The 64,590-nt window shown below is 46.6% G+C and overlaps 1 pseudogene; it reads left to right on the top strand.

The window, feature by feature from the left end:
* Nucleotides 1-19,980: 19,980 nt before the first annotated feature.
* Nucleotides 19,981-59,265, top strand: LOC137531616 (E3 ubiquitin-protein ligase TRAIP-like; annotated as a pseudogene).
* The last annotated feature ends 5,325 nt before the right edge of the window (nt 59,266-64,590 follow it).

The following is a 64,590-nucleotide window of genomic DNA, read 5'->3' as shown; positions in this document are numbered from 1 at the left end:
ATCTGCTGCCAGCAGCAGACCGATCTTAATTTTTCCATCGCGTTAGATAGATCAAATCGATCTAAATCAGCCGCAAATCGATGGATCGGCTGATTTGATATAATCTATTTCCAGTCGATCGATTCTATCAAATCAATCGATTGATGGCTGAAATCGGGCAGTGTATGGGCCCCTTAACTTTATGTGCTTGACTGCTTTCTTTATTTGATGTTAGTTCTGTTAACTCTCCCCCCATGTTGTAAAGTCAGAGCAGGCCCCATGCTTTTGCCTCTTGCAGGTCACACAATCATTGTGGCACACACATAACACCCTGGATTGGCCAGACCTCCTCATCGCAGACGCTAAACCCAGAATAATAACAAAGGCTCAGTCATAATGACATAAAGCAAACACTGCAGTGCCGTGTCTGAGCGTGCTCTGTCTGTCTTCCTCTTTTTGAATCCTGACTCCCCCCATCACCCCTCCAAACATTGCCAACGTCTGCCTAAGTGCTGTGTGTGTTTGCTCAATAATTTATTTGCAACTCAAGTGGACTTTAACACACATGACTATTGTCTTGTTTAAATTTTCCGCCAGGAAAAAAAAAAGGGAAGGAGAAGTATGATTATTGGCTGTGTGTTCTGCCATCTGTCAGCTCAGCCCACACCCACCTCTACCTGCCAGGCAGGGCCTCACCTGTGCTGACAAAGTGGAGGGCGCGGCAGCCATCTGCCCAGCACAAGAGGCAGTTAACCCTTTCTCACAGAAAGACGCTGCAGAGTCTGGACGCCCAGCCTGAAGAAGCTGTGCAATGTATGTCCTAAGAGCTTGTCACTGCGAGTTCTAGGCCCCTGTGGATGTACTGCAGGCCACACTGTACAATGCAGTGTTCCCCAACACTCTCCTCAGGGCACACCAACAGTGCATGTTTTGTAGAAATCCAAAGAGGTAGTTAATCAGCTCTGCTGCAACACTTATTACCTTACCTGTGCAGGTTTGTGGTTTCCTGCAAAACATGCACTGTTGGTGGGCCTTGAGGACAAGGTTGGGGAACACTGAATTTTCTAGAGGACATCAGACCTGAGTTAAAGTGGATCTGAACTCTAGCTCAGGACAGAAGGAAAACACAGAAATTCACCCTGTATGTATTTAGAGAGTTTAGCCTGTCTAATTCCCCCTCATCTGTGACTAATCACAAGTTGTAATTTGATCCCTCAGCTGTGTCCGCTACCTGCCACGCCAGAGAGCTAATTGGTAAACGCAGAATGTTGACAATATGTCTGCTTCTGTGAAAAGCAGGAAGTAGACATTCTACAGATTTATTGCAGGATTTGTATCAGCTGTAACAAAAAATGTTTTTCTAAAGGGTTATTATGCTGTTGTGTATCTTATAAAGCAGAAAGGAAGTTCTGAGTTCAGGTATCCTTTAAGTTAAAGTTTTGAAGCTATAGACACACATTCCAGTATTTCCCTCTGAAGGGATCATTGGGGATCGCTTTCCATGAACAAGTTCAGACTTTACAGATGTGTGGCTGTGTTCCCAGCCAAGCTGCATGTTCTGCTGTATGTAGAAGGAGAAGGTCCAGGGTAGGATGCAAAGAGCAGTGTCTACTGTATAAACATTAAAGGGATCATCAAGCTAATTAACGTACCCCGCGATCTACTTACCTGGGGTTTCCTCCTTCCCCTTGCAGCTGACATGTCCCACGCCGCATCTCCACTCTGCCGCTGGCCCGGGTTGCCCGCCAGTGCAGAGGGTGACCTCAAGGTCGTCCTGTACTGTGCCTGCGCGAGCGCCGCTGTGAATCAAGTCTGTATTGCGCAGGCTCCATAGTTCTGCGCCTACGCAGTACAGTCCGGACAACATGGACTTGATTGACAGTGGCGCTCGCGCAGGCGCAGTAGAGGACAGCCTGGCAAGACACTGTGCAGGGACCCTGGGCCAGCGGCTTACAGCAGAGCTGCGGCGTGGGACACGTCAGCTGCAAAGGGCTGGAGGAAGTCCCAGGTAAGTAGATGAGGGGTAGGTTAGTCATTAACAATCCATCCTTTTTGCTCGGCTTAGGGCTCATTTCCAAATAGTGCGCTTTCGTGCGCCCATATGGAAACGCGATCGCATGGACAGCAAACAGTGCATAGACTGCACTATCTGCCATTTCCATTCATGCGTGACGATTCACCGCTGAATCGTCGCGCAAGGTTTGCTGCATTTCCGGGCGCTTCAGTCTGCGATCCCATTCAGTTTAATGAAGGTGATCGCAAGTCGCACCCCCCGGCCGGGAGTGACATGCAACACAGATCTACAGCATGGAAACGAGCCCTTACACCTCCTTAGAGAGCCAGGGTTTGTGGTCTGTACCATTCAGGATCTTAATGTGAAAAGTTTGTATAAACTTTATCCAGACCTGCTGCTGTGATTTTTTTTTTTTTTTTTGGGGGGGGGGGGGGGGCTTTTAATGGTTTTTTGTTTTGTTTTTAATCATATTTAATTGATGGTTTTGATTCATTTTTGAACGCTAATTTCTAATCAGAATATTTTCATATTCAAACATCCTTATTATGCGAGGGTTCAAACACTATTTATTTATTTATTATACCTACTGTATACATTAATTTCAATGAATTTGGTAAGGTAAATGACTGTGAGTGGTTTGGTGTATCCCGCTCAGGACTGTACTGGGAAGATGTGACAAGCATACTATTATGCTGCGCAATGTCCCATGTAGCTCTCCTCATATCTGGCGTTCATCCCCCCCCCACCTCCTCCTCCCAGCCAAATCATCAACACTCAGGTTGTGCTCAGCGTGTTAGCCTATCTGTAATGCATTTCCTGCCTAGCTTCCTGCCACTGCCTGGAGCAGATAAGAGGCTGTAGATTGTGACACAGCTCAGCGGTGCTAACCCACGTCTGAGGAATTGCTAATAGGTCCCCTTAGATTGTGTTCTCTGCTATAGCTGTGAATGATATGGGGAGGGTTCAATCTGGGGCCCTTTTCAGCAGCGTTTCAGCATTTTACTGATCGCCAATGTAGTGAAATATTTTGAGACCCCGCGGATTTTGCAACTTGCCATTCAGCGCAAGCACGCTGTACGTACTGCACATAACTGCGCATGCCTGGCTTCTTTTCGTAATCCCGGCTGTAATTATTTGCAACTGATATTTTTTGTTTTTTGGGTGTGTGTGGATGGGAGTGGGGGTGGTTAAGGTTAGATGTTGGTTGGGAAATTTTAAGGTTAGGTGTTGGTGGCGAGCTCTTCTAAAACAGCGCAGGAGATTTGGCCGCAGCTAGCGACACCATAGGCCATAATAGGAATTATGGCAATAGCAGTGCTCAGTGAGTAAAGGGGAATAGTAATTAACGCCGCCATGACTTGTACAGGAGCAGGGTAAGCTGTATATCGGCTTTATCTTGCGCCCAACACTCCCGGCGGCAGATTCATAGGTATGTGTTAGTGTGTGTGTGTGTGTGGGGGGGGGGGGGGGGCGGTTAAGGTTAGGCATCAGCAGGGATGGGATGTGGCTAGGGTTATGCATAAATAATTGCAGCTGGTTGCAAAATCTGACAAAGTTGCAAAAATCTTCACTACACCAGCGATCAGCAAAGTGTTGTTTCAATGTATCCCTATAGGACCATTCTCACTGCTACGATTTGTATACATGGCAAACAAAACAAACAAGCAGAGCCTTCCTATGATGCAGCTGCGAGGACATTTGTATAGCTCATAAACTAAAGAAAAAAGTGTCCATGACATAATAAATATACTGTACATCACCACTGGGTAGTCAAAAATAGTAACACCGTTTACTAGGGACTTATCCCAAAAACATAAAAACATTAAAAACAAGCAGCGTCTGGTAATGAATATAATTTCACATCATATAGTATACAGTGGTTTGCAAAAGTATTCGGCCCCCTTGAAGTTTTCCAAATTTTGTCACATTACTGCCACAAACCTGAATCAATTTTATTGGAATTCCACGTGAAAGACCAATACAAAGTGGTGTGCATGTGAGAAGTGGAATGAAAATCATACATCATTCCAAACATTTTTTACAAATAAATAACTGCAAAGTGGGGTGTGCGTAATTATTCAGCCCCCTGAGTCAATACTTTGTAGAACCACCTTTTGCTGCAATTACAGCTGCCAGTCTTTTAGGGTGTGTCTTTACACATCTAGAGACTGAAATCTTTGCCCATTCTTCTTTGCAAAACAGCTCCAGCCAGTCAGATTAGATGGACAGCGTTTGTGAACCACAGTTTTCAGATCTTGCCACAGATTCTCGATTGAATTTAGATCTGGACTTTGACTGGGCCATTCTAACACATGGATATGTTTTTGTTTTAAACCATTCCATTGTTGCCCTGGCTTAATGTTTAGGGTAGTTGTCCTGCTGGAAGGTGAACCTCCGCCCCAGTCTCAAGTCTTTTGCAGACTCCAAGAGGTTTTCTTCCAAGATTCCCCTGTATTTGGCTCCATCCATCTTCCCATCAACTCTGACCAGCTTCCCTGTCCCTGCTGAAGAGAAGCACCCCCAGAGCATGATGCTGCCATCACCATATTTGACAGTGGGGATGGTGTGTTCAGAGTGATGTGCAGTGTTAGTTTTCCGCCACACATAGCGTTTTGCATTTTGGCCAAAAAGTTCCATTTTGGTCTCATCTGACCAGAGCACCTTCTTCCACACGGTTGCTGTGTTCCCCACATGGCTTGTGGCAAACTGCAAATGGGACTTCTTATGCTTTTCTGTTAACAATGCCTTTCTTCTTGCCACTCTTCCATAAAGGCCAGCTTTGTGCAGTGCACAACTAATAGTTGTCCTATGGACAGAGTCTCCCACCTGAGCTGTAGATCTCTGCAGCTCGTCCAGAGTCACCATGGGCCTCTTGACTGAATTTCTGATCAGTGCTCTCCTTGTTCGGCCTGTGAGTTTAGGTAGACGGCCTTGTCTTGGTAGGTTTACAGTTGTGCCATACTCCCTGAATAGTAATCAGTGTGACAACTGGGGTGGAAGAGATGGAGGGCACACTTTAGTGTCTCAGCCTTGGGTGCTGGAGGACCTTGTCCTGGCTCTGGCGCCTGATTTTTGGTCCTGTTAATTTTGAAAGACTTGAACCAATGTAGCCCGCTGGCATTGCTAGAACCCCCCCCCCCCCCTCCCAAGTTACTTTTGCCCCGGGGCCCTGCTGTAGCTAGAACCGGCCCTGCAGGGAGTATGCAATGGCATAACTCCCAACCTTTTGAGATCAGAAAGAGGGACACTCCCTCAAAAAAAAGGGACAGTTGGGAGCTGTGTGCAATGATGCACAAATGAGTGCTGCATGTGACTGTGTATACTGTATCTGCCATTATCAGGGATCAGTGGTGCAGCTCTGCGTATGGTGATATCTTCCCTCCTCCTGATAGGCAGCACAGGATATGGTGAGCAGAAAACAGCCAAACATTGTTATTTCTTCTTTTTTTAAATAATGCTTCCTCTTCGACATTCTCTCTCTGCCTTCTGAAAGTTATTTTGTCACCATCAACGGCCAGAGAGACGCTTTCCAAATTCCTGTGTATATGTTCTCTGCTCCCCTTCCCCGTTCTGCAACTTTCTCCCGTATACCCCCATTGCCTCCCCCCACCCCACTTCCTCTGTAACTATATACAGTGGCAGACTTGCGCAGGCCGCCCGCAGGGTTACCCTGATTAGTAGCAGATGGGGAACCTCACTGCTGCCAGAGATAGCCTTTCCCTGCTCACTTCTCTCTCTATAAATGTATATCATTGTATTTTTACACATACCCATGCTGGGTGGGAGAAATATCTCCGTAAATGACAATTTTTTTTTTAATTTTTTTTTTTACACACAATTGTCTATTTACAGAGATATTTCTCTCACTCAGCATGGGTACGTGTAAAAATACACCCCAAAACACATTATACTACTTCTCCTGAGTATGGCGATACCACATGTGTGGCACTTTTTTGCACCCTAACTGCGCTAAGGGGCCCAAAGTCCAATGAGTACCTTTAGGATTTCACAGGTCATTTTGCGACATTTGGTTTCAAGACTACTCCTCACGGTTTAGGGCCCCTAAAATGCCAGGGCAGTATAGGAACCCCACAAATGACCCCATTTTAGAAAGAAGACACGCCAAGGTATTCCGTTAGGAGTATGGTGAGTTCATAGAAGATTTTTTTTTTTTTTTGTCACAAGTTAGCGGAAATTGATTTTAATTGTGTTTTTTCACAAAGTGTCATTTTCCGCTAACTTGTGACAAAAAATAAAATCTTCTATGAACTCACCATACTCCTAACGGAATACCTTGGGGTGTCTTCTTTCTAAAATGGGGTCATTTGTGGGGTTCCTATACTGCCCTGGCATTTTAGGGGCCCTAAACCGTGAGGAGTAGTCTTGAAACCAAATGTCGCAAAATGACCTGTGAAATCCTAAAGGTACTTATTGGACTTTGGGCCCCTCGGAAAGTTGTCGGGAGCCCGAGTGCTCCCGAAGACGGGCCACACCATATTGCGCATGTGCGAGCGCCCACTCACGCGTGCGCAGAATGGAAGCGCCTGTGTTCAGGAGGGCTCGGCTCCCGAAGACTTCCAAAGTCCCCCGCGGCGGGGGATTTCACCACGGGAGCCAGCGCTGCACCGAGGGCACCAGGAGAGGAGAGGCAAGGCTCTACAGGACCCAGAGCCTTCCCTCTCCTTAGGTAAGTATCAGTTTTTGTTTTTTTGTTTTGTTTAGATGGTTCCGATTCACTTTATTTGTACTGTTTCCGTAACAAATTATGCTTGCAATTATGCATTCGTTTATTGAGGAACATCAGCAGACATGTATGTAGTGTCTGGAAAACCGCCACCAGGCCCTAAATGGAAATTCAGCTGTACTGTAAACTAACAAAGAATATCATATTCTTCCCATCCAAGCAGAATCTCTTGTTCTTCAATGTGATACTTCACTTTAGATCTGTTAGTCAAGCAAAGACTAAAGTTGGCCACACATCAGGCGACTTGGCAGCCGATCGATCAACCGGTTCCGCCAAGTGCATGCCCAACCGAAAAAGCAATCAACTTCGGAACGAATTTTGGTTCGCATTGTCGATCACACATGCTGCAAGATGTCGGGCCAAAGTTGGTTGGTAGGGTTTGCGGTGGTACGGCAGCCGATTCGGAACAAGCGACGAAAACCCCAGCGCTGCCACTGTATTGTATAAATGTGCCCTCCCAGTGTATGCATTTTTTACATTACTTGTCCTGTAGCAGCCTCTGCACTGTCTGTCTGGGTTCTGCATCCACGCTGGCAGCGCATTTTGTCTGACATCAGACGCTATGCGCCAACGTCTACGAAATGTATGCAGCTGTTCGAACCCGGAGATATGGACAGACACCACTTGGAGGCTACTACAGGACAGGTAATGTATAAATGCACACACTGGGGGGCAGCGGCGGGGTGGACGGGGCAGGCTCAGCCGATTCCCTGAAGATTTCATGCTGAAATCGGATGGGAATCGGCCTGTAGTATATGGGCAGCTTTGACAAAGAGACAAATTTATCTCTTATCAGATTTGATTGGAGATGAATTTGTCTCTTTGTCGAATCTGCCCATAATCGTCAGGTGTATGGCTACGTTAAAGCCTGGTACACACTTTCAATTATAATTATGACAGTTTACCTACACAATCTACTTACTGCTGACCCTCATAAGCATGGAGGTGGTAAAATTGGTCAGTGACTGGTAGGGCTGATCGGAACAGCTGAATTCCAATTTTGTCGAAATTTCGTGTACCGCATGCGAAAACCGAATTTCGTGTTCCGAATTTTCGTGTTCCAAGTGCATTTCTATTGAAGTCAATAGTGCCAACTTCTGCGGTTAATTGTCAAGCCCCCTTACATGCTATCATCACCAAATTTGGCATGTATATTAAGCAGGTGAGTAGGAACATGGTAAAAAAATATTTTGTGAAAAGACCTTATCGTTTTTGAGCAAATAGATTTCAAAATTTCATAGGAAAAATGGTTTTTAAACTGTGTAAAATGACACTGCTGCAGAACAGGTTGCTGCATTCTGAGTTCTGTATACATATTGTATACATTTCATGAAAACAGACAGCATGGGGTCCCCCCCTTCCAAGCCTCCTTAACTCCTTGTCTCCCATGCAGGCTGGGATAGCCAGAATGCGGAGTCCCGGCCACGTGGGGCTTCGCACCATGAGCTATACCAGCCCGCATGGTCCATGGTATGGGGGGGGGGGGGGGGCTCTGGAGGAGAGGGGCGGTCAACCTCCCCTTCTCCCCCAGAGCCCTTGTCCAATCCATGGACAAGGGGCTCTTCCCCACCTCCGGTGCCCCAGGAGGAGGTGGGGGCCGCCGACGTCCTGAGGGGTTCATGGTGCCATTCGGGGTTCCCCTTTAACAAGCGGACCCTGGAGGCCACCCCCTCCCCAGGAGAAATTAGTATAGGGGTACACGGTACTCCTTACCCATTTCAGCAGAGTTAAAAAAAGAAATAAAAACATGACAACGAAAAAAGTCCTTTATTGTTCTAAATTAACCAGGGATACTTACCTTGCGAAAATCCCACGCCAGTATCCCTAGAAGTGGTCCCACGCCAGTATCCTCTTAGGACATCTCACCACCCTCCTACACCGACGAACTCCTGCCACTGAATGGTCACAGTCAGCCTCTGCATCTGTATAGCAGAGGCTATGAACACGAAAATGTTGCCTTTAAAACAAGAAATTTCAGCAAACAGTGATGCGACCAAAATGGCCACTGGGAAATCCCGGAAAGCTGGAGGCCACACTAGAGTGGTGAAACCAGCCATTTTTCACATAGATGGTGGGTCCAGGTGACCAGAGCAGGAGGTGCCCTGGTCCCCTGGACCCACCTATTAATGTGAAATAACGCTCAGTCTGACACTCTGAGGTGGCCTCCGGGGAACGGGAATTCCCCAGCAGCCATTTTGTTTATGACACTGTTTGCCGAAAATTCTTGTTTTAGCAAACAATTTTCGTGTTTCTAGTTTATGCAATACAGATTGCAGAGGCTGTCTATAGCCATTCAGCCCCGGGAGTTGGGCGGGTGCCTGGGACCACTCCTGAGGATACTGGCGTGGGATCAGTGGCGGCTCCAGGAATTTTTTTTAGTGGGAGCTATGCAGGTGCTGGACCAATTTCTGGGGGAGCTGACGACATGTGGCGCGCAAAGCGCGCCGCGGCAAAAAATGGGTGAGGCTACAACCTGCGGCGCGCAAAGTGCGCCGCGGCGAATAATGGGCGTGGTCATGACCGGATGAGAGCGGGGCTAACTGTACTTTAAAGTGAGCCCAGGGTGAGAGTGATATGATGGATGCCATATTTATTTCCTTTTAAACAATTCTAGTTGCCTGGCAGCCCTGCTGATCTATTTGGCTGCAGTAGTGAACTGAATTACACCAGAAACAAGCATGCAGCTAATCTTGTCAGTTCTGACAATATTGTCAGAAACCCCTGACCTGCTGCATGCTTGTTCAGGGTCTATGGTTGAAAGAATTAGAGGCAGAGGACCAACACAGCAGCCAGGCAGCTGGTATTGCTTAAAAGGAGATAAATATGGCAGTCTCAATATTATTCTCACCTCGGGTTCCCTTTAACCACTTGCCGACCGCCTACTTCATATTGGCGGCGGCAAAGTGGCAGCCCCAGGACCACGTAACGCAGAATGGCGTCAGGTCCTGGGGCACTCTTTGGCCGGGGATCGCGCGCTGGGATGAGCGCGCATCCGCCGGCAATAGGCTCCGCCCACCCGCGACGTCAACCCGCCGGCCAAACGGAAGCTCCGGCGGGTTGTTAACCCGACGATCGCCGGATAGGAAGCGTATAATACGCTTTGTAAGGTTTACAAAGTGTATTATACAGGCTGCCTCCTGCCCTGGTGGTCCCAGTGTCCGAGGGACCACCAGGGCAGGCTGCAGCCACCCTAGTCTGCACCCAAACACACTGATCTGCCCCCTGATCGCCCACAGTACCCCTCAGACCCCCCCCCCCCTGCCCACCCCCCAGACCACCGTTTGCACACAATCACCCCCCTAATCACCCATCAATCACTCCCTGTCACTATCTGTCAACGCTATTTTTTTTTTTAGTCCCTAAACTGCCCCCTGCTCCCTCCTGATCACCCCCCCACCCCTCAGATTCTCCCCAGACCCCCCCCCCCCTGTGTACTGTATGCATCTATCCCCCCTGATCACCTGTCAATCACCTGTCAATCACCCGTCAATCACCCGTCAATCACCCCCTGTCACTGCCACCCATCAATCAGCCCCTAACCCGCCCCTTGCGGGCAATCTGATCACCCACCCACACCAATAGATCGCCCGCAGATCCGACATCAGATCACCTCCCAAATCCATCGTTTACATCTATTCTCTCCTCTAAACACCCACTAATTACCCATCAATCACCCCCTATCACCACCTGTCACCCATCAGATTAGACCCTTGCGGGCACCCAATCACCCGCCCACACGCTCAGATTGCCCTCAAACCCCCCCTTATCGATTCGCCAGTGCATTATTTACATCCGTTCTTCCCTGTAATAACCCACTGATCACCTGTCAATCACCCCCTGTCACTGCCACCCATCAATCACCCCCTGTCACTGCCACCCATCAATCAGCCCCTAACCTGCCCCTTGCAGGCAATCTGATCACCCACCCACACCAATAGATCGCCCGCAGATCCGACATCAGATCACCTCCCAAGCGCAGTGTTTACATCTATTCTCTCCTCTAAACACCCACTAATTACCCATCAATCACCCCCTATCACCACCTGTCACTGTTACCCATCAGATTAGACCCTAATCTGCCCCTTGCGGGCACCCAATAACCCGCCCACACGCTCAGATTGCCCTCAGACCCCCCCCCTTATCAATTCGCCAGTGCAATATTTACATCTGTTATTCCCTGTAATAACCCACTGATCACCTGTCAATCACCCATCAATCACCCCCTGTCACTGCCACCCATCAATCACCCCCTGTCACTGCCACCCATCAATCAGCCCCTAACCTGCCCCTTGCGGGCAATCTGATCACCCACCCACACCAATAGATCGCCCGCAGATCCGACATCAGATCACCTCCCAAGTGCAGTGTTTACATCTCTTCTCTAAACACCCACTAATTACCCATTAATCACCCCCTATCACCACCTGTCACTGTTACCCATCAGATTAGACCCTAATCTGCCCCTTGCGGGCACCCAATCACCCGCCCACACCTCAGAACGCCCTCAGACCCCAGCCCTGATCACCTCGCTAGTGCATTGCTTGCATCTATTTCCCCCCTCTAATCACACCTTGAGACACCCATAAATCACCTCCTGTCACCCCCTAGCACACCTACCCATCAGATCAGGCCCTAATTTGCCCCGTGTGGGCTCCTGATCACTCGGCCAAACCCTCAGATCCCCCTCAGACCCCCTTCCGATCACCTCCCAGTGCATTGATTGCATCTATTTTCCCCTCTAACCGCCCCCTGAGACACCCATCAATCACCTCCTGTCACCCCCCTAGCACTCCTATCCATCAGATCAGGCCCAATACATCCTGTCATCTAAGAGGCCACCCTGCTTATGACCGTTTCCACAAAATTTGCCCCCTCATAGACCACCTGTCATCAAAATTTGCAGATGCTTATACCCCTGAACAGTCATTTTCAGAAATTTGGTTTCCAGACTACTCACAGTTTTGGGCCCGTAAAAGGGCAGTATAGGAACCCCACAAGTGACCCCATTTTAGAAAGAAGACACCCCAAGGTATTCTGTTAGGTGTATGATGAGTTCATAGAAGATTTTTTTTTTTATACACCACAAAACACATTATACTACTTCTTCTGAGTACGGCGATACCACATGTGTGACACTTTTTTGCAGCCTAACTGTGCTAAGGGGCCCAAAGTCCAATGAGTACCTTTAGGATTTCACAGGTCATTTTGAGACATTTGGGTTCAAGACTACTCCTCACGGTTTAGGGCCCCTAAAATGCCAGGGCAGTATTGGAACCCCACAAATGACCCCATTCTAGAAAAAAAGACACCCCAAGGTATTCCGTTAGGAGTATGGTGAGTTCATAGAAGATTTTATTTTTTGTCACAAGTTAGCGGAAATTGATATGTATTGTTTTTTTTTTCACAAAGTGTCATTTTCCGCTAACTTGTGACAAAAAAAAAATCTTCTATGAACTCACCATACCCCTAACGGAATACCTTGGGGTGTCTTCTTTCTAAAATGGGGTCACTTGTGGGGTTCCTATACTGCCCTGGCATTTTAGGGGCCCTAAACCGTGAGGAGTAGTCTAGAATCCAAATGCCTCAAAATGACCTGTGAATAGGACGTTAGGCCCCTTAGCGCACCTAGGTTGCAAAAAAGTGTCACACATGTGGTATCGCCGTACTCAGAAGAAGTAGTATAATGTGTTTTGGGGTGTATTTTTATACATACCCATGCTGGGTGGGAGAAATCTCTCTGTAAATGGACAATTGTGTGTAAAAAAAAATCAAAAAAGTCATTTACAGAGATATTTCTCCCACCTAGCATCTGTATGTGTAAAAATACACCCCAAAACACATTATACTACTTCTCCTGAGTACGGCGGTACCACGTGTGGCACTTTTTTGCACCCTAAGTGCGCTAAGAGGCCCAAAGTCCAATGAGTACCTTTAGGATTTCACAGGTCATTTTGCGACATTTGGTTTCAAGACTACTCCTCACGGTTTAGGGCCCCTAAAATGCCAGGGCAGTATAGGAATCCCACAAATGACCCCATTTTAGAAAGAAGACACCCCAAGGTATTCCGTTAGGAGTATGGTGAGTTCATAGAAGATTTTATTTTTGTCACAAGTTAGCGGAAAATGACACTTTGTGAAAAAAAACAATTAAAATCAATTTCCGCTAACTTGTGACAAAAAAAAAAAATCTATGAACTCACCATACTCCTAATGGAATACCTTGGGGTGTCTTCTTTCTAAAATGGGGTAATTTGTGGGATTCCTATACTGTCCTGGCATTTTAGGGGCCCTAAACCGTGAGGAGCAGTCTTGAAACGAAATTTCTCAAAATGACCTGTGAAATCCTAAAGGTACTCATTGGACTTTGGGCCCCTTAGCGCAGTTAGGGTGCAAAAAAGTGCCACACGTGGTATCGCCGTACTCAGGAGAAGTAGTATAATGTGTTTTGGGGTGTATTTTTCCACATACCCATGCTGAGTGGGAGAAATATCTCTATAAATTGACAATTGTGTGTAAAAAAAAAATAAAAAAATTTTCATTTACGGAGATATTTCTCCCACCCAGCATGGGTATGTGTAAAAATACACCCCAAAACACATTATACTACTTCTCCTGAGTACGGCAATACCACATGTGTGGCACTTTTTTGCAGCCTAACTGCGCTAAGGGGCCCAAAGTCCAATGAGCATCTTTAGGCTTTACAGGGGTGCTTACAATTAGGCACCCCCCAAAATGCCAGGACAGTGAACACACCCCACAAATGACCCCATTTTGGAAAGTAGACACTTCAAGGTATTCAGAGAGGAGCATAGTGAGTCCGTGGCAGATTTCATTTTTTTTTTTTGGCGCAAGTTAGAAGAAATGGAAACTTTTTTTTTTTTGTTACAAAGTGTCATTTTCCGCTAACTTGTGACAAAAAATAAAATCTTCTATGAACTCACCATGCCTCTCACTGAATACTTTGGGATGTCTTCTTTCCAAAATGGGGTCATTTGGGGGATATTTGTACTATCCTGGAATTTTAGCCCCTCATGAAACCTGACAGGTGCGCAGAAGTCAGAGATGCTTGAAAATGGGAAAATTCACTTTTGGCACCATAGTTTGTAAACGCTATAACTTTTACCCAATCCAATAAATATACACTAAATGTTTTTTTTTTTATCAAAGACATGTAGCAGAATAACTTTCGCGCTCAAATGTATAGGAAATTTTACTTTATTTGAAAAATGTCAGCACAGAAAGTTAAAAAAGTCATTTTTTTTTTGACAAAATTCATGTCTTTTTTGATGAATATAATAAAAAGTAAAACTCGCAGCAGCAATCAAATAGCACCGAAAGAAAGCTGTATTAGTGACAAGAAAAGGAGGTAAAATTAATTCAGGTGGTAGGTTGTATGACTGAGCAATAAACCGTGAAAGCTGCAGTGGTCCGAATGGAAAAAAAGGCTCTGGTCCTTAAGGGCTCATTTCCACTATAGCGAATCCGCATGCGTTGTCCGCATGCGGATTCGCACAGCCAATACAAGTGGATGGGCCTGTTTCCACTTGTGTGTTGTGCGGAGCGTTTTTGTGTGCGGGGAAAATCTGCACGGCAGAGCCGTCAGAATTCGCTCCCCGCACGCCGCTAAGCGAATCGCATAAAATGTATCTAATAGGGAAACCGCATGCGGTTTTGGCATGCGTTTTTCCCCGCGATTTCGCATGCGATTTCGCATAGGAGGTAATGTTAATTTACACAGGCAGTGACATGGTTAAAATCGCCCACCTACTACCCCATGCGCAATCGCATGCGAAATCGCGGGAAAAAACGCATGCAAAATCGCACCCGCCTGCGATTTCGTCTGCGGTGATTTCCCGGCGATTCCGCACCGCACAAGTGGAAATGCAGCCTAAGGGGTTTTATGACTGCAGTCCTTAAGTGGTTAAAAAAGCAACGCAAAGACAGAGGGCCCAAGATTTGGTGACCCTTTCCCCAGAAAATTTACATAATTGTGCAGGTTTTCTCAAGAAAATACACGAAATGTGAGCAGATTTGAACAAAAAACACGTTCAATAACCCAAATATGCACAATCGTTATCAGATATGACCCCAATATGCACAATCGTTATCAGATATGACCCCAATATGCACAAACGTTATCAGATATGACCCCAATATGCACATCCGTTATCAGATATGACCCCAATATGCACATCCGTTGTAAGATATGACCCTAATATGCACAACCGTTATCAGATATGACCCCAATATGCACAACCGTTATCAGATATGACCCCAATATGCACAACCGTTATCAGATATGACCCCAATATGCACAACCGTTATCAGATATGACCCCAATATGCACAATCGTTATCAGATATGACCCCAATATGTACAATCCTCAGCAGATCTGACCCCAATATGCACAATGCTCAGCAGTTCTGACCCCAATATGCACAATGCTCAGCAGTTCTGACCCCAATATGCACAATGCTCAGCAGTTCTGACCCCAATATGCACAATGCTCAGCAGTTCTGACCCCAATATGCACAATGCTCAGCAGATTTGACCCCAATATGCACAATGCTCAGCAGTTCTGACCACAATCAGCAGCACCACCTGAAAAAGAAAAGAAAAACCCATTTACTCACCTAGTCAGAAGACCTCCTGTTCCGACTTCCTCCTCTCCCGACCTCCTTGTGGCGCGCAGCTCCCACGATCCTCTTCCTTCACCTGACTTCCTGCCTGCAGCCTGCATTACCCGGCGAGCAGGGCTACGGGAAAATGGCCGCCCGAAGCCCTGCACTGCAGACTCCAAGTCTGTAGAGCAGGGCTTCGGGCGGCCATCTTACCGTAGCCCTGCTCTGCTGCTTCGGGGCTGCCGCTGTGAACTGACTCGGCGTCTCTTAGACGCCTGAAGTCAGGTCACGCCAGGTTGTGCTTTGGGGGTGCTTGGAAAAATGTAGGGGGTGCAAGCACCCCCCTGGCGCCGCCACTGCGTAAAGGACTTTTTTCGTTGTCGTGTTTTTATTTCTTTTTTTAACTCTGCTGAAATGGGTAAGGGGTACCGTGTACCCCTATACTAATTTCTCCTGGGGAGGGGGCGGCTTCCGGAGTCTGCTTGTTAAAGGGGAGCCCCGGATGGCACCATGAACCCCCCAGGACGTCGGCGGCCCCCACCTACTCCTGGGGCACCGGAGGTGGGGAAGAGCCCCTTATCCGTGGATTGGACAAGGGCTCTGGGGGAGAGGGGGTGGTTGGCCCCCTCCAGAGCCCCCCCCCCCATACCTAGGACCATGCGGGCTGGTATAGCTCAGGGTGCGAAGTCCCATGTGGCCGGGACTCCGCATTCTGGCTATCCCAGCCTGCATGGGGGACAAGGGGTTAAGGAGGCTTGGGAGGGGGGACCCCACACTGTCTATTTTCATGAAATGTATACAATATGTATACAGAACTCGGAATGCAGTAACCTGTACTGCAGCAGTGTCATTTTACACAGTTCAAAAACCATTTTTCCTATGAAACTTTAAAATCGTTTCTTTCAAAAACTATAAGGTCTTTTCACAAATTTTTTTTTTTACCATGTTCCTACTCATCTGCTTAATATACTTGCCAAATTTGGTGATGATAGCATGTAAGGGGGCTTGACAATTAACCTCGGAATTTAGCACTATTGACTTCAATGTAAACGCGAATTCGGTACTCGGAATTGCCGAATTTTCGGGTTTTGAGTGCTTACTCAGAACTGCCAAATTCTGATGGCAAACTTGAAATTCAGAATCCGAGAGCTCAGCCCTAATCGCTTCGGCCATAGGAAGTGAGTGTCATTTCCTGCTTTGCCGGCTGCCAGATAGGAGTTACTGCGTACTAACACAGTAATCCCCGAAGTATGCAGCCGGCAGTGCGGCCGCCAGGCTTCCGCCAACATTCAGAGTGAAACCGGCCTGAATTTGCCAGAGACTAATACTGCACTTTGGAAGCCCGATTGATTTACGTTCAGACTGGCATCAATCTGGCATGCTCGAAAAGGCTCGGTTAGATGTGTGGCAGTAGCGGCTTCCTGACTCCCTGTGTGTAATGCGTACCCACAAAACGCACAAAATTAAAGTCAATGGGAACGCAATGGTATGCGTTTTTTCCCCAAAATATTTTATTTTGCTGTATTTTGGTTTCTTGCTGTCTTCCAAGTGATTTGCATGAATGGAAATCTAAAAACGCATGAAAAACGCATATGCGTTTTGTATATGCAAACGCATTAAAACACATGGAAAATGCATTGCAAACGCACCACAAACACCGCACACAACATTAACTTACAACATGACATAAAACGCAGCGTTTCACGCTATGTCCTATGTGAACCCAGCCTTACATGTGCTGTCAGTGCAGATTAAAGAGAACCCGAGGTGGCCTTGTATTACGTAAGAGGGGCACAGAGGCTGGTTGGTCACACTAACACCAGCCTCTGTTGCCCCATCGTGTGTCTCAAAGACCCCCCTGCTCGCCGCTATACCCCCGCAGTGCTGGCACGTTTACTCTAGCGCTGTCTGTCAGCGCCGCTCCGCCGCCTCCCCCGCATCGCCGCTACCTGCCCTCGTCCCTTCCCTCCCGCTGATTGGAGGGAAGGGACGAGGGCGGGTAGCGGCGATGTGGAGGAGGCGTGGGAGCGGCGCTGACAGACAGCGCTAGAGTAAACATTGTGCTGGCGACGCGCTGCGTGTCGCCAGCACTGCGGGGAGTATAGCGGCGAGCAGGGGGGTCTTTGAGACACACGATGGGGCAACAGAGGCTGGTGTTAGTGTGCCCAACCAGCCTCTGTGCCCCACTAACGTAATACAAGGCCACCTCGGGTTCTCTTTAAGGATTAGTGCATTAGGGCCTGTACAAACAGACTGCGTTGCGCTGTGTTCTTATAACATCATGCATTTTTTTTTCAATTGCAAAGCCTTTTTAAAAATAATGAAAATTGTGATGAATTGTACACAGTAGTATGATGCGATTTTAGAAACTTGCAATCGTAGTGACTGCATTAGAAAATCGCATACAAAAAAGGCAAGGAGATCGCATTTTTTCGAGGTCAAATCCCAGGAGACCTTGCAACTTCCTGTCGAAGGACTTTAAAGAGACTCAGAGACGAACAATACTAAAACTCTGATATTTACCCGGGGCTTTCACCCGCCCCATAAACACGTCTAAGTCCCACGCCGTCCTTCCGCAGTCAGCCGTTCAGCTGCGGTGAGCCCCGGTAACAGGCTCAGTTACATCAGCCGCTCTGCTGGACGCGTAATACAAAAGTACCTTCTCCATCATTATTTCATTCATACATAGATTATATACACCATGGGTTTGAATCACAAAAGAGTGCTAACTGTTAGCACGGCCGTTTTCGCACAAATTTTCGCGCTTGCGCGCAATCGCAAATTTTCACGTGCAATTAAATGTTTTCACGCGCAAGCGCGAATTTTCGCGTGAAATCGCTATTGTTTTCACGCGCAAATTCGAGTTTGCGCACAAAAACGATAACGATTTCGCTGCGCGCAAAAACGTTTAATTGCGCGCAAAAATGCACACACACGTGAAAATTTGCGCGAAAACGGCTGTGCTAACAGTTAGCACTCTTTTGTGATTCAAGCCCCCGGTATTTGTCCAGATCCTGACAAGCAACGTAACATGTGAAAACAAACATGATGTATTGATATAGATCCACAGGGTAGCATCAGGAGGAGGCGGGGTTATGCAAATTAGTCACAGGTACATTGCTCTGGCCTGTTTTGCCTGTTAAGGGCCATCGTTTCTAATTTTCATTAGATTTAGGCTACATATTCAGGATCAAGACTTCTTTCATGAATCTGTGTAGCCTGGGGGTTGTAAAACTACGTGTGGGTTGTAAAACTAAATATCTCGCCATAAGGTGAAAACTGCAGACATATGGGGGTATAAATAGCAATTGAATCGTCATAAAAAGTAGATATGTGGGTGTGATGGGAGAGGTGCGTCACTGGCAACAGGGATGTCTCCCATCCAATGGGTCCCAAAAAAAAAAAAAAAAAAAAAAAAAAAGGGACTACATCCACATACGGTTTTTTTTTATACTGACGCAGTGCGACTTTATGTGACGGAACTGACGTTTTTGCTGCAGCCCTCACTTGACTGCATACGTTTGTCACCACGCGGTTCCTGCGGAGGACCGGAAGCCACGCAAGTCACGTTAGCCACGCAAGTTTTATGCTTTGCGCGGAAGCGTATTTTTGAATACGCTTCTGAGCAGGTGATCGCTTGACTGGCCAATTATAATTGAAAGTGTGTAGCAGGCAAATTCAAGTTTGGTGGGCCAGTTACTATTCCTCCATGTTAGAGTACGGCCACACTGCGGAGGCGCCAGTCATTTTTGCACATGCACAGTAGCAGAGGAAAAAGCCATGCACAAGTGGTTCCGTGCTACTGCGCAGACGGCACCTTGTTCGCCACGCTTACTCATAAAGGTGAAACACGGCTGCCAGCAATATTCAACATTGATGTAGAAGAGGCAGGGAACGCACTTGCAGGGCCGTTTTCCCCTGCGTTTCTGGGTTTTGCGGTCGCATCTAACGCGTGCGTTTTTCCGCGTGCGTTTCCGCGATTGCATGGCATGTACTGCCATGCAACGTGCGGGGAAAAAGCAGAAAACTGCGTTTAGAAAACGCGGAGAAAACGCGAACGCAAATGCGCACAAACGCATGCGGCACAGCGTTTCCTGCGCTAGGCTATTAATTTCAATAGCCTCTAAAATCGTGCGCGTTATGCCGTTCGCGGCAAAACGCGCAAAAACGCATGTAGTGTGTTCCCTGCCTCAGAAGGTCCCAGCGCAGGGTCAGAGGGGCGTAAGGAGATCTGAGAAGCCTCTGAACTATCCACTGAGCTATCTATCCTTTTTTTTATGCACTTCCGATACACTTTCAGTCAGTCTGAACACTATTCAGAAGTTCTTGTGCTGACATCGGACAAAACCAAAAGGCACACGTGACAAACGGTATCTGATGTAATTCCCAGTGCAGTGACACGTTTCATACTACCTCCGTCACATAACGAAATGGAATATAGGATAGTCAATCTGGAGGTGACACAACAAAGTTGCACCATGAAGACAGTCCCTTCTGCGTGAGGTAGTACTGTACTCGCCGTGGTAACAAATGTGCGCCTGCGCTGCGCGCCTTTCAGCCTGTCAATACACGCTCAGCGCGTAACGCTCCCATTCACCAGCCTTATAACTCCGCCTCCCTATGCAATGAGAACTACTGTCGTCTGTCAGTCGCTGCTGCGCTTGCGTACGGGACATAGACGACTCTTATTGACCAATAGCTTGAGACGTTCTGTGCCGTCCTGACGTAATGACTCCTATGGATGGTTGTACATCGCGGTAAATACAAACGGGAAAGTCGCGATTGTGGAGGCTGAAGTTGCTGGAGGGCGGCGCTATGCCGATCCGGGCCCTCTGCACCATCTGTTCCGATTACTTTGATCACCAACATGATGTGGCGGCCATTCACTGCGGGCACACCTTCCACTACCAGTGGTATATATATAGATCTCTTCCATTGTTTGCAAAGCATTGCTTTCTGTTTTATTTTCATTCATGTTGTGTCCCAGTTTCCGTGTGTAAGAGAAGGTGTGTATATACATTATTGTTATATGCTATCCCTTATTCGCTGAGGGTAACTGGTATAAATTGTATTCCAATGCATATATGCTATAACCTTTTGGCATCATTACCTGTAGCTCTATCAGTGCCAGTGCACACTTTTCCTTAAAGTGGACCTGAACTCAGAACGTCCTCTGCTCTAAAAGATACACAATAGCATACGTTCTTTAAAGGGAGTGGCCAGGCAAAAAATAAAATAAACAAAAATCAACTTACCGCGGGCTTACTCCAGCCCCTGGCAACCGTCATGTGCCCTCGCCGCAGCTCCGGTGGCTCCCAGTCTCCTCTGTAGATGTCGACCTCGCCGGGTCGGTATCTACTTGCGCTTTAATGTGCGGCGCATGGAGTCGCATTGACGTCATCCAGATTGTACTGCGTATGCGTAGAACTACTGTGCCTGTACAGTCCGGATGATGTGAGACACACAGTGGAACGCAGCATGGCCTGTGATACCAGAGGGGAGCCTGGGCCACTGGCGGGAAGCGGAGCTGCGGCGAGGACACAGTACGGCTGCCAGGGGCTGGAGGAAGCCCGAGGTAAGTTGATTTTTGTATATTTTTTAGCCTGGATGTTTCCTTTTAACAAAATGCTGCGGACAACGCCACGTTGATTGACACTGGCGCTTCACGGTTGTCCTCTGCACCGTGCGGGGAGCCTGGGACGGTGGTGCAGAGTGGAGCGGTCAGTGTGGGACAGTCTGCTGCAAGGGGCTGGAGAAAGCCCCAGGTGAGTAAAGCTGATTATTTTTAGCCTGATGATTCCTTTAAAGGTTATTATGCTGTTGTGTATCTTTTAAAGCAGAGAGGACATTCTGAGTTCAGGTCCGCTTTAACATCTAGTGCTTTCAAATGAGCTTATCTGCTGTGGCAGTCATGTCGTTAGAAGCCCCAGATAAGTGACCCTTTTTGTTTTTATAAACCGCAATAGAACTCCTTTAACACTGAATTAAATTATGTATCCTTCTGTACAGTGGGGTAGCTAGAGATCATGGGGCCCCATAGCAAAACTTTCATGGTGCCCTCAGATGGAGGCACTCTCAAGAAATGCCACCTGCCCCTACCCTATGGGTATGAGTTAATTGGGCAATTTATAATCAACTGAGAAAAAGTTGGAGGGTGGAAGAACACAAAGGTAATGGTGAATACATTAAAGCATACATCTCAAACTCCAGTCCCTCAGAGCCAGGGCTGTGGAGTCGGAGTCGTGGAGTCGGAGTCGGGCAATTTTGGGTGCCTGGAGTCGAAGTCGGGGAAAAAATGCACCGACTCCTAATGAATTTGTAGCTGTAATTAAAATAGAAAATATGATAAAACGTTCTATTTCTCAGATAATAGTCATTAAAATAATGTGTATATATACAGTAATAACTGTGCTTAGTCCACAAAAATGAAATAAACCAATCAAAATTAGTTACTTGTGCTGCTTCAATAAAGTAGTCCCCGTATTTTTAAGGTCAGATATACATATCTGATTGTGACTGTATATATGATGTGTACACAGGAATCTCATATATATATATATATATATATATATATATATATATATATATATATATATATATATATATATATATATATATACACACACTAAATAACATCTATGCTGTAAGAATAAAGCCTGATGTGTAGCTGTGTCACTAATAGAGATGGTCAACAAGATGGAAATAATTCTGCATTGATGCTGAATTATGCAAATGTATGCACTACCTTTGCTGATGAAATCAAATAATGTGATATGTTATTAAAATTTGGTTTGGTGACTACAAATTAAAGGGTAACTGAGACGGATGAAAAGTAAATTTTTTTTTTTTTTTTTTTTTTTTTTTTTTTATACATACCTGGGGCTTCCTCCAGCCCCATTCAGGCTAATCAGTCCCTCGCTGTCCTCCACCACCCGGATCTTCTGCTATGAGTCCTGGTAATTCAGCCAGTCAGCGCTGTCCGGCCGCATGCCGCTCCCACAGCCAGGAACATTCTGCACCTGCGCAATAGTGCTGCACAGGTGTAGTATGCTCCTGGCGGCGGAGTGTGTGCATGCGCACTACGCCTGACTGGCTCAAGTACCTGGACTCATAGCAGAAGATCCAGGTGGTGGAGGAGGACAACGAGGGACTGATTATCCTGAAGGTGGCTGGAGGAAGCCCCATGTATGTATAAAACTTTAATTTCATCTGTCTCAGGTTTACTTTGTTACACAGTAGTACCGTACTATTCTCTACATATGCACTCCCCACAGAGCTGCAGGGAATCCACTGAGAATGCTGTGCACATTGAACACAGAGGTGTTGTCTGTTTACAATCTCCTCATTCCCCTGCAGAGTACCTGCACATCATTCTTACATGTACCTACACTTACATTGCCTAGGGCCTGATAGATGTTCTTTGTTCCGGTTTGTACCTTTTACAAGTACTCTTACCAAGGACTAGTTTTAGTCTAAAGGGAATAAATATAGTAGTCTACATATCCTTCTCACTTCAGTTGTTTTGTAAAATTCCTAAGCGTTGGCAGTTAAGAGACGAATTTCATGTTACATACTTTTAATCAACAAAATTGTAATATGCAAATTAGAGGAGTCGGAGTCGTGGAGTCGGAGTCGGTGGAATCCTAAACTGAGGAGTCGGAGTCGGTGGATTTTTGGACCGACTCCACAGCCCTGCTCAGAGCCATGACATTTGGCCCTCAAGTGGTTTCCCCACTTTGCATTATGCTTGGCCCGCTCTACATAACCAGGGAAACTATATTGGAGGTGAAGCACTAGAACACTAGGAAGCCTTATGAGGAGGTTAGGGAAAAGCACTAAACATTAGGAAACTGTAAAGGGGAGGGTGGGTGTCTCTAGGCACCAGGGAACTGTATAGGGGAGGGAGGACTACTAGACACCAGAGAACTTTATAAGGGAGAAAGGTGGCCAGTAGACCTTGAAGTTAGCCCACGACTAGGTCCCAGTGTACAAATTCGTCTCACAGCTAGGTCCCTTTGTACAATTTGGCCCTCTTTGTATGAGTCTGAAGCGGAATTCAAAAAAAAAGAGATGCCTAAAGAGAGGTAAGGAGTCCTATAGAACCTTCCCGGGCTCCCGACAGTGTCCTCGTTGCCCCCCCCCCCCCATTTGAATCTCCTGCCACGGGAGACTTCGGCAGTCTTTGGAACACTCGAGCCCCTGAAGCCTGGTGGCTCGGTACTGCACGTGTGAGTGAGCGAGAGAGTGCGTTTGTGTGTGCGCAGTACAGAGTGGCCTGTCTTCGAAATCTCAAGTGTTTCCGAAGACTGCCGAAGCCCAGGGGGAAGCAGAAAAGGGCAGTCTACAATGGGCTGGCTGAAGACTGCTAACGGGGGAGCCTGCGGGAGAACGCAGAGAACGGGAAGGCTCTATAGGACCCAGAGCCTTCTCTTTCCTTAGGTGAGTATCTGTTCTTTATTTTTCGCTTCAGGCTCGCTTTAAGTACCACCTGGCCCCCTATGCTCCAGGGACCCATAACAGTTGCTATGGCTATTGCTATGCCTCTGCTTCCATATACACTATGAATTTTATTCATTGTGAGCACGTCTGCCATTACTAGTATAGGTACTTGCGTAATATGCCGTCCATGCAGTTAGGGCCTGTTTCCATTAGCGCGGTTTCCGCTGCAAATCCGTAATTTCAGGCGGGGAAACTGCCATAGGAAACAATGGCACCTCTGGCCGAATCGCTTGCGCTAGCGATTCGGCCGACATTGGCACCCATTTCCATGCTGGAGGCTGGAATCCCATAACAAATTACATGGCATGGCTGATGGGATTCATCTGCCTACCCGCAGACCAGGAGGAGCCGCCTCACGCAGCACAAGTGGAAACGGGCCCTTACACACTCAGGAAAAGCGTATACAATGTTTCAATCCCTTCGGGGATTGGCTTCTACCAGCCCCTGCAGCCATCCTGTGCCCTCGCAGTCACCCATGGAGCCTCCGGTCCCCTGCCCGCCAGCTAGTTTTGTTTTCCCTGACAGGCCTTGACAGGGAGTCAGCGGGCTTTCTGCGCCTGCGCAGGCCTGGCCACGCATATCCTTCTTCATGTTCCCATCCTCAATCACATCCTGCACAGGCGCAGGACGCTGTTGCGGACAGGAATGCGAAGAAAATTACGCGGGGCCAGGCCTGTCGGGCCTGTCAGCGAAAACGAAACTAGCTGGGGACCGGAGGCTCTGTGAGTGACTGTGAAGGCACGGGATGGCTGGAGGGGGTAGTAGAAGCCCCAGGCAAGTAAAACTGATTTATTTATTTTTTTATTTCTGGCTTAAGTGTCCCTTTAACTCCTAACCCTTAACTTATCCCCCTTAACTCCTAACCTTATCCTCTCTGTCCCTCTCCTTAATCCTAACCCTAATACCACCTCCTTAACTCTTAAACTTAACCCTAACCTCCTCCCCAAGGTTAGGAGCAGTGGAGGGAGGGAAAGTTAAGGTTAGGCGTTAAAGGACAACTGAAGCAAGATGAATATGGAGGCTGCCATATTTATTTCTCTCTAGACAATACTAGTTCCCTGGCTGTCCTGCCGATCCTTTGCCTCTAATACTTTTAGCCATAGACTTTTTATATACAAGTTACCACATGCGCTATTTTATTTGCTGCACTTCTTGGTTTGCTTTGTTTCATAGCCATTATAACTGCTGAAATTGTGTGTATTGCATTTGGACATCCAGTGTAACATTTATTTCCTCTTCAGTCTGCAGCAATGGTTCAGCTCTGCTCCAAACCGCACATGTCCACAGTGTCGCATCCAGGTAAATAAATTATGATTCACACATGGCTTCTTTTATTTCAGTTCTTGGCTTACACTTTAGTGCAGCTTTCCCAACTGCAGATCAGAATCAGAATTTATTTCGCCAAGTACAACGGTGGGTTGTACCCGGAATTGGTTTTGGCGAATACAGGGTCGTTGATGAAAAACAAGAAAGAGCACGGTTAAGCATGGTACATACGTAGACATGGGACAGGCATACATAAGACAACATTGCAGCTTGTGCGTACAATTAAGCAGATCGACGTATAAAGTTAAGCATGGTACATACATATAAGCAATAGAAGCAAAATAAAAAGCAAAAACAGAGAGCATTTCAGCATACACAAACAGTTAACAGTTAACGTAATACAAACATAGCAAAAAACATACACTGATAGCAGGAACAGAAAAGAGTGGGACTGGAGGAGCAGCCTGAGAGCTGATATGAGCGCTGCCATTTTCGGCACTGGACGCTACACAGCGACACGCTCCCAACAAGACAGGTGCTACCAATTGTCCACGAAAGTAGAGAGAAAGCTGAGGGGGATCATGATGGAGGCGGACAGCAGAGTTCACTTGAGCCAGGTTGCTTGAGGAGAAGCGCTCCTAATTCCAAAAGTCCGCACGGCTGAGTAGTGACGGTGAGTAGTGAGGGTGCAGACGCAGTGGGGGGGCCCTTTGGTGCCAGTGGGCACCTATGCTGGGCAGCAGTGATGGACGTGGGGCCTGGGGCCACCGGGCTGGGCAGCAGTGGTGGGCATGGGGCCTCGGCTGGGCAGCATTGGTGGACATAGGGCCGGGGGCACCCTGGCTGGGCAGCAGTAGTGGACAGGCCAGGGGCAGCATACCTCCTCTGTGTCTGCGATGGGGCAGCAACAGGCTCTCCATTTGTGTGGTGGCAGCGTGGTCATTTCCATGGAGACCGGGAAGCCGCTGCAGTTAGGCCTCCTCCGCACGTGGAGTGTGTCCCACGTGCCCTTGCTGGCATCATGGTCACGGCTGCTGGTCTGGCGTTCGTCCCTGTCCCTGTGTAGCTGCTTGTGCCGGTGCACGTCTGCCAAAGGAGGCCGGCAGCCTCACGTGCAGTGGAGGGATGATACAAGCCGGAGCGGGCTGCTAACACAGAGCCGGAGAACAAAGGGCAGAGGGGACAGCTGGTGGGTGGATGAGCAGGCAGCTGGAGCTGTAGCCCTGGCCGGGATGAGCAGGGGCCAGGGGAGAGAGGCCGAGGGGGCAATCTGGTGGACCATCCACATCTGCAGTGAGCGGGCGCATCCCCAAGCTGCAAGGTGTCCCCAGGCAGCAGCGGAGAACAGGGCAGCGGTGGAGGCGAACAGTTGGAACGGCGGTGCCGGCAGAAACGATGGCAGACCTGGAACCATGTGGGCCATCAGCTGAGCCGACCACGTGGTGAGCCTCCTATTCCGGAGAGCACGTGGGTCCCCGTGCGCCGATGTCCCGATCAGCTGGAGCCGATGGCTGGTGAAGAGAAGACGAGCATGCCTGTGATCCCCGCATCTCACCCTGGTGGCAGATGGGCTCAGAAGTGAGCAAAGGTGAGAGTTTACTAGAAAAAAAAGGGAAGAAGCCGGAGCCCTGTGGCCGTGGCGTCCGGATCCGGCGCCATCTTAGATGAAGAAGGAATACCGCTTCTCCCCAAACAATCCTAGGGCAATGCTTGAACAGGTCAGCAAAACCTATGCAATGTACAAAAGAGAGGATGGTCTGCACATAACCACAAGGGCTGCTTTATTTCTGGACGTATCCAGGTTCCACACAAATCAGACAGATGACATGTTTCAGACAATCTAGTTCATAATCGTAGTTCCTGATTAAGGACCAGATTGTCCGAAACATGTGAGCTGTCCGATTTGTGGGGATCCTGGATGTGTCCAGAAATAAAGCAGCCCTTGTGGTTATGTGCTGACCATCCTCTTTCTCAACTGCGCCTTGCAGAGAACATTGAGGCTAGACTCACAGTGGGATGATATGGTCCAGCGCTATAAAGTCTTATAACGTTGCTTACCGCACTTTACGGTGTAATGTGTTGCGTTATGGTAACGCACTGTTTATCACTTCAGGTTACCATTAAAAGCCCATATTCCCTCATTCAGATTCACTATGGATCTTTAGTTGGAGCCTGGATATGATTCCTGTGTTACAAATACAAGTGCCAGGGAGTACACAAAGATTCCACCCCCCCCCCCCCCCCCCCCCCCAAAAAAAAAAATAAGTGTTCTCGCTAGGCTCTTTTAGCCGGGTGCTCCACCTGACTATGGTGAGCACCCGGCAGTTGTCAGCTCTCCTCCTCTTCTGTTGTAACCCGAGTTGTGCAGAAAAGCACCAGCTTTTGAGTGACTATGCTTCCTCCTTCAAATCTCAACTAAGACTCTCTAAAGCTACCTTCACACTAGATCTGTTGCAGAAAATTAGGATTGCAGCTATTCTGTAACGTTGCATCACACAACTTCAGTGCGATGTGACACAGTGCAGCATACAGTCCATAGACTTATGCTTGCACCGCACCCAGAATCGGGTGCTTCGCCTGGTAACGCAGTGCAACCACTGCATTATCCTGACAGAATGCACCACACCACAAGCATTACAGCGTGAAAGTGACATTGTAATGTAATTGCATCGCGTTTTGATGTGATATTTTCATTGTCTGCACTGCTCAGAGGGAATCTGGCATCTTGTTACTTGGGGGTATTTATACTTACCTGGAGCTTTCTCCAGCCCAATGAGATGCGTCCTCCCCGGCGGCTCCATTACCTTGTAATCTCCTCTGGAAATCTTGCCAGCTCTTCTGCGCTTACACCCACTGTTGCGTTCTGTGCTTGCATGGCCACACATGCGCAGAATCGCACAACTAGCCAGATTACCGGAGGAGATTACGAGGCAAAGGAGCGGCCACAGAGGACGCACCTCATGGGGCTGGAGGAAACCCCAGGTAAGTATAAATACTCCCAGTAACGAGATCTCATGTACACTTTAAAGAAACTCTGTAAATAAATTAAAAAAAAAACCTCTGGGGGATACTTACCTGTGGAGGAGGATGCCTCGGGGTCTCACTGAGGCTTCCCCCTCCCCTGTACAGTCAGGGAATCCAGCGATGACTTCCTGCAATCCTCCTCCAACAAGCTTGACAAGGAATGATTTATTTACCTCTCTGGGATCCAGTGCAGTAGCAGCTCTTTGTTCGGGCTAGGCAGAAACAGCCGAGCCCGATCGTATCCTCTCTACTGCGCAGACGCAAAAGGACTCGCACCTGTGTAGTAGAGCGGATCAATCAGGTTCAGCTATTTCCGCCTTAACCCAAATGAAGAGCGGCTAGTGCGCCTGGGCAGGATCACGGTGGGTAAATATTTACCTCACCGCACTTCGGGGGACCCTGGCATTTGAACGGAGGGATGGGGGAAGCCTCTTTAGGATCCAGAGGCTTCCCCCTCCAGAGGTAACTATCCCCCAGAGTGATTTTATTTTTTTATTGCAGATTCTCGTTAAGTGTCTTCTACCACTACAAAGAATATATAAAGTATCCCTTTATTTTATTTTGAACGTAATAGTAAAAGGGGTACAACAATTGTTTGCAACCCTGCTATGCAAGGAGAAAGGTGGAGGTTTTTATTCAATGGTGTTTCTAGTGAAAAACTAAACATAAAAACATACCTATTCACTCACGGAGCATCAGTTCTAACTGGAAATGGAGCAATTTCTGTCTACTGGTCTGTTATTGGACTTTCTTCGGCTCCCAGGATTTTTACAAATCTGGGGTATTGACTCCATTCAGAGACCAAGCAATTCAGGTAATTCCATACCCAGAAGACTTATGCTACATACACACTTGAAAGATTAATGAAAGATCTTAGACCAATTTTACCCCCTTCCATGTAGTATGAGAGCCATACTCTACACAGTCTATTCTATGGAGCTGAACTCCCCATCAGATAAAAATATTTGCAAAAAGCTGCACACAAAGATGCTGTACACATGCAACAGATCAGTATCTGCAAAAGATCAGTTCCTGCAAAATGCATTTATAGTCTTTGCGATCTGCAGATCCTCATACACACCTTGTTTAACAGACAATCAACTGCAGATCTGACAATCATCTGCAGATCTGAAGATCCATCCTGGTGGATCTGATCTGCAGGTAATCTGCAGATGAATGTCTGTTAACCGCTTAACGACCGCCCCCAGCCGATGGGCGGCGGCAAAGTCCGGGCCCAAACGACCGCTATACGCCCATCGGCGGGGGCGGCTGCGGGAGTGGCTATGCGGCGATCGCGTCATTTGTGACGCGATCAGCCGCCGGGGACTGGCTCCGCCCACCGCTCGCTGTAACCCGCCGGCCGTTCGGAAGCGCCGGCGGGTTACTAGCTGCCCGATCGCCGCACGGAAAGTGTATAATAGGCTTTGTAATGTATACAAAGCCTATTATACTGGCTGCCTCCTGCCCTGGTGGTCCCAGTGTCCGAGGGACCACCAGGGCAGGCTGCAGCCACCCTAGTCTGCACCCAAGCACACTGATTCTCCCCCCCCCCTGCTCCCTGATCGCCCACAGCACCCCTCAGACCCCCCCCCCCCTGCCCACCCCCCAGCCCACTGTTTGCACCCAATCACCCCCCTAATCACCCATCAATCACTCCCTGTCACTATCTGTCAACGCTATTTTTTTTTTTTAGTCCCTAATCTGCCCCCTACTCCCTCCTGATCACCCCCCCACCCCTCAGATTCTCCCCAGACCCCCCCCCCCGTGTACTGTATGCATCTATGCCCCCTGATCACCTGTCAATCACCCCCTGTCACTGCCACCCATCAATCAGCCCCTAACCTGCCCCTTGCGGGCAATCTGATCACCCACCCACACCAATAGATCGCCCGCAGATCCGACATCAGATCACCTCCCAAATGCAGTGTTTACATCTCTTCTCTCCTCTAAACACCCACTAATTACCCATCAATCACCCCCTATCACCACCTGTCACTGTTACCCATCAGATTAGACCCTAATCTGCCCCTTGCGGGCACCCAATCACCCGCCCACACGCTCAGATTGCCCTCAGACCCCCCCTTATCAATTCGCCAGTGCAATATTTACATCGGTTATTCCCTGTAATAACCCACTGATCACCTGTCAATCACCCATCAATCACCCCCTGTCACTGCCACCCATCAATCACCCCCTGGCACTGCCACCCATCAATCAGCCCCTAACCTGCCCCTTGCGGGCAATCTGATCACCCACCCACACCAATAGATCGCCCGCAGGTCCGACATCAGATCACCTCCCGAGTGCAGTATTTACATCTCTTCTCTCCTCTAAACACCCACTAATCACCCATCAATCACCCCCTATCACCACCTGTCACTGTTACCCATCAGATTAGACCCTAATCTGCCCCTAGGGCACCCAATCACCCGCCCACACCTCAACGCCCTCAGACCCCAGCCCTGATCACCTCGCCAGTGCATTGCTTGCATCTATTTCCCCCCTCCAATCACACCTTGAGACACCCATCAATCACCTCCTGTCACCCCCTAGCACACCTACCCATCAGATCAGGCCCTAATTTGCCCCGTGTGGGCTCCTGATCACTCGGCCAAACCCTCAGATCCCCCTTCCGATCACCTCCCCAGTGCATTGATTGCATCTATTTTCCCCTCTAACCGCCCCCTGAGACACCCATCAATCACCTCCTGTCACCCCCCTAGCACTCCTATCCATCAGAACAGGCCCAATACATCCTGTCATCTAAGAGGCCACCCTGCTTATGACCAGTTCCACAAAATTTGCCCCCTCATAGACCACCTGTCATCAAAATTTGCAGATGCTTATACCCCTGAACAGTCATTTTGAGGCATTTGTTTTCTAGACTACTCCTCGCGGTTTAGGGCCCCTAAAATGCCAGGGCAGTATAGGAACCCCACAAGTGACCCCATTTTAGAAAGAAGACACCCCAAGGTATTCTGTTAGGTGTATGATGAGTTCATAGAAGATTTTATTTTTTGTCAAAAGTTAGCGGAAATTGGATTTTTATTGTTTTTTTCACAAAGTGTCATTTTTCACTAACTTGTGACAAAAAATAAAATCTTCTACGAACTCACCATACCCCTAACGGAATACCTTGGGGTGTCTTCTTTCTAAAATGGGGTCACTTGTGGGGTTCCTATACTGCCCTGGCATTTTAGGGGCCCTAAACCGTGAGTAGTCTAGAAAACCAATGCCTCAAAATGACCTGTGAATAGGACGTTGGGCCCCTTAGCGCACCCAGGCTGCAAAAAAGTGTCACACATGTGGTATCGCCGTACTCAGAAGAAGTAGTATAATGTGTTTTGGGGTGTATTTTTATACATACCCATGCTGGGTGGGAGAAATCTCTCTGTAAATGGACAATTGTGTGTAAAAAAAATCAAATAATTGTCATTTACAGAGATATTTCTCCCACCCAGCATGGGTATGTGTAAAAATACACCCCAAAACACATTATAATACTTCTCCCGAGTACGGCGATACCACATGTGTGGCACTTTTTTGCACCCTAACTGCGCTAAGGGGCCCAAAGTCCAATGAGTACCTTTAGGATTTCACAGGTCATTTTGCGACATTTGGTTTCAAGACTACTCCTCACGGTTTAGGGCCCCTAAAATGCCAGGGCAGTATAGGAATCCCACAAATGACCCCATTTTAGAAAGAAGACACCCCAAGGTATTCCGTTAGGAGTACGGTGAGTTCATAGATTTTATTTTTTGTCACAAGTTAGCGGAAAATGACACTTTGTGAAAAAAAAAAATTAAAATCAATTTCTGCTAACTTGTGACAAAAAAAAAAAAATCTTCTATGAACTCACCATACTCCTAACGGAATACCTTGGGGTGTCTTCTTTCTAAAATGGGGTAATTTGTGGGGTTCCTATACTGTCCTGGCATTTTAGGGGCCCTAAACCGTGAGGAGTAGTCTTGAAACCAAATTTCTCAAAATGACCTGTGAAATCCTAAAGGTACTCATTGGACTTTGGGCCCCTTAGCGCAGTTAGGGTGCAAAAAAGTGCCACACGTGGTATCGCCGTACTCAGGAGAAGTAGTATAATGTGTTTTGGGGTGTATTTTTCCACATACCCATGCTGAGTGGGAGAAATATCTCTATAAATAGACAATTGTGTGTAAAAAAAAAAAATAAAAAATTGTCATTTACGGAGATATTTCTCCCACCCAGCATGGGTATGTGTAAAAATACACCCCAAAACACATTATACTACTTCTCCTGAGTACGGCAATACCACATGTGTGGCACTTTTTTGAAGCCTAACTGCGCTAAGGGGCCCAAAGTCCAATGAGCATCTTTAGGCTTTACAGGGGTGCTTACAATTAGGCACCCCCCAAAATGCCAGGACAGTGAACACACCCCACAAATGACCCCATTTTGGAAAGTAGACACTTCAAGGTATTCAGAGAGGAGCATAGTGAGTCCGTGGCAGATTTCATTTTTTTTTTTGTCGCAAGTTAGAAGAAATGGAAACTTTTTTTTTTTTTTTTTTTCTTTTTTGTCAGAAAGTGTCATTTTCCGCTAACTTGTGACAAAAAATAAAATCTTCTATGAACGCACCATGCCTCTCACTGAATACTTTGGGATGTCTTCTTTCCAAAATGGGGTCATTTGGGGGGTATTTGTACTTTCCTGGAATTTTAGCCCCTCATGAAACCTGACAGGTGCGCAGAAAAGTCAGAGATGCTTGAAAATGGGAAAATTCACTTTTGGCACCATAGTTTGTAAACGCTATAACTTTTACCCAATCCAATAAATATACACTGAATGGTTTTTTTTTTTATCAAAGACATGTAGCAGAATAACTTTCGCGCTCAAATGTATAGGAAATTTTACTTTATTTGAAAAATGTCAGCACAGAAAGTTAAAAAAAATCATTTTTTTGCCAAAATTCATGTCTTTTTTGCTGAATATAATAAAAAGTAAAAATCGCAGGAGCAATCAAATAGCACCAAAAGAAAGCTGTATTAGTCACAAGAAAAGGAGGTAAAATTCATTTAGTTGGTAGGTTGTATGAGCGAGCAATAAACCGTGAAAGCTGCAGTGGTCTGAATGGAGAAAAAGGCTCTGGTCCTTAAGGGGCGAAAAGACTGTGGTCCTGAAGTGGTTAAACAAGGTGTGTATGAGGATCTGCAGATCTCATAGACTATGAATGCATTTTGCAGGAACGGATCTTTTGCAGGAACAGATCTTTTTCAGATACTGATCTGTTGCATGTGTACAGCATCTTTTTGTGCAGCATTTTGCAAAGAATTTTATCTGATGGGGAGTGCAGCTCCATAGAATAGACTGTGTAGAGTATGGCTCTCATACTGCATGGAAGGGGGTAAAATTGGTCTAAGATCTTTCATTAATCTTTCAAGTGTGTGCATATTATTATTTCTGGCCGAGCTTTAGGAAACGCATAGAGTTCACCTGGCTGTGGAAATAAATCCTCTAGAATCTCTGGTCTGAATTTCTCAAAATCCAGTTTATCCCCCTCCCAGAGAGTATGTTATGTGGGGATAGAGGTGGTCAGTGAGATGCAGATAATTCCAGCTTGCATGCAGAGTTAATGTAAATTGTATTTTGCAATTGGGCCAATCTAAAATGTTTGTTTTTATTGCCCTACAACCAAGCTGCTTACAAATTACATCAGGGGTCTCAAACTCAATTTACCTGGGGGCCGCAGGAGGCAAAGTCAGGATGAGGCTGGGCCACATAAGGAATTTCACAATCGCGGCGCATCGCCGCCTCTGCCCGCCCCTCTCACTCTTCCTTCACAGAGAGGGGCGGTTAGAGGCGGCGATTGACGTCAGGAGGGGCAGAGCTGAAGCTGAAAGCTCTGCCCCTTACAGGAAATGCCAGCGGATTGCCCCCCGGGCGATTTGGGGGCTCTGCAGCCCTCGTTTAGCGGCGGATTACTTGGGAGCACTGAAGAGAACTATAAGGAGGCTTTTGCCAGCGAGGGCCACAAAATATTGTATTGATGGCCGCAAATGGCCCGCGGGCCGTGAGTTTGAGACCCCTGATTTACATGAAATATGCATCAGTGTTCTCCCCAGAATTTTTTTCCAGCCGGGTGGCATGAAATAGTAGCCGGGTGGCATGAAAAAGTAGCCGGGTGGGTTGAGATGAAAATGCAGGGCAACTCTGCTTACAGCATAGGAGGAAGTGAGGAGGTGAGCCGATGACAGCCGGGTGGTCACCAAGTCTAACTGGGTGGAGCACCCGGCTAAAAGAGCCTGGGGAGAACACTGTGCATGTAAGCCAAAATTATGAGCATTTCATTGATGATGGTAGATGTGGAAACTGCAATTTTCCTGTAAAAGGAACAATGTAAAGAGAAGCTGAGGCTTTTAGACAGCAGTCACTAAAAGATCTTTTTGGAAACGTAACATATTTGGTCAGTCCTTCAAGAGAACCCGAGGTGGGTTTGAAGAATATTATCTGCATACAGAGGCTGGATCTGCCTATACAGCCCAGCCTCTGTTGCTATCCCAAACCCCCCTAAGGTCCCCCTGCACTCTGCAATCCCTCATAAATCACAGCCACGCTGCTGACAAACAGCTTGTCAGAGCTGGCTGTGTTTATCTCTATAGTGTCAGTCTGCTGCTGTCCCCGCCTCCTGCAGAACTCCGGTCCCCGCCTGCATCCCTTCCCTCCCTGCTGATTGGAGGGAAGGGACGGGGGCAGGGACCGGAGCTATGCAGGAGGCGGGGGAGCAGCTGAGACTGACACTACAGATGTAAACACAGCCTCACAGCACGGCTGTGATTTATGAGGGATTGCAGGGTGCAGGGGGACCTTAGTGGGGTTTGGGATAGTAACAGAGGCTGGGCTGTATAGGCAGATCCAGCCTCTGTATGCAGATAACATTCTTTAAACACAGCTCGAGTTCTCTTTCAGTTATGCTTTTGTCCTCCCACAATGCACTGAGAAAATAAAAATGGGGCTTCTAATTCACCAGCCGTAACATCTTTAACAAATGTTGTTTGATTATTGTAGGTGAGCAACCGGCAAATTATCAACAAACTATTCTTTGACGTTGGCTTAGAGGAGGACACAACGCTAGATGCGGAATCGCTGAAGGTAATGGTTCTTATTGTAGTTTGTTTCTGTGTCAGTGTTCCCCCTGCTTCCCATCATGAAAGGTATGGGTCGGTCCACACTAGACTCGGTTGCAGAACGCAATCCGTGGTCCGGGCTCCTGTTTTCAGAAACCGGAACGCAAACGGATCTGTGTTGCCCTTTTCCAGCTAAGTAAGGTGCTTCCCTGCTCGCTTATTTTACTTTTTCCGCACGTAGCTGGAGGGGGAGTGGGGATGGGTGGGCACAGTTGGGGCGGGGGGGCGACCCCCTCCCCGCCGCTGTGCCAGCAGCCCCCCCATCCTGGCTGCTACCCCCTCAGGCTACCTGGGGGGGGGCACTTATAGGGCGAGGGGGCAGGCAGTAAGCAATGTGGATCTCCCTCCGTTTTGTGTGCAAAGTTCTCTGTGTAGAGGGAGGTCCGTTTTTGCATTGCCCGTCACTACTTCTCTGTGTATCAGGGATCGATCCAGGTCTGCACGAGTTGGGGACACTCCGTTCAGTTTTTGTATCCGGATCCGTTTTTGAAATAAGTAAAGACTGCTGCTATTTTTAACATAGGTATCCGTGTCTCCGGTTTTGATCCGGGCCCAAAGACAGAGACACGGATACGTTTTTAAAACAATTGTGAACCGTCACTAAGGCTGTACATTGAACCTGTCGCTATTCAAAATATGTTCCTAATCGCCAACAATGTGAGGAGCACATATACTGAAATTTCTCACTACAAACTAGTGGTAAGCGCTGACTACCAAGCAGCACCTACCTTATACATTGCTGTCGGGAACAGCCTCCTGGCAAATTTTAAAGGCACGGAACGTGCAACAGCGGATGCGTGGCCCACAGAAGCCTGTGGTAGAAACGCATCTGCTCTTGAATGCAAGCAGTTGCACAATGTCATTGGAGCAGACACTGCACTGTCCGCTCCGAACATGCTGTTTGTGTTCCAGCTCGATGTGAACTGAGCCTAACTACAATGAAGAAGGTGGTATATTCTATTGTGCTTATAGATTTCCTTGGAGTCATGTTCTGCTGTCTTCTCTTGCTGCAGAATGAAGTGGACAGAGTGAAAGCCAGTCTTCACATAAAAGGTGAGTAAAAATTTTTTTATGGTTTCAACATTCAGGCCCTAGCATGGAAATCTCACCGTGTGGGCGGGGAAAATACCCATACTAGTGCAGGGATATTTCATTATTCCCCAAGCCAGGGATGTCAAACTTCAGTCCACAAGGGCTGAAGTCCTTGCCTTTTTTTTTTTTTTGGCACAACTCAAATTGATGGAACTGAATCAGGAAAGGTGCTGTTCATGAAGTAGAACACATCTCCATTTCTCGTTCCATCCTAAACACTGGCATGGCTGTGACCCTTGAGTACTAGGTTTGACACTTGTGGCCCAAGGTGTGAAGGTATACGTTACTGCAGGAAAACTTCACCAGCGTGGGATGGGAGGAGACTCAAAATACTGCAGAGTAATCTCTTCATTGAGGAAGTGGAGGGGACTCAAACTAGTGCAGGGAATTCTCACCAGTGCGGGTAGGAATGAGACTGCTGGGATATCTTATTGCAGTAGAGGTAAAGATTCAAGTAACTTCAGGACAACTTCATCTCCGGGATGTGAGGAGACACAAACAACTGCAAGGATATATCATTATGGTAGGGGAGGAGACACAAAGCCAGCATTCACAAAGCTTTACTGCTTGCAGGAATGCAGAAAACAGCTGATTTCACAGATCAGTCAGTAAATGATTCACTAAGGCTGTTACTGCATGGCAGGCTGAAATCTCCCACCAGTGAGGTAAATTACCGACTTGTGGTGAATACCTCAACACGTCAGTAAATGTCAATTCATAAAGATTAGAACATGCGGTAAAGCCAGGAGAGATGTTCGGTAATTACCTCCAGCTCTGAGCTATCGAAAAATAGCAAGTACCATTGGCTAGCACATGATGGACAACAGAGAGCCAATAGGAAAAGCCTCCCCCACATCCTCCTTACCCTATTTGCTCCAACACACACAAGACAAAGGTGCCTGGCACTTCTACTGACCAAATATGCTATTGCTCCGTTGTTATTGCCTGATGAAGTGGGATCAAACCTGCGAAATGCGTTGCATTGTCCTCCGGAGTATGTAAATAAACTTGTTGTATTTGACAAACACATTGGCAATTTGTTTTTGTCTGCTTGGGGGGGGGGGGGGGGGGTAGGTCCACCACTGCCTCTTTATGTTTTAAACTTTTTAGATTCTTTAAGGTTGCTTCCACACAGGGACGTTACAGGCGCATGTTAGTGCAGCCTGTAACGCTCCCCAACTCACAGCAATACAAAGTCAATGGTGCTGTTCACACTGCCCACGTTGCGTTACATGTAACGCTGCACGTTCTTCAGAGCGTGCAGCATACTATAGCGTTCAAGCCGCATTAGACTGTTTGCACATGCTCAGTGTTGGGGCGGAGAGGAGACGGGGAGAGGCCGCTACGTAGCCGCGCACATGGCTACTCAATATGCACTGCACTGGTGGCCGCTGATTGGCTGGCGGTACCACGTGATCACATGGTCCCGCCGGCCAATCAGCGCCACTCTCACTGCCCTAATGCGGAAAGAGCCGCTTATTGCGGCTCACTCAACGTCCTCTACCAACACCGGCAGGTGTTGCGTTAGGGGACGTTATGCGACCATAACGTCCACTATAACGCAACGTCCCGGTGTGTAACTAGCCTTATACTTTTGGCACCTCTGTATCCATACTACACTATATTAAGTCCACCCCTGGTGGAGGGGTGTTACCCCCTTTTTTTCCTCATCTGCGGAGAGCGACTTCTTAATTCTGAGTGAGGTCAGGTCTAATCTCCCCACCTGCTATTACAGTGGTTGCCTTGGAGGTAACGCTGCTTTGTGATTATAGCTTATTACTCTATCATACTTCATTTCAACTACCAGTACATACTACACTATATTTGGCTCTTGGTGTCCCTACTCTCTGTTGTATTTGCTCCAACACTCTGGAAGGCGTGTTCTTCCGAGCGGCAGAGGAGAAGGAGACAGGCTTTTCTGCATCACTTTAGTTGGGCAGCTATATGTAGGATTATAGTGAATGAGTAATAGTGAGGGCACAGAGCTGGCACTGCAGGAGGCGCAGAAAAACAAACAACGTGGATTAGATAGGGGTAGTAAACAAACTGGCAGTGCTTCTACTCCTATGAGTCGATGATTGTGCTCAGGATCTCAGTAGCAAGTAATCAACATTTCCAGTCCAAGAAGAGAAAGCTGTCCGGCACTATTCCACCTCTCATAAAACTGCTTTATTACAAAATCTGCTTAGTGCTGATAATTCAGTACAAAAAGTCCATAAAAGCAGGAAAACATACCAGTTGTGATGAGACTGCGGGGCAGCGTGGCAGTAGATCCCGCCTAAAAAATGTTTCGCGTATCCTGCGTCTTCAGAGACTTTGCAGCGGGGCGCAATCCCTAATGGGTGTATTTATACTTTGGACTCCCTCCAACATCATGCGCCACGCCCCGTTGCTCACTCAACTGCACTGCGAGAGACTTCCTGGTTAGATCGCATCTCTAACAATAGCAGATTAATTCATTTTAAAGGGACACTGAAGCGATAAAAAAAAATTATGATTAGTACAGATAAGAAATAAAACATTAGGAATAGAGACATAAGTCTAATATTGTTTCCAGTACAGGAAGAGTTAAACTCCAGTTATCTATGCAAAAGAGCCATTGAGCTCCACCACTTTCAAAGTTGCAGAGAGCTCTGTCTTCTGAAGCTCATCTCAACTGTCTATTTTCTTTTTCTCTGCAGAGGACAGTTCAAAAGTTCACTGGCCTGTTCTGTAAAATCATGTAGACTGCTGAGTAGCGTGTAAACTGCAAATATTAGAGAATAATGCAATGTTATATAAAAAAAAAAAAGAATATTTTCTTTGCTACTAATATTCTAGTAATTATCCGTACTACACAACCAATTCATCATATCATAATTTTATTTTTTTTTGCTTCAGTGTCTCTTTAATTACGTCATTACGTGCACGTCCAAGCTGGCTTCCCCAGCGATGCGTTTTAACAAAGCCACGAGACTCATCACTATAGGGTATACATACTAATGGGCGTGTCCGCACATGGTTGCTTAGTAGCTCTCTGTCAAAACCACTGCTCCAAAACAAAAGTATTTAAAACTGTATGCTTCCGGTGGCTAAAAAAGTATTTTATATAAAACCAATTGCACACAATATGTTCCAAATCTTTGGGGAAAAGCTAACTGTGGCCATCTTGTGGGCAAATAAGGGAAGAACATGTTAAATATAAACCTGGATGGAATCCATTGCAAAATCCACCCATCCATCCACCAAATATTGGGGGGGGGGGGGATAAAGATTAAGTACATACATTTGAACTACTTCAGTATGTGAATAGGGTCAAAGGGCACTACCACACTACTCCTCCTAAGATAACATGAACCTAACTACTCCTTAAATGCAATGAACAATATTTTCCAAGGTGTAGGACCTCATCCCTTCTCATAAATTGACTGACTAACCATATCACAGCATTAAAGGATCCAGCACATACTTGTGAATACATCCATACCTATATCCACGTAATTTCACAAATCCTATGTATTTATACATGGCATATATTCGCTAAAGATTCTGTTAAGACTGCACGCTAACTTAAAGGAATACTGTAGGGGCCGGGGGAAAATGCGTTGAACTTACCCGGGGTTTCTTATGGTCCCCCGTAGAAAATGCATTGAACTCCCCCCTACAGTATTCCTTTAAGGAAGTTCACAGATTTAGGAAACGGGACATAATCCACATAGTCATTTAGGCCTTAGAAACCCATAGCATCCGCCTTTATGAGCCATTCTGTTTCTTTTTTTTTTAATAACCAATGCTCTGTCTCCCCCTCTTTTCTTGCTCTCACTTAACAAAGAGCGGTATGTCGTGGGTGGATGGATGGGTGGATTTTGCAATGGATTCCATCCAGGTTTATATTTAAAATGTTCTTCCCTTATTTGCCTACAAGATGGCCACGGTTAGCTTTTTCCCAAAGATTTGGGACATATTGTGTGCAATCGTCTTTTTTTTTTTTGTTTTTTTTTATTAATACTTTTTAAGCCTCCTGAAGCATATGGTTTTAAATACTTTTGTTTTTGAGCAGCGGTTTTGACAGACTGGTTGCTAAGCAACCATGTGTGGACGGGCCCATTAGTATGCCTACCCTATAGCGATGCATCTCATGGCTTTGTTGATATGCATCGCTAGGGGGAGCCAGCGTGGACGTGCGTGTAATGACGTAATTAAATGAGCAAGTCTGCTATTGGTTAGAGACGTTATCTAACCAGGAAGTCTCTTGCAGTGCAGTTGAGTGAGCGACTGGGTGTGGCGCATGATGTTGGGAGTCTATATTATAAATACACCCATTAGGGATGGCGTCCCCCACTGCAAAGCCTCTGAAGACGCAGGATACGCGAAACATTTGTTAGGCGGGCTCTACTGCCAAACTGCCCCGCAGTCTCATCATCACATCTGGTATGTGTATCCGCTTTTATGGCCTTTTTGTAATGAAGTAGATGTTGTAATAAAGAGGTTTTATTAGATTTGGAATAGTGCCAGACAGCTTTCTCTTCTTGGATTGGCTATAAAGGTTTATGCAGAAGTGGCTTCTAGTGTCATGTAAGCACATCTAAAGGGGTCCATGAAGCCTTTTTCTCTCTTATAAACTGTCACAGACAGAGGAATTACTGCAAAGATTGCTGCAGAGACTTCTGTACTACCGAGCAGGGTTTGGTGAATGCTGAAAAAAAGGAAAAAATACCGGATCCCGCTACACTGCGGGGTCGAGTAAAAGTCCAATTTTTATTGTGACATCTCTGGATACACAAAAACTCGCGTGTATCAGAGCAGACGTGCCTCCTTAAAGCAGGGGTCCCCAACCACCGGTTCACGGCCCACTGCTGTTCCATGGGACGTTTGCAGTTGGGCCACAGGACTGTCCTCTTGACCCCCCTCCCGCGCGGTCGCCGCTGTTGGTACCATAGCCAGCGGCCGCTTCCTCTATATTTCATTCTCCTGCCTGTGCAACTGATTCACAGCAGCGCGCCCCGTGGCTGCTGTGAGGAGGCAGGAAGCAGGAGAGAGCGGTTCCCATAGTAACGGCGATACAGGAAGCCGCTGCCCTGCTTCCTGCCTCCTCACAGCAGCCGCCGTGCTGTGAATCAGTAACACAGGCAGTAGAAGGGAATATAGAGGAAGCGGCCGCTGGCTAAGGTAACAGCAGTTGGGGCTGGGGGGGAGATGGCTATACTTGGAGGTTACCAACCCATACTGGGGCACGATACTAGCTATACTGGGGCACTACCTACCCATACTGGGCACTACACTAGCTATACTGGGGCACTACCTACCCATACTGGGCACTACACTAGCTATACTGGGGCACTACCTACCTATACTGGGACTATGCTAGCTATACTGGGACACTACCTACCCATACTGGGCACTATACTAGCTATACTGGGGCAACTATGCTAGCTATACTGGGACACTATGCTAGCTATACTGGGACACTACCTACCCATACTGGGCACTATACTAGCTATACTGGGGCAGCTATGCTAGCTATACTGGGACACTATGCTAGCTATACTGGGACACTACCTACCCATACTGGGCACTATACTAGCTATACTGGGGCAACTATGCTAGCTATGTCGCCGCACCCCAGTCCTCCAGGGAAGTGTCATCAAAGTGGACGGAGCAGTTTAATCTCACTAAAAAGGAACCTGAAGTGAGAGGAATACAGAGGCTGCCATCGTCATTCTCTAATGAACAATGCCGGTTGCCTGACTTCTGTGCTGATGCTCGGCTTCTAATACATAACCTCCCTGGCGTTCAGTTTCTGCTGGATTTCTGTGCAAAAAGTGATCCAATTAATTTTCATAACCTTTTTTCTTGTAACTTACCAAAATGTGTCAAGCAGGGGTCTCGTGTACATTTTGAGTTTAATAAAAGCTCGAAACACAAAATCTAAACTAAGTTTCAAGATTACTCCCCAAAAGCTCTGATTATTTATACTTTCAAGCTGCAGCTGCTCAACCTGCACTAATCCGAATGTAAAGGTAGCCTTACATCAAGCAATGATGGGCAGATGCTTTTACATCTTTTTACATAGTTACCCAGGTCGAAAAAAGACACACGTCCATCGAGTTCGACCTAGAGACAAATCTCTCTCTAATCGAATCTGATTAGAGAGAGATCGGTCGGCTGCCCATATACCGCAGGCCGATTCCCAATCGATTTTCAACAGTACCGATCCTCCCTCCCTATAAATAATACTGGAGTCTGTGGAGATCACTAGATGGAGGCTTGGTGAGTAGCGGCTGGATCAGGGGTGGGGGGCACCTATACTAGCTAGCCTATTACTAGCTAACTTCTACTTCAGCCCCTACAATGAAGAAACTTTTACTGGTGAACACCTGTGCATCGCAAAACTTCCTGAGCGGCATGCGCAACACTGTCGGGGATATCACTTTTTGCATTTTCTTGCCCAACAGTGTCTGGCATACCGCTGAGGAGGTTGGAAGCAAATCTGAAGTGAATATAAACTTGAGAGTAATTGTATGTGTAGCGCGTATAATAAATAGAACATTAGTAGCAAAGAAAAGTCGTATTTTCAGTTCTATAGCTTTATTCATAACATTGTATCACTGTTACAGTTGCAGCGTAGAATCCACACTCACTCTTTTTAAGCTGTGAAGCAAAGCAGAAATAATGACCCTTTGAACTTTCCTGCAGTAGAACCTTATCCCGAGGTCTATCATGCCTGATGCACACCATGCAATTTCCCGTCAGGTAAAAGGGTGAATCGATAATTTCCGACAGGTTTGATCATTTTTCTCATTGATTTTTGTATAGAACTGACCGGAAAAGTGATCAGACCTGTCGGAAATTATCGATGTGACACCTCTACCTGACGGTAAGTTGCATGGTTTCTTGGCTGTTTAAGCTCTTCGGAAAATGGGACTAAGTTAACCAAGTTGGTCGACAAATCATAGAAGTTCTTTTTCCATAGATAACCGCTCCAATTTTTATTTTTAACTCCCTATACTGGCAAACAGAAAGGGACTTCACATAATTTCTTAGTAGGGCTAGTATCATGTCAGTATGTTTATGTCATCATGTCACATGTTGCTTCACATTCACTTTATGTTCTTGGTCCAGAATAGGCATGCAGATCAAATGCAACTAAAGCCGAATTCTCAGCATGACAGCCAGGCAGCTGGCGTTGTTTATAAGGGAATGAGGATGGCAGTCTCCATATTCCTCTCACTTTAACCCTTTGGGGACCGGCTGCCTAATTTCCCTTAAAAACCAGGCCTTTTTATGTGCGGGTGGGGGGGTTCATTTGGGTGGGGGGGTAGTCAGGCTGCCGGATCCCTAGTATGGCTAGCTAGGCATGGTTTCCCCAGTTTGGCCGGGTGTCCCCCGTATTGCCGGCAGCTTTTACTTACCTCCCAGGCTTCAGCAATGTGCAGCTCTAGCCCCTTCCGCTCTGGCAGGCATCCTCGCTCGCACCGCCGTTAAGTTCCGGGTCGCAGCTTGATGACGTCATCAAGCCGGGACTCGACACTTAATGCAGAGCGAACGGGGATGCTGGCCAGAGCGGAGTGATCATGAGCTAATCGCGATGGCTCCTGATCACTGAGGGGAAATGTCAGCTGTCATATGAGAGTTTACTCTCCCCTCTCGGGTGCGCACGATCACGTCGGGAGTGGATATGGCAGGTGGTATAACTCCTAAGTGCGGCGTAGGATTTACGATCAGCTGTCCCCAAAAGGTTAAAGTGAGAACTCATGTGAGCGGATTGGCGTGAACGCGGCCCCAGGACCACTCCATGCCGATTGGCGTGAATGGCAGTTTATAGGGCTTGCAGCGCGCATCTCTGCTTCGAAAGCGGAGCGATCTCCGCTCGGAGACTGGTAGACGACAAAACCGCCGTCTAATAACCCTGTACAGCGCTGCACTCTAAGCCCCCTCTGTAGATATTTTAAATCTCTCCCTCCCCCCTCCAGCCAATCTGCATGCCTATGACAGTCGATCACGCTGATTGGCTGGTGGGGGGAGGGAGGGTGGGATATAAAATAAATTAAAAAGGTTACATTTATTAAAAAAATCATCAGATATTTATAAATAAATAAAAAAAAAAAATAGGGAGTGATCAGACGCCACCAACAGAGAGCTCTGTTGGTGGGGAGAAAAGAAGGAAGGGGGTGAGTCACTTGTGTGCTGAGTGGTGCAGCCCTGCAGTGAGCCCTTGAAGCTGCAGTGGCCGAATTAGTAAAAAAATGGCCTGGTCACTAGGGGGGTTTAACACCGCGGCCCTCAAGTGGTTAAACCAGCCAGCCATTACATAAGCCATAAAGTTACTTGCACTCATTTTCATAAGAATTTAGACACAAGATGTAAGAAATAAATGCATCTTTCCATTTCCTGGCAGAAAAGGAGAAGCGAGAATGCCAGACATTGGTGGACTCCCTTCGGGACATGCTGGATGTCATAAAATAAATTAAAAAGGTTACATTTATTAAAAAAATCATCAGATATTTATAAATAAATAAAAAAAAATAGGGAGCGATCAGACACCACCAACAGAGAGCTCTGTTGGTGGGGAGAAAAGAAGGAAGGGGGTGAGTCACTTGTGTGCTGAGTTGTGCAGCCCTGCAGTGAGCCCTTGAAGCTGCAGTGGCCGAATTAGTAAAAAAAATGGCCTGGTCACTAGGGGGGTTTAACACCGCGGCCCTCAAGTGGTTAAACCAGCCAGCCATTACATAAGCCATAAAGTTACTTGCACTCATTTTCATAAGAATTTAGACACAAGATGTAAGAAATAAATGCATCTTTCCATTTCCTGGCAGAAAAGGAGAAGCGAGAATGCCAGACATTGGTGGACTCCCTTCGGGACATGCTGGATGTCAGAAACATCACCATAGAATGTCTGGAGAAGAAGATTGGGGACTTGGAAATGCTGTGCACATCGCTGAAGGTTTGATGCTTGGAGATAGAGAAAGCTGCTTTTATTATTTCCTTCCTGACTGACCTTTTCATATGATCCATTCACTTTTAGAAACAAATGAAATTCTTTGATCTGCAGCAGATAGAGGCCGAAACTGCCAAAGAAGAGGCCCGGAAACTGCGAAATAAACTGCGGTCCCTCGAGAGGTCAGTGTGATAGAGCAACTGGTAGGATGGGGGGTTATGATCCGAGCTGTAACTTGTACTTTCTTTATTTCATTTCAGCGTTGAGGTTCTGCTTCAGTCGCGGCGGCAGGAAGTGGAAGAGATGATTAGGAATATGGGGTCCGGACAAGCTGCAGTGGAGCAACTAGCCATATATTGCGTGTCTTTAAAGAGACACTGAAGCGAAAAAAAATATATGATATAATGAATTGGTTGTGTACTATGAATAATTACTAGAAGATTAGCAGCAAAGAAAATATTCTCATATTTTTATTTTCAGGTATATAGTGTGTTTTCTAACATTGCATCATTCTCTAATATGTGCAGATTACACAACACTCTGCATTCAAAATGATTCTTTCAGAGAAGTCTGTGAACTAATGACCTCTCCTCTGGCAGATAAAAAGAAAACTGTTCACTTACAGTTGAGATAATAAAAGTCAGAAGACAGCCCTCTCCATGACTTTGAAAGTCGTAGAGATTAATGGCTTTTTTGCATAGAGATAACAACTGGAGTTTCTTAACTCTTCCTGTACTGGAAACAATTACACTGATGTATCTGATCTTAATGTTTTATTTCTTAGCTGTGCTACACATACAAATCATAATATCATAATTTTTTTTTCCGCTTCAGTGTCTCTTTAAAGAGAACCAGAGATAATGCACCCTCATGTATTTTACCTTATAAATCAGTGGGAACATGACAGTAAACACCTAATCTGCTCTTTGTTTCATTGCTTTCTGTTTTATCTGACTGTTAACACCTCTGATAAGAATCCCGACTGAGCAGTCAGCTGGCTTTGCTACAGAATAATTATAGCTGAGACTGTGTTCTTTGGTGTCTTCAAGTCCAAGCCTGCTCCCTGCTGGCTCTGCTCAGGAATCATTATAGCTGAGTCATTATAGCAAAGCCAGACTCAATGCTCAGTCCGGGATTCTTATCTCAGCAAGATAACAGACACTTTTAGCAGTGAGGCTGAAGCAGAGAGCAGAGTAAATGTTTTCTCTAATGTTCCCACTGATTTTATGGTAAAATACATGAGGGTGCTTCGTCTCTGGTTCCCTTTAACCACCTGAGCGGTCTGGACGAGCTGAGCTCGTCCAACACCGCCGGAGGTCGCCGCTCAGGCCCTGCTGGGCCGATTTTAATCAAATAAAAAGCAGCACACGCAGCCGGCACTTTGCCAGCCGCGTGTGCTGCCTGATCGCCGCCGCTCTGCGGCGATTCGCCGCGAGCAGCGGCGAAAGAGGGCCCCCCTAGCCGCCTGAGCCCTGCGCAGCCGGAACAAAAAGTTCCGGCCAGCGCTAAGGGCTGGATCGGAGGCGGCTGACGTCAGGACGTCGGCTGACGTCGATGACGTCACTCCGCTCGTCGCTATGGCGACGATATAAGCAAAACAAGGAAGGCCGCTCATTGCGGCCTTCCTTGTTTATTCTGGGCGCCGGAGGCGATCGGAAGATCGCCTCCGGAGCGCCCTCTAGTGGGCTTTCATGCAGCCAACTTTCAGTTGGCTGCATGAAATAGTTTTTTTTTTATTTAAAAAAAACCCTCCCGCAGCCACCCTGGCGATTTAATCAGAACGCCAGGGTGGTTAAAGAAGTAAGCTATGGTTGTTCCCATCCTGGCTGGAGAGGGCAGCTTTCTATAGTCAGATATAAATCAGTAATGTCTGCATTTTATGAAAGTGCATAAGATAGCCATTTAAGGGTCACTCCACACAGAATTCGTTTAGAGTTTGCCTAGGCAAGCCAATGAGGAATGGGGGGGGGTTATGGGTGTGTTTAGTTTTGATCATTGTAGAATAGGTTAAAACCCTTTTAGGGGGATTTATTGCAATCTCTGACCAGGACTCCTGACCGGGTACTTTAAAAAGTGAATTATTTGATGGCTTATTGCAGAACATCTACACTAGCGCTGGGCAAATTATGGCCCACGGGATGATGGGGTTAAAACCCCTGGTGCACTATCTTTTCCTCCCTCCCTGCAGAGTTGCGAGCGGGCGATGAGTGGGTTAAAACTCACCTGATTGCCGATTCCAGCATCTACATAGCATCACGTGACCTGCTGTCAGCATATTACACGCTGGCACGTCCTGACGGCATGTCATATCACGCTGGTACGACCTGACGGCATGTCATATCACACATGCCATATTTCTTTCATTCAAACAATACCAACTGCCTGGTGAGCTTTCTGGCATCACACACCTGGAGCAAGCATGCAGCTAATCCAGTCAGAAAGATCTGAACTGCATGCTTGTTCAGGGTCATTGGCTAAAAGGATTAGAGGCAGAGGATCAACAGAACGATCTTCATTGTCTAAAGGGAAATAAACACCTCAGCCTCCATATTCCTCTCACTTTAGGAGTTCTGTGGATTTCCACAAAACATGCTTTGCAGGTGGGCCTTGAGGAGAGGGTTGGTGAACACTAAGCTAGAGCTATGATGATGACTTTAGGTAAAACTCTAGAAAACGCTGTGAATGTTCTTTTGCACTTTCGCGAGTTTCATCTTTGGTGAGTGATTGTGAGGATAACATAGGAGGCCACACGTGTGTGCCAGCGCCCGTGTCTGTGTAATATAATAACCAAGAAATATACTCTACCAGGTTTATATGCTGCTGGTCTCTGCTGTGTGTTCAGCATACAGGTGGCGAGACTGCACTCTATAAACAGTTTATGTTCTTTCCTCGCTGCTGACACCCGATAAAACACTTGTGTCTGACACTTGTGGGGTCGCTGGGGTCACCAGAACCTCGTTTAAGTAAATCATTTATATTAGAGCGCTAAGCTCACATCCCATCCACATATACTCTGTGAGAGAGAGCGGAAGCAAGGTGTGTAGGATGGAACGCAGCCGGGGCCGGGAGGATGTAACTGCTATTAACCCCGTCTGAACCTTCTCTCCCCAGAGAGTATGAGAACCTGAAAGAGGCACGCAGATCCACCACAGAAATGACAGAGAAGCTGAAGAAGGAATTATTCTCCTCCACCCACAAGGTCGGCACAATCATTTTAGTTTTTGGTTTAGGGGATTATTATTTTTTTTTTCGTGAATCGCATAGCTGTCCTGATTCTAGTTTAAAGGACCACGATCGCAAAAAAAAGTTAAAAATGTAAAATGCTTGTTATACATATGTGTAATATATGCATTTCTGCAGGCACTTTAAATTACTTACAGTAATTAGGAAAATGCTGACAGGGTTTGGACTTGTCCATCTCCTCATGGGGGGATCCTTAGGATTTCCTTTATTTTCAAACTGAACAGCAGTTGTTCAGTCTAACTGCCATAATAATGTGCAAATATGTTGGGAGGCTGGCTGACTGACTGATGAATAAACGGGACAATGGGAAAATCGTGATCGAGCGTGACATTTGCACATTCATTTGAATGGGCAGTGCTTAAGTAACGAGCTCTATAGCTGTCGTTTAGCGCCCGTGTGAACTGGCCCTTACTTCCCATCTGCTGGAAGCGACCATTTTCGAATTCACAAACTGCATGCTCAAAGTAATGCAGACAGCTATTAGCACTATTGCAGCTTGGGATACAGACTTCTGCTGTTTATGTCCTTTAGGGCTCAATCACACTTGAGTTTGCAAAACGGCAGCGATTTTTGCCGGCGTTTTGCAGGAGTGATTTTTCCGCAATTTCACACGGAAAAATCGCTGAACACTGCGGCAGTTTTTCCGCGATCGCAATTAGCGCTTCTATAGCACTGAAATGCAAATCGACTGAAAATGGTGCAGGCTACGCGTTCGCGTTTCGTGGTTTTGGCCGCTTTGTGGCGATCAGCGCAAATTGCCCAAGTAAGAACAGGCCCAGAGACTTTTATTACACTAGCGCTTTGAAAAGCACTAGCGTTTGAGCGTTTTGCTGAAATCGCCGGCAAAACGCTCAAGTGGGAATGGGCTCTTAAAGTGATGCTAAAGTGAGTAGACAGGTACTCCATAATTTTTAGCATTTCCAACTTGGCATCCTTGCCCTCTGTTACTAGCAAGGGTTTTCTAAGGCCCAATAGCTCACTGAGGGTGGAAGATTTAACAGCAGACCTGATATTTTCACCCCCTCCCTGCTGTTACCCCAGTGTGTCCACTTTCTGGACTTTGTAATACAAGAATTAACTTTAGTTGTATTCATACTCCGTTCATGCAATCTAAACATTTCACTTTCATTCCCAGGCCCAGAAAACTGAGCTGGAACTGCAGAAGGTGAGAGAAGAGCTGAACGCCTCCCAGAAGGAGCTGCACAACGCTGACAAAGAAATAATGGTGAGGACCAGTGCTGCCCCCTGGTGTCTGATAACACCGTATGTAAAGGCGGACGCACATGATACCATAAAATCATCCATTTTATGGATTTCCTAAAAAATCAAAAGCCTTTATCGAGCAAGAAATTCAATCGGACTGTATCAGAAATCAACTCATTCATGAATACACAACCAAACTGCAACACGGAGTATTATGTCGTAATGTAATGAATTCCTGATACATCTTTTCATTTTTTTTTCCCGATTAGCCCAGCCCCTCTTGGTATGGAAAGACCAAAACTCCGCCCGCCAATGATGGGTAATGATGTTAATCTGGACATCACCTTTGATATTGACACACCTGAACCAAACTTGCCTAAAGGTAGCCATACACTGGTCGATGTGCCATTAGATCGACCAGCTGACAGATCCCTATCTGATCGAATCTGATCAGAGAGGGATCGTATGGCTGCCTTTACTGCAAACAGATTGTGAATCGATTTCAGCCTGAAACCGATTCACCATCTGCTGAGCTGCTCCTGCCCTCCTCCCACCCCCCCCCCCCCCCCCCCATATACATTACCTGATGCTGGCTCCCGGGCATCTTCTCCGCATTGCACGGCTCTGTTCCGGATCCATTACGGCGCTTCCTGTGTTACTCCGTGAGCGCCCTCTATTAGAACTTCCTGGTCACTGCAGTGACACAGGAAGCGCCGGGATGGATGGAGCCGGAACAGAGCCGTGCAGCACGGAGAAGATGCCCGGGAGCCAGCCTCAGGTAATGTATACCTGATCGGATCGGCCGCCGCTAGCGACGCGCAGTTTACCCGCGGGCGATCGAGGATATTTTCCCGCACGGCGCGATCGACGGACCGATCCGATTCCGGGAGGGAATCGGATCGGCGGCTGCGTTTACCGCGAACGATTGGCAGCAGATTCGATCCCAGGCTGCTGTCGAAACGGCCGGGAATCGAGCCAGTGTATGGCTACCTTTATAGAGAACCCAAGGTGGGAATCTTAGAGTTAAATCTATACACAGAGGCTGGGTCTGGCTATAGTGCCCAGCCTCTGTTGCTAGTTGAATATTCCCTAAATCCCCCCTGTGCTCTGCACGAGCCCATTAATTACAGCCGCGCTGTCTGGCTCTGTTTACTTTTCTAGTGTCACTCACGCTGCTCCCCCGCCTCCTGCAGAGCGCAGTTCCCTGCCCGAGTCCCTTCTCTCTAATCAGCGGCGAGGGAAGAGACGTGGGCGGGGATCAGCGCTCTGCAGGAGGCGGGGGAGCGGCATGAGTGGCACTAGAATGGTAAACAGAGCCTGCTGCGACACGCTCAGTGTCGCCAGCGTGGCTGTAATTTATGGGCTTGTGCAGAGAGCAGGGGGGATTTAGGGAATATTCAACTAGCAACAGAGGCTGGGCACTATAGCCAGACCCAGCCTCTGTGTATAGATTTAACTCTAAGATTCCCACCTCGGGTTCTCTTTAAAGTGTTACCGCTCCCTTTAAGAGTTTGAAGCTTGATCAGAGCGTGTAAGTAATGATGGTCTGTCTAACAGGTCTTTATCTGTGTCTGATGCTGTTTCTTCATCTTCTTTCTTTTTTATAAATTGTGCTCACAGTTCCCCTGTGAAAAGTCCGGCTAAGAACACATTACTGGAATCCAAAGGGTTAAAGGTGAGTTGAGTTTCCAATAAGTTTAGAAATGTAATCTTTTTGTTTTGTCAGCTCTGTTGAAAAATCCCGATTATTGCTGCTGCCTCCGAATCACGTAGCGCCACATTTTGAAATTTATCACAAGTGGTGACCTCTTTATTCCTGTCAGGTGCAGCTCTGTGGAATGTTTGTATACTCTGTTTTCCGAAAGCTAGTACAAATAATTCCTGGCCTCCCAGAATGCTCTGAGGGGGATATTTACGCATAACTAAACAGCCTAGACTAAGCATCACTGGGAGGGTGGGATTTCATACACTATACAGTAAGGCTGCATTTCCACTTGTGCGGTGCAAATCGTCGTGGTAAAAATTCGCTTGCGGATGCAAATTTCGCATGCGGGTCTATGCGAATTTTTATGCGCATTCGCATGGATGACGATGTATGCGAATTTAACCATGGCAGTGCTGGTGTGCTTTTCCATTGTTTCTATGCGAATTCGCATGAAAATTTGCATACCCAAACCTCATGCGAATTTCCTATAAAATACATTGTATGCGATTCGCATAGCGGTATGCGGTATGCAAATTCTGATGGCTCTGCCATGCGAATTTTTTCTGCACAGAAAAACGCAAAGGAATCCTGACAAGTGGAAACAGTCCCATTCACTTGTATTGCTATGCGAATTTGAATGTGAAAAACGCATAGTGGAAATGAGCCCTAATACATAGAGGAAGTATTTCTGATCTTAAAACCAGGATAAATAATGTAAAATTGTGTATCCTGAATAATTTACTACATTCTACTATTTATCACTATGCTTCCTCTTTAACTACTTTAAAAGCCTTTTTATAATTCTCTACTTCCTGACCATTGTGATTGGCTTACAGTGATTAGGGGGTCAGGAGCCAATGAAAACTGACGGATGTATGGAACTCAGTTGAGATGCGGTATTGCATCCCGTGCATGGGACCAACCAGCGTTAAATCTACGCCGCACAAGCAGCCACAAATGCAGCGTAGTTTTAACTAGAGGTGGTCCTGAAGTATGAAATGTGCTTGTAGGCAATTAAGCGGTGTGGTATTGCATGTGCAACAGCTCAAATGTAGCCTGTGTGTACATCAGTGCCAGTACATGCAGAGTAGTGTACGGTGTGATTGTGTGCAGAGGATCATGGGAGCCAGAGACACTGGGAGTCGCAGTGGGCACCTAATTGCATAGGTCACACAGGGAGAGCCATTCACATTGTCCAAGTACTGGTGAGGCACTAAGAAAAATTGCTTTAAATCCAGGGAGCATTTTAATCACTTCTCACCAAGAAATCAGATAGAATGGATGGTTGGCTGAGAAGTTTTAAACTTAATTTTATCTGAATTTCAAGAAGAGCTAGTGATACATGGCTGCCTTTTACTGCCAGAGAAGGCTAAAAAAAAAAAAAGAGCCCCAACCTCAACCCTTTTCCTTCAGACAGGATTTCTTGTGTTGTGTTTAGTACAGCTGTAGTACCACTATGTTGTCTATTTGACTTTCTCTTTATCTGTCATGTGTTGCCAGACATATGAGGAAGATGAGCCGGTCTTGCCATCATTTATAAAGAACTCGCTCCTGCGCAAGAAGCCCATCGGAAGCATGTTATCAGCTCATCACAACACTGGGGTAGTGAGTATCTCCTTGTAATCTGCTGCGTTTTATGCTGATCTCTCCGCCCACTCCACCCCCATCACCAGATCCCAAATCACTACAGCTGGTGATACATGCTACATTTATTATTATTATTATGATTACTTTTTATTGTGATTTCAAAAAGAAAAAATTTAGTATAACATATTAATACATCATTCAAGGGCTAAAAAAACAAAACAAAACAGGTGCTACAACATTTAAAGAGACACTGAAGCGAAAAAAAATATATGATATAGTGAATTGGTTGTGTACTATGAATAATTATTAGAAGATTAGCAGCAAAGAAAATATTCTCATATTGTTATTTTGAGGTATATAGTGTTTTTTCTAACATTGCATCATTCTATAATATGTGCATATTACACAACACTCAGCATTCAAAATGATTCAGAGCAGTCTGTGAACTAATGACCTCTCCTCTGGCAGAGAAAAAGTAAATAGTTCAGGAACAGTTGAGATAATAAAAGTCAGAAAACAGCCCTCTCCACGACTTAGAAAGTCGTAGAGATTAATGGCTTTTTTGCATAGAGATAACAACTGGAGTTTTTTAACTCTTCCTGTACTGGAAACAATTAGACTGATGTGTCTGATCTTAATGTTTTATTTCTTAGCTGTACTACACATACAAATCATAATATCATAATTTTTTTTCCGCTTCAGTGTCTCTTTAAAACAATTGATTTAGCAATTCAATCAGTAAATAGTGATTAGTGAGGTATCTGCAAGCAATAGTAATTTTCTAGCAGTTTAGACATGTTTGCTGGAGAGGCAAGGGTGATCGAAAGATCGTTCGCCACCAAAGGTATTCGCTTTAAAGCGGACCTGAACTCAGAACCTCATCTCTGCTATAAAAGATATGCAACAGCATAATAACCTTTAAAGAAAAACATTTGTTACAGCTGATATAAATCCTGCAATAAATCTGCAGTGTTTCTACTTACTGCTTTCATGGAAGCAGACATATTAACATCCTGTGCTTTCAAAAGAGCCTGTCTGCCATGGCAGTCAGGTGACACAGGGGAGAGATCAAATTACAACTTGTGATTAGTCACAGATGAGGGGGAATCAGGCTAAACTCACTAAATACATACAGGGTACAATTCTCTGTTTTCCTTGTGCAAGAGTTCAGGTCCACTTTAATATTGAGCCAATGGAAATATTTAATGGAAATATATTCTTGTCAGTTTTTGAAAACTGGGTCAATACACAGCACTGGTTAAGTTGGGGAACATGGATAAGAAGTGGATGGAGATTCAATGTGAGCAGGGCGTAAAGTACTCCTGAATTGAAAAAATAAAAACGACCAAACACCTACAACGAATACTTGCCTTCCGTAGATTCAAACCGCACATTTTCTTTGTCCTTTGGTGTCCCGATTGTCCGCTGTTTGTCAGAAAAAGAAAATTGGCGTTTTACACTGGATCTGCCCAGCCACTTGCTCTTTTGTGCAGACTTTCATGAACTTGTTTTGGACTTAGAGCACTCCAGTGAGCTGACATAGTGTATCCTGTGCACAGCTTCTCTGCTTTACTAAGGATTTAACATCGGCAAGGAGAGAAGGTAGTCTGGCACTGTAGCTTTTAATGTTCATCAGCAAACATTCATAGGTGAAGACAATGATGTGGCATCAAATAACAAATTTGTACACTGTGTCACAAATACTCATCGTGCTGCTGCTGCTGAGGTGAGGGAGGGACGTCCGTGGGCGCCAGTGGGTGCACGGCCTTACGCCGTTTCGCTATGGAATAGCGAATGTGTGCACACAGGCCTCGGTAGAAGCAAGGCTTATTCCATAGCGAAACGGCGTAAGGCCGTGCACCCACTGGCGCCCACGGACGTCCCTCCCTCACCTCAGCAGCAGCAGCACGATGAGTATTTGTGACACAGTGTACAAATTTGTTATTTGATGCCACATCATTGTCTTCACCTATGAATGTTTGCTGATGAACATTAAAAGCTACAGTGCCAGACTACCTTCTCTCCTTGCCGATGTTTCATGATACTACTCATTTACAGTCTTGAGCACGTAGCTTCTGCTGAGGGCATACGTTCTACTTGCAAATATTTGCTGTACTTCATCTCCGAGTCAAAACCCTGAGTGCCTGCCTCAATCTTCTCCAGATCTTTTACTAAGGATTTAAACTGCCTCTTCCTTTTCGCTCATATTCAAGGGAGGAGCCAGTCGAGTACTTAAAGGAGTCATCAGGCAAACAAAATATTCCCCCACTCTACTTACTGGAGGCTACCTCCAGTCCCTTGCAGCTGACATGTCCCACGCCGCAGCTCCGCGCTCAGCTGCCGCCCCGGGAGAGGTCGTCTCTACTACACCTGCATGAGCGCTGCTGTCAATCAAGTCCACGGTGTACTGCGCCTGCCTGCAAACATTAACTTGATTGACAGCGGTGCTCGCACAGGCGCACTAGAGGTCGGGCTCTGCACCAGCGGGGACCCCGGGCCGACAGCTGAGCGCAGAGCTGCAGTGTGGGACATGTCAGCTGCAAGAGGGTTGGGGAAGCCCTGAGTAAGTAGAGCCGGGATTTTCCTAATGACTCCTTTAATGTGCCGATTGTGTGGGGGGGCACATGCTGAAGAGGAGAGGTCACAGGAGCATAAAAGGGGTGTGTAATGCATCAGAAAGGGGTGTGTTATGGGCAGAACGGGGTGTCAACAGACTGCGGGGGGGTGGCTTCGGGAGGGTACTGTCAGTTCAGGACACATACCTGTATGCTGAAATTGTATTGTGAGACCTCCGCTGATAGGAGGGAAGTGACGCGGGCAGGGGAGCGGCGCTGACTGACAGCGCTAAGGTAAACATTGTGCTGGCGACACGCTGCGTGTCGCCAGCACTGCGGGGTCTATAGCGGCGAGCAGGGGGGACATGGAGGCACACGATGGGGCAACAGAGGCTGGTCTTAGTGTGCGCAACCAGCCTCTGTGCCCCAATAGTATTAGTAATTCCCACCTCGGATTCTCTTTAACTAAAAGGGGATATGGATGTTTCTTCTTAAACAATACCAGTTGCCTGGCAGCCCTGCTGGTCTATTTGGCTGCTGTAGTGGCTGAATCTCACACCCGAAACAAGCATGCAGCTAATCCAGTCTGACTTCAGTCAGAGCAACCCATCCGCCCCAAAACGCTGACATTACTTGTCGCCGTCTTGGAGGTAGACACAGGGGAGAGGGAATCCCTGTTCAACAGGCCCGCCAGGGGTGTTCCTACAGGGTTTCACAGTTCTCTCCCTGGCTGCGCCCCCTGCCACTCCCCCGCCTCCCTGCACGCTGTGAAGGAGAGACGGTCTCATTCCAGCGTCATGATCCAGAGGTCACGAAAGTGAAAGTGGGCCATTGCAGCCCACAGGAGCTGTGGATAGCTGCAGCTTTTGCTGCTACCTGACCCGCTCAGCCCCCCTTAGGCCCGGTTCACACTTGCGGTGGCCCTCCGGAATCGCCGTGCCGGAGCCGCACCGCCTGCAGAACGGACGGAACGGACGCACGGCATAGCAATTAAAGCCTATGCGTCCGTTCACATGGGTCCGTTCTGCAGAACCGGAGCCGGACCGGATCCGGGCCGGATCCGGCCTCCGTTCCAACATGCGCTATTTTTTCATCCGGCCCCTCCGGCAGCCGTATCCGGGGCGGAGCTGGACTGCACCATCCGGCCAATACAAACAAATGGGAACCGGAGGCCGCACAACACACTGGCTGAGAAATCCGGATCTTCTACCCCACTTCCTATGCGGATTTTTGCGGCGATATTGGCTGGGGACACATGGGCAAGCATTTTGGAGTGGAGCAGCACGAGCTGGAGGTGTTGGCAGGATGTTGGCAGCATGTCGGAGGTGGAGGTGAGTGCTAAACAGCAGAGGGCCTGATTCCACAGGTCCCCCTTCTGCTGACCTCCCAGACCCCAACATTTTTTTTTTTTTTTTACGTATATTTTGCCAAACGGATCCGGATCGCATCCTGATTGCCACCTGATGCAACCTGACCGGATCCGGATCGGATCCGGATCAGAACCGTACGGTTCCGATCCGGATCCGGTCAGGTCATCCGGTCCGTTTGGCAAACAACCGCTAATGTGAACCGGGCCTTAGCCTGCTTTTTTTCTTTCTTTTTTTTTTTTTTTTTTAATGAGCCCTCCTCGGGCTCTCTTTAATGAAGGGGGGAGCATCTGTTTCTTAAAAAAATTGGGGTATTATCACTTATTCCATGTTTGTTTGCTTTTTTCTTTTTCCAGGTGAGGACTGGATTTGATGGTTTAGGTGGGCGAACAAAGTTTATTCAGCCTGTATCCTTTATATTGCTGAGCAATCTGTAACTCTCTAGGTGTTTAATGTCCTACCCCATAAAGACATATTAATCCATGCCATGCACTGATGATCATCAACCAGTCCGAAGCAGTCTGTATGCATGTTGGATTAGACAATATAGGAGGTGCAAAAGGCAGGTCGTATACTCCAAGCAAAAAAACAACCTATTAGAAAAATATCAAACTTTTATTAATTGATAAACATCCAAATAGAGTACACACATTAAAAAAGGCAAAATACCATTAAAAAGAAGAAGGCATGTTGGATTAGTTTGGCTCTGTAATATTAACAAGCTGGCACATCGTTGCATTTCTGCGGTCATGGAGGTGTAGTCAGCTATCCGAGACAACAAAGATGATTTGCATATTCAGCAGTGATGCATTGTGGGAGGTCTCATAACTCACTTCAACCTGAATAATCACAAATACCTTCTGTTTTAAGAAGGCAAACTTCTGTTTTGCTTAGTATTTTAGTAAGGAGGCTTTTTGGTCTCTTTCAGCCCTTCACAAACTTCTGGGAGTTCTGGTTCACCATGAGCTTGCTGGGCAATCTGTAACTCCTTTTCTCGCTAGAATAGAGATGAGCCATGAAAATGCAAATTATCAAGTTGATGCAAATCTGGTTGCAATTTATGTATGCTGAATGCAATGGCGGACTATTTTCATCGGTACAATTTCAACCTGTATATAAATTGCAGCATCATTTGCATGAACTCTGAAAAACTAGCATCTCATGAATCATCTCTAGAGATGGTCAATGCCATGCTCACTAACCACTTGGGGACCGGCCAATTTATCCCCCTTCGGGACCAGAGCCATTTGCCTGGCTCAGGTCCCTCTGGTTTAGATAGCCAGGGATAGGTATTCCCTGTATAGATAGTCAGGCAAGGTTGTCCCCCGGTTAGGTATGTGTCCCCAGCACAGGTAGCCTCCATCACTGGAGGTTGTGGGTTTTGCTGCCCGGGAGAGGCATGGCTTTGCGCTGTAGCTCTGCCTCCAGTTCTCCAGTCAATCTCTGCGGATTTCCGCCTCTCCCTGCCCCTCTCAGTGAAAGAAGACTGAGATGGGCGGGAGGAGGCGGAGATTGACATGACTGCAAGCAGAGCTACTGCACAAACTTCTGCCTCTACCAAATTTTGCCCCGGGGATTTTGGGAGTATTAATTGATCATTCTGTCGCGTCAATGCAGTGTTTCAGCTATGACCTTATTGTTGAACAGGACTGCTTAGTAAAAGGAGGTATTTTTTTGTAGGCTTCAGACTCTTCCTGTAATTTTGCTTGAGGAAGCAGGTGACAGACCTGTGAAACGCAGATAACGGTGTAAGAGACACTCACACACACTGTCACTACTTTATGCGCCTCTGGAATTTTTAGTCCCAAAGAGGTTAATTTGGGCCTACCTACAAATGTAATGTAACGTGTATCTGCTTAGAATTGACCCACTCAAGAACACTTCCTGTCACTTTTCGTTTGGCCTATTTGGCCTAGGAGCTCACAGCATCATAACATTTGCATGCAATTTGGGATTATTTGCATCTCATTTACCATCCTAACCATCTGTGCTGGAGAATTGCCTCCCCCCCGGTCACATTTCAGATGCTGTATGTACAGCTTGTATTTGCACACTTTGCTTTCCATAACTCCCCTCCACAGAGTTCTATGTCTGACATCCGGCCTTTACCTCCAAAGCTGAAGAGGAAGAAGGTTTCCAGACCGCCCGCTACATCTACCAGCACTTTCAACCAGCCCCGGCTGGAGGACTTCCTGAAGTGACAAATCATTCTACTCCTCCCCAGAACTGAGACACACGGGCCGCTGTTACGGCCGACGATGAATTAAACGTCTTTTTATTGACATGCCATTATGTTCCTTTTGCTTCCATTCTATGGGGGTGACTTTTGAAACCTTTAACCCCTCTTAGTATTGGTGAAGAGTATGGTACTCACAAGGAGCTTTTACCCTGTGGTAATTCTTGGCAATGAGGAGCCTGTAGGTGTCGCTCTACATTTTCTGTGCACCTACACTATGACTGCCGGAGGTCTCCCCGCTATGACAGAGTACAGTGGTGACTTGTGATATTGTGACTGGCAAGCAACATGAGAGCCATGCATGCTCTCGCCTTTCTTTTTTTGTGGCTCTCGGACAGTGACAGGATATCTTTTTGTTCTTTTTAACACAACACCATAATTCATATTTAATTTTATCTTTCAGCTTTTTCTGTATAGGAAGAAATTATGAGTTTTGTGTATTGGTGACCTTCACTGTGTGTGATTTTTGTGCCAATAAATGTATGTATATGTGGGATGTGTGCACCTACCACCTGCTGTCGCTCACTGGGGGATGTTTAAGGGCTTCTGGAGACCTTTGTTCAGCTCCAGGAATAGCTGGGGTGCTTCATCTGACTGACTCAGGAAATTGATCAGGTCAATTGGGCACTACAATTGGCAGGTGTCTAGCCTAGGTAGTAGTCGATCGCCTACTACAAAGTATTTAATAGTTGTACATTGTCGGCTACAACTGTCTATCGTTTGGGGGACTGGTTTTAGGTTAGTGTTGCTCACCGGGGGGATTAAGGATAGGCAGGGGGGGGGGGGGTTTAATTCTAGGCTCTTACAGAAGAGGGAGAGGCATTAGGTAGGGGGCCTTCTTTTAAGGCACTTACAGGGGAGGCTAGGGTTACGTATTAGGTGGGCACATTAGGGTTAGGCACCTAGAGGTGGGGCTAGGGTTAGGTATTAGGTGGAAGGGTTAGGCACTTAGAGCAGAGGCTTGAGGTTAGAATAGGTGCTGGGTAGTGCACAGTAAAATATCTGTTTTTGTCATTTAAAATCTGTAATTTATATTACCAATATTTTACTACTGGCAGCGCCACAATGTTTTACTTGAGGAACTGATTGACTGTCTTGTTTAGTTCCAGCCAAGTCCTTTCAGCAAGCTATAGTTCAGTGTGTCAGGGCAGCCTCAGGTATGTTTTTTTGCCTCTCGCTCTGCCTCCGCCGGAGCAGAGGCGGAGAAGTGGGGGAGGAGACAGCGCGGGAACACATGGAGCTGGTGAGTGAGCCGCCACCAGCACATGCTTGTGGGGGCACCTATAGCTGGCTGCCTATACTGAGGGCACCTACGTCTGGCTACCTATACTGGGGTCACCTATAACTGGCTACCTATACTGGGGTCACCTATAACTGGCTACCTATACTGGGGTCACCTATAACTGGCTACCTATACTGGGGTCACCCATGCTTGGATTTTTATACTATGGACACCTACACCTGACTTCCTATACTGTGGGCACCTATACCTGGATACCTACCCACCTTTACTGAGTCTCTAAAGCCGTTTTTTGGGGGAGAGGTGCAAATTGTCTGCTGTGCAATCATTCCAAATTGGGGGGGGGGGGGGGGGCAGCTAACTGTCCCGCTGATTGTAGGCTGCTTTTATTTTTTTTACAGTATAACCGGCTTCTTTTTAACTATATTAAGGATAATGCACTATTTCCATTCATTGCGTGGTTATTATTAGTATTTTCTATTATACATATGTGATGTATCACGGAGATCTGAGCGTTTGTTGTGATGTCTCATGGTTTCAAAAAGGTTGGAAACCACTGCTATAGTCTAGGCCTCTTAATACTTTTTAGCCATAGCCCCTGAACAAGCATGATCAAATGTTTGAGTGAAGTGTGACACTGTTTTCCACGTGCTTGTTTGTGATTCAGACACTTCGAACCAGAAAAATCAAGGGAATGCCAGGCAACTGGTATTGTTTAAAAGGAAACAAATATGGCCGCCGCCATATCTCTCACACTTCAGGTGGCTAAGATTTTTTTTTTTTTTTAATTTCCAGCCCCCCAAACTCTGAATATACATTTACCTTTTGATGTCATGTAGCCTGATCTGGCCTTGGTCTTTATCATCTGGAGAATACCTGTAGTGCATGCTGGGAGGTGAGACTGATGCATACTCACCCTCCCAACTGCAGTTATTTTAAGGGAGAGGGTTGGATAGTCATAACCACATTTCCCATTTCTGGTTATGGGAGGAGGTGTGACTGAGAGCCTCCAAAGAAGATCCTGGGATGTGTCACAGGAACTTGTGGACAAGTTCGCAAGTATACACACACACACACACACACACACACACACACACACACACACACACACACACACACACACACACACACACACACACACACACACACACCAGGGCTGTGGAGTCGGTACAAAAGTCTTCCGACTCCTCAGTTTATGAAACTACGACTCTGACTCCGGGTACCTAAAATGGCCCCAACTCAGACTCCTCGACTTCGACTCCTTAGTCTCATACTTAACAGGGCTGTGGATTTTGTACAAAAATCATCCGACTCCTCCGTTTATGAAATCAACGACTCCAACTCCGGGTGCCCAAAATTACTTCGACTCCTCAACTTCGACTCCACAATGTAAATACACACAAACACACTCTCCCTCTCCCTCTCTCCAGTTCAGTTTGCAGCCAGCTATCAGGCTAGGATGAATACATAAATATATGGATGAGTAAATGCAGTTGTAAATCTTAGTGTATTAATACATTTTCAGAAGATACAGTATTCCTATTTACAATATGTATTATTGGTCCCAGATGTCTATTGCCATCTAGTGGTAAAAAACAAGATTGCACAATATTGTTATTGCGCCATATAAATATACTGTATGTATGAAATTTGGCACACACATAGTACATTACCTGAAATAACATATAGGATACTTTTTATTCCCATAACCAAAATGTGAGCAGAAACTAATACAAATTTCACAGTAAAATGTAAACTGCAGCCATTCTTACACTGTTAATGGCAGGGTTCTCAAACTTTGCACAGTTGGTGACTGGGATTAATAATCAGAAAAGTGGGTGGAGCCTACAAAAGCCAATCAAAATTCACCTATTGATTTTCAAGAGGAATATTTCATTGCTGCCATTCTTGCACTGTTAATGGCCTCAAACCTGGTACAGTTGGTCATAGGGTGACTAGGGTTCAAATTCAGAAAAGGGGGTGGAGCCTCAACCAATTAGATTTGTTTCATTTCAATGCAAATTCTTGATGGCAAAGACCGCAAAGCTCACAAACCTGGTTGAGTAACTGTGTCAGTAAGGAGGATCATGACGCTCTACCCCCAGCCATCATACCGGTCGGTGCAGGATCAGGCAAGCCAGGCCATGGTAGTAGAGAAGTGCAAAAAGGATCCGCAAACCAGAACAGGTTGAGGTAGAAAAAGGCTGAAATGTTTATTTGAAAATCCACAGACAAGGAAATAAAATCACAGGGTCAACTAACGCGTATCGGGCATACCATCCGCCCTTAATCGTAGTTAAGAGTGTACCTGTGCAAGAGGAAATTTATATGAAACCAGGGGAGAGAAAACTCCGCCCCCGGGAACACACAAACCGCCTCTTAAAGAGACATACATCCCCAAAGAATACAATGTAAAAATACAATAATAACATTGAAAATATTACATAAAAATATGTAAAAAAGAGTTATCACTGACCAACCATGCAAGTAGAAATGGACAGGAAAGGAGAGAGGACAGCAGCGGCAAATCACATAAATTGTTATCTAAGCACAACATATATGGTTATGGAGAGGAAAAAGGCCTCAATGTGTGTAAACCAGGCTCAGATCCCATCTCCTATTTAAACCTTGTGGCATACGGGTGCCTAACCTGTGAATCCAAAAAGCTTCACGCTTTAAAAGCAATCTCTGCAGATCACCTCCCCTGACTGGACATACCACCCGCTCCACTCCCTGAAAGGCAAAGGAAGAGAGATCTCTCTCATGTACTGTTTCAAAATGTTTGGAGACCGCAGATTTGCGAAAAGTGTTCCAGTTGGTGCCACAGTAGTGTTCCGCTATGCGGGCTGAGGTGACGACTCTGACGAGTAGTACACCCTACATATTGTATACGACATGTCATGCAAGAAATAACATAAATCGTGTATTTAGTGTCGCAGTTGACATACTGCTTGATAGGAAAACTTTTATTGTGAGCAAAGGAAAATATCGAATTGCTTTTTTTGTGGCACTGACAGTAATTACATGTGGAAAACCCACAAGGATAGGAACCCACTGTGGCTAGCCATGTCGGGGTGCGGGAAGAGGAGGGAGACCGAAAAAGACTGGGTGAAAGGATGGACCCCAGTGTATGGGCCCTCCTGGCAGAAAAGCGACATCCTTTGTCCAGGATGGTTTTGAGTTTTGTATCCGGATACAGCACAGGAATATACTTTCTAATAATGCTTGTAATTTTGTTAAACTCAAGGCTGTAGCCGGTGACAAAAGTGACCCGATCCTCTCCGGCCTCTCTCGCCACCCTAGTCCTCAATAGATCTGAACATGGTCTATTTGTACCCTTTTGGCGCCCCACAGCCAACTGTCTTCTAGTATAGCCTCTTTGTTTAAGTCTGGTCTCCACCAGGTTACACTCCTGTTCTAGATCAACTGGATCCGAGAAGTTGCGTGCAGCCCTGATGAATTCCCCCGTGGGGATAGCATTTAGGGTATGTCTGGGGTGACACGAGTTGGCAAGCAGGATGGAATTGCCCGCAGTGGGTTTCCGAAAGGTACGGGTGATGACTGTGTGTGATGAGGGATTCCCTGTGAGAGTGAGATCCAAATAATCAATTTTGACCGGATCTGAGCTCATAGTGAATTTTAAATTAAGGTCATTGCTGTTGATATAAATTAGAAAATCCCCCAGGAGAGCGGGAGGGTCCTCAGGAGGGTGGTGGGGTACCTCCTCACGCACAATTATTTTATGTTTGATTTGGGGTTTTATCTCCAGAGGTGCGGAGCTTCCATGGGAGCAAAATTTTCCCCCTCCCTTGCGAACCTCTACATGGGGTGGTGGGAAGAGCTCCGCATCTTTGGGGATGACAACCCCTACGCCTCCCACATCATTTGGTATGGCAGGTTCATTGACGACTTACTTTTGGTGTGGGGGGGGGGCCCTCCCGCTCTCCTAGGGGATTTTCTAATTTATGTCAACAGCAATGACCTTAATTTAAAATTCACTATGAGCTCAGATCCGGTCAAAATTGATTATTTGGATCTCACTCTCACAGGGAATCCCTCATCACACACAGTCATCACCCGTACCTTTCGGAAACCCACTGCGGGCAATTCCATCCTGCTTGCCAACTCGTGTCACCCC

This window comes from Hyperolius riggenbachi, chromosome 9, assembly GCF_040937935.1.
Source record: "Hyperolius riggenbachi isolate aHypRig1 chromosome 9, aHypRig1.pri, whole genome shotgun sequence".
In the NCBI taxonomy this organism is placed as follows: Eukaryota; Metazoa; Chordata; class Amphibia; order Anura; family Hyperoliidae; genus Hyperolius; species Hyperolius riggenbachi.
Note: the sequence above shows the minus strand (reverse complement) of the source record. Positions and strands in the feature narration are given on the sequence as shown.